The 72,089-nt window shown below is 37.0% G+C and overlaps 2 protein-coding genes across 2 annotated transcripts in view; one reads left to right on the forward strand and one right to left on the reverse strand.

Moving 5' to 3' along the window:
• LOC140144817 (uncharacterized) overlaps positions 1-1,059 on the forward strand; it is a 3,656-nt gene extending 2,597 nt beyond the window's left edge. Inside the window, exon 1 of the mRNA XM_072166623.1 lies at positions 1-1,059. This exon is cut by the window's left edge and continues 2,597 nt beyond it. Within this exon, the coding sequence (XP_072022724.1) occupies positions 1-833 (833 nt within the window). The 3' untranslated portion in view covers positions 834-1,059.
• A 9,993-nt stretch (positions 1,060-11,052) lies between these two features.
• Positions 11,053-36,226, reverse strand: LOC140144825 (histamine H2 receptor-like). Its single transcript, XM_072166632.1, has 2 exons — positions 35,847-36,226; positions 11,053-13,177 (listed from the first exon to the last, which is right to left on the reverse strand). The coding sequence occupies exon 2, from the start codon at positions 13,150-13,152 to the stop codon at positions 11,830-11,832; it is 1,323 nt and encodes a 440-aa protein (XP_072022733.1). The 5' UTR covers positions 13,153-13,177; positions 35,847-36,226; the 3' UTR covers positions 11,053-11,829.
• Between the last annotated feature and the right edge of the window lie 35,863 nt (positions 36,227-72,089).

Genomic DNA, 72,089 nt, shown 5'->3' on the forward strand with positions numbered 1-72,089 from the left:
CAATATTCACCTGTTTCGCCAGTCGAGCTGTCCATATTGAAGTCGCCGCATCTCTGGATACAGCTTCATGTATCAACGCGTTAAGACGCTTCATTAGTAGACGAGGACAAGTGAAAGTTATGTACTCAGACAATGGTACAAATTTTGTGGGTGCGAATAAGGAACTCAAGCAGGCCATGGAAGAGTGGAAGACTGAAGAAATTGAAGCATTTACTGCAAACCAGGGTATACACTGGAAGTTTAATCCCCCAGGAGCTTCACACTTTGGTGGCCTGTGGGAAAGACAGATACGAACCATTAGAAAGATTCTACAAAGCATTCTCACAGAGCAACATCTCAAAACTTGCCAGAGTGAAGAGCAACTTCACACTCTTATGTGTGAGGTTGAAGCGACTATCAACAGTCGACCGCTTATCAAGACTTCAGATGACCCCAAGGACTTAAGCGTTATCACTCCAAATGATTTGCTGCTGTTGCAACCAACTGCTTCTATGCCGCCAGGAGTATTTGATCAGAAGGATCTCTACGCTAGAAGACGTTGGAGACAAGTTCAATACTTGGCCAGTATCTTTTGGAAGCGCTGGATCTTGGAGTATCTACCCACCCTTCAGATGAGACAAAAGTGGTTAAAACCACAAAGAAACCTGCATGTTGGAGACATAGTCCTAATAGTAGACAGTTCTTCCCCAAGGAACCTTTGGTTAATGGGCAAGGTTGAGGAGGTCCACACAGGCGATCAGGGGCTTGTACGCAGTGCAAAGATCCGGACTAAAACATCTCTGCTGACAAGACCAGTGACCAAATTATGTCTACTCTTGGAGCAGGAATCATGAAGATCAATCAAGTTGAATGCATGTAACATGAAACTATATAAATATACATGTATTATGAGACTGGCAAAGACCAGTAACAATTGAAACTACACAATGAAAACCAGCAAACTGAAATAGCACTGGGGTATAATCAAGGATCGGTCAGGCGAATCTACGGATTTGGGCTGCTGGTTGTTGCGACGATAACTCGGACCTATTTCAGTCTGCCACAGTTCAACTCAAGACAAGTCAGAAAACTCAAGACAAGTCAGAAAACTCAAGACAAGTCAAGAGAAGTCAACTGGAAAACTCAAGACAAGTTAAATCAAGACTGAAGACAAGTAAACTGAAGTTACCCCTAGATAATTAGACAGCTGATGAGAAAGTCAAGTAGAAGACTGCAGACAGCTGGTGTAGTAACTCTGGTGTCAAGAAGATGACAATAATTCCAGTTGAGGTGACTCTTGGAGCAACCAATTCCAGTTGATGTGACTCTTGAAGCAATGAACTGATGTCGCACAGCCAAGACTTTCATTATACGTAATTACGTATTATCAAAAACATGGTGTAAATTCTCCATGTATCACCTTAATTTGGGTGATTTGTTTTATAATTTTGATAAAGGCCTAATGCTATGATTAGCATTATTTATGGAGTCAAATGATTCAAATGAAAGGATCTTAATTTAGATCCACAGGTGGCACAAAACTGTCATCTTATTTGTTTTCAAACAACATTTTCCATTTAAATTTCATGACCAACAAATCTGGTCAAGATTTGAAATTTGCCTTTTGAATTTAAATGGGCACATTTATGATTTGTTTGAATATCTAACTGTTTAATGTCAACAAGAAGACTTTATTTGTGAAACAAGTAAATTGTGGCAGGAAAGTAACTGCATTTTGCTGTGGGTTTTTACTCACTCATTTTAATTGATGAAAAACAAAACAAAAACATTCAGTTTTGTCAATTCTGCTTTATTAAACAACATGTTAATTACAAATGCAGGTAAAGCAAATATATAGAGTAGTCAAGCAACCAGAGCTGACTGCCTTTGTTTACAAAATTATGATGTCATAGTAATGACAATTTTTCATGGTTTCGTCTTGCACAATTAAGATGTATGCACCTCTTAGTTAACCATTGGTTGATTTTAAAGTGTGTACAACCCTTTCTCTTTCAGGAACAAAAACTTAAGTGTGAGCACCTCTTAGTCATCCATTGGTTGATTTTAAAGTGTTCACAACCCATGTGTAAATGCACATCAGAACTTTATAAGGACTAGTAATGCACCTCAGAACTTTAAAAGGACTAGTAAATCCAGCTGGATGGAAGTTGCAGAATAAGGACTGCTTTAAAAGACAAATTGTGTCTAAATGCTGCAATCAACTACATGCACATGAAAATGACTCCTGATAGTAGTGTGGGCTTAGTCCAAAATGGGATAATGTAAGTCAAGTTGTCCAAGTATTTATTCTTGGTTGTTTTGCTCAATTTGTTCATGTGGACAGTGTTTTGCAGCTAGGAATCAGAAGTCACAACCATTTGCATGATGTGATTTGCAGTAAGTTGATTTACTCCAATGTTAAAAGATGTGGAGTACTATTTATCATCTCAGTGAAACTACAACATTCATTTGATTCAGATAATATTTCTGGATATTGTGATTTTAGACATCAGTGAGCAATTATGTGTGTTTTACATCAAAACTAAAGTGGCCAAATTGTTTCATATTGCCCTACCAACTCACCTTGGGCATTGTTTAGACAATATTTTGTTTTTAATTGATCATTTTGTGGTGTGGCATTGTAAAGATGCAAGCTAAAAGGCCAACGTCTACTGAATTAAAGTAAATTCATGTAGAATCTTTTTTGATTTAACTGATGTTTTCAGAAATTATGTTCAAAGATTAGTGATTGATAACATGTAATGTAAATGTGTTAGGTTGTGACTTACTGGCATATTGGTGAAATTTGTTTCAGGTGCAAATTTTGTGTATGATTACACTTTAGCTGTTACACTGTATTAAGGTGGTGTAATTGTCATTTTTAGTTGTCAATTAAGGGGCCGGGATGTTAGTGTCAGATCCCCCACTTTGCTTGCTCGCCCTAGTGCAATGAGCCTTGCTTGGTGCATCGATGGCATTGCGCCTTGATTAGTGATCGATCGCTGATCGATGCATCGTTCCTTCGGTGATTGCCTAGATTTCAGCCAAGATGCCGGGAAGTCATACGAGCTTTTAACCTTCAAAAACACTTCAAATAGCTTCATATAGAGTAAGTTATGGTGACATTAAAGATGTTTATGGAACAAGAAGCGTGTATTCTCAAGATTTCCTGGTCGTTGCTGAGTGAGTGTATGATTTAGAAAGGTTTGAACTCTTGAAGTTCGTCATGAAAATAGAAAAGCTTAAAAACCTTCACCAATGTGGTATTAGAAACTACATCGGGTAAAAGGTGATCTTGGCCTTGAGTCAAGTACGACTCGTAACAAGCTATACCTCAACCAAATATGCATCCTGAAAAACATGACCATTGAGTTTTTTGTTCCTTGGGATCAGGCGAACAACTTGTGATATGTTAACTTGATCAAAACATTTTCAAATGTTATCCGCATGTGGCTTTTGACCACAATCTGCTCAAGCGTGCCCTCTTGGCAGCACCCGTCAGAATGATTCTGAATCCACATACCACCTCTACTTGAAGCAATAAAATGAGATTAGTACACAACTTCACGGTTATCTCGAAAAGGCTAATGGAAGACCCTGTATAATATACAGGGTCTTCCATTAGCCTTTTCGAGATATGGCGTACACAATAGGAGGGCAGTCTTCAATATGGGTAAAACCCGGCAAATTCCAAAGACTTTTGTTAAGCGCCATCCTATTGTGCCCGCCATATCTCTAAAAGGCTAATGATCTCTATCCTCGACTATAATGATATGTACAGGCAACAATAATGTCACAAGTAAGTTGAAGCTAAAGTTGATCAATTTTTGAGATATGGAACATCCACGTTTATTTCAAAGCATGTTTAAAATACACAACTCTATACTGACGTTTTAAAATGCGTACAAACATACATCAGTTAAGGACCTAAACAAATCTGACGTCCGTCGCTTTAAAGAGGAAGCCCCGCCAGAGCAGTTCTTCTGGGGTGAACCAAACCTGCCTGATATCAAATTAATCAGTGACAAGGTTATCTCTGAATTTGACAGGTGTTAATTGATGTAATAACATTAAAACGTCAAATAGCACCTGTTAAATTTAGAGATAACCTTGTCACTGATTAATTTGATAACCAGGCTGGTTTGGTTCATTCCAGAAGAACTGCTCTGGCGCCCGGCTCTGGCGGAACTTCCTCTTTAAAATGATGGATAAAACAGGGAAATGCCCTTAAATCGTTTACTTTTCAGAAATATAGACAAAAAAGAAGAAAAAAACACCTGAAAGTGTACGTCCACCTATAGATCGCATCTCTCTCACGGCGACATAATCTTGACGGTAATTTGCATGGTAGGGATTAGCACATATACTTTGATCAGCTCGTAATCGGCGGGAAATGTTAGGCTTTTTACCACTACGCCGAAAAATAGATCCATATTAAGCGTGATATAGTTGACATGTCTGGTATATATTGTGTGTGTTTAATAAAATAGGCAAAGTATAGGACTTTAATTAATAATTTGTGATACTTCTGACAAGTTGTCACAAGGCAATTCTCAAAAGAAAATATATTGATATTAGCCTGTCGATTAAGAGCTGATCAAACTGTAATAGTGCTCAACAATAACACGTGTGCGCTAATTTGGGTTTTTTTAATCTCTCAATGGCCCTTTAAAACCTGTTAAATGGCCGTTTAAAAACTCTTTCTTCGATAAAAAAAATTCAAAACATTAATTTCTGTAAAAACGTGGGAAAGCCGCCGAAACTTCGCCGAAACATTCCGTTAAAACCCCAGAAAAATGACTTATACCAGCAATATAAATTTACCGGTTTAACAAATATGTTTCTAATTGGAAATTTAAACTTATGATCTCAACACAAAATTAAGACGTACCTCAAATTTTCGGTCACAACTTTGACCTTCATCTGGAGATTGGCAACCCAAGTTTGGGATCAGTGACCTTTTGGACACTTGACCCCAAAACCCGGTACAAGTTACCCATAGGGGGCCGATACAAGTTACCCAGAGTGTACGACCGGGTTTTGGGGTCAAGTGTCCAAAAGGTCACTGATTTGAGGTACGTCTTAATTTTGTGTTGAGATCATAAGTTTAAATTTCCAATTATGAAGTCTACCAACACAGATGAACTTTCATGCTAAATATGTTTCTAATTCTAATATTGTGTGCATGTGTGTTCTTTAAAAAAATGGTTTTAAAACAGGGTCGTTCATACCATTCACGCATTAATATACAAATGCGCAAACTAAACTGAGCTCAAAAAGAAACTTATATTTTTTTACAACTTGTGAATCACAAGGTCATATCTTAAAACACTGTCAATCAAAATGAACCAAAATTACACACAGGATCTACTCAAAACACATGTCAGTAACCAAGCAGTTGTCCAACTGACACAACAGCAAAATGCACTGTCATGGGACAGCTTCCTGGACTTCCTCCACTTTCACAGCCCAACATTTGACACACAGCACAAAAAATCTGTGAGAATGCACACAAGATCCTTGCACAGATGATAAAACGGTGCTGCTTTCTGCTTTTCATACACTTTTTTCATGAAACAGGGCTGTGAATGTGGTCCAGGAAGCTGTTCAATGTCAGTGCATTTTGCTGTTGTGTCAGTTGGATAACTGCTTGATTACTGACATGTGTTAAGAGTAGAGTATTCACGTAAACCTGTGTGTAATTTTGGTTCAATTTGATGGACAGGATTTCAAGATATGACCTTGTGAAAAATTATAAGTTTCTTTTTGAGCTCAGTTTATTATAAAAGAATGAACTTATTAAAGAAAGATCTTGCTAAAACAATGTTTAACTTCATTACGCAACCCATAACAGAAATAAAAGTTGAGCAAATGCACTATGTATAGGTGACGTGATCAGGCAAAATCAGTCACAAGTCGGAAATAATGATTTTGAGATATAACCAAACAAAAGAAGTATTTCCTTTAGTTTTCTATTGTTTTGGAAACTCTAAAACTGCTCATATCTTTTGAACCGGTCGACCAAATTCAATGGGGTTGTCTGCTAAATGTAGCTTTGCAAATGTTGTTAACAAAGAAACTGAAATTGATCATGTTCGACTTCAGACTGATTTTGTTTGATCACAACACAATGACATGTTTGAGTTGATATAATAATTATAATTGATAAAACCTTATGTCATAACATAAACACATCAAAAGAAATAAGTCCCCCTCTGAAAATTTCGTCATAACATCGTAAAGTAAAACTTTGTACCAATAAAACTTACTTAAAAATAATTATATGATTGTTTACTAAGTGTTTTGTGAAAATGAAAGATGTCCATGACTTCATGGCTGAATGAACCCAAATTGAAGACAAAAACTGCCCTTTCCCAAAGTCACAAAGTAGGCCTATGCTTGTTAACTGCAAGGCATATTGGGACAAGGAATGGAACTGGCCATCTTACAACTCACTGTGCTGAACTCTGCACCAAGGGGATGTGCATGGCTGAATGATCAAGAATCGATACACATTACAGTAAATGTTCACTTGGTGAGGATTTTAAACTGCACTCAAATACATGGGGTTTTCCATTAGTAACAAGCAGGAAAGTTGAAAAAGAAGGAGGGAGAACGGAATTATATCCTTGAGTAACCCTGTCGCACTTAATCATAGTCCTTTATTCTCAAGTAGTTACACATCTACTTGAAAGTAGCCTTTGATGTGATGTGTGTTGCCGACTACGGTTGATTAATTTTCACTCCAGAATTGAAACCATATCCAATGTTTCTATATAGAATCCTTGAAAGTATGACACGTGTGTGTTAAGTACCTGATGTTGCTCTGAAGGGATGCCACACGTGGATACTATAAGAAAGAAATGTAGTTTTGTAAAGATTCCAAGAAAATCCGCCCATTTTGGAACGTATATTAATTATTTAGGAGAGTGTTTTAGGATTTTGTTAGAAAAGGGATGATTTTTGATAATCTATATTTTATTGTTTTATGTATTTTCCTGTCATTTCCTGCAAACCTAATAAAGATATTTTGATAATTGAAAATAGGCTGTATCATAAATCGTAGAGGTTGAAAGCGTAACCAAGCGTGCAAAATTATTATTTGCCATGGAACTTCGGTCATATTTTATTTGAAATAAACTGGATATTAGGATCTGTATGCATGGTATGCATAGTATTGATGGTATACAGACACTGACCTTTCCCTAAAACTAGTAAGCAGCAACTTGTGTATCACACCCGTCATGGGTTCGAACCCTTTTGTTGTATTTTATTGTTAAACCTAAATAGCGTGATTGCTTTTGAATGAGCGGCAACACACATATTTTGTTTGAGGATAGCTGGATCTATCTCCTTTCTTTACATCTTCTCTGGTAAAAAGCCATGAATCAACTTTTGTGACAAGCATCTATGCTTGTCACAAACTTTGTGACTTTTGAAAAGGGCAGTTTTTGCCTTCAATTTTCACACAGCACTTAGTAAACAGTCATATAATTATTTCATAGTTAGTTTTATTGGTACGAAACGAAACCTTACAATGTTATGACGACATGTTCAGAGGGGGACTTATTTCTTTTGATGTGTTTATTCGGGGTGTAGATTTCAAGTGGAATCATTTGAAATTCACACTCCCTGTGTGGGAGATTAAAGGGTCATGTCGTCCACAGTGTATGTATTTCAACTGGAAAATCCCATTTACACTGTAAAAACGCAGGGGAAACGTCGAACAAATCAACTGTGGGTAATTTTGTGTAACTTTCAATAGAATGTTTTACCGTAACATAGCTGACCCGCAGGGAAGATACCTTACCCTTCCCAGAATCCTTTGCAACATGACGCATCGACCTAATTTTATCAAATCACACTCTCGTGACTTTGTACAGATTACCTTTGTTTGGTGTTGAGAATAGATTGGCTAAACATGGTCTATAGTCAAGAAATAAACATAGTTTGCAAGATCTGGATGTGCTCTGTTCATTGAGCTACTTTTCGTCACTATAGGCCTATAGGCCCTATTGGTCCATGTTGCACTAGATAGCAAATCAGTACAGAAAATTGAAATGGAAGAAGTGCATTGTGAGAAGTGTAAAATATCTTCTCTGGCTGACCCGACGATGGGTAAAAGAATACCCAACGCTCTAACAGTGTATCATTTGATGTAACATTTAACAGTCTACATAATGCTGACTAAAATGAAAGACTTTCGGTCCTGAACGACCATCATATCACAAATGGTTGGTAAAATAAACAACCTCACAAAAACAAAGCGTAAGAACGAATGCCTCTTAGACCTGATTTAATATTACATAGAAGGTCATAGAGCCCTAGCTTGGGACACATTAATCACCGTTGAGGGTAGACGAGGTATTGTTGGTCGAAGCAACCTAAAAATCGGTTTTCATTATCTAGATCAATATATTATTGAAAATTAACACATTGATGCTTTGCAAAAGTTCATTCTACAAATCGTATATTTTGCAAACTTGCTTAATTTATTGTTGTTAATGAGTTATGTACGTTTTACAAAAGTGTTGTTGTTTCAGACCTCTTTACAACGTAACGCAAGAACCGCAGCACCTATAAAAGTATACCTGTGATATTTTAATTCTTCTACACGCTCGCTATGAATTGAGCAATGCAGTTTTTGCCAAAGCTCACTACCATTCGTAAGATGCTGTGAACTACCAAATCACAACAGTTTAAAATAATTAATAACCTTAATAACATTTGCTGTTATTTTGTGCATCTACATGTATATTACAATACATCCATACATGTATGCATACAATGTAGTACTACATAAACTTCACGTTAATTGAGTAGATAAAAAAAAAGTACAATTTCAACGTCAACAGCTAAAATATCGACGGTTGAGAACCAGCAAGTCTTACTTCACAACAATGCGAGTTAAGTGTTTCTGTTTCCCAACCCTCGATATAATTAATTACATTGACTGTTCTATTTATATTTTCATATGCTTAAAAACATTTAAAAAAACAAGTAGGTAATGTCAATTATATATAGCACCGTTAAACATTAACATATATATTACCATAAATTATTCAGCGTTGACACATGAAAAGTCCTATCGTCAAATCCATTTAAGCAAAAACTCGTCCATTATAGGCTGAGTTCACGTAGAAGTATACGGTATACGGTATTTGCTATACGAAATACGCTCATTCGATCAGGCTGAGTTCATATAGGAGTATACTATGTGAACTCAGCCTGATCGAATGAGCGTATTTCGTATAGCGGATAGCGAGTATGTCAGTTTACCCATTTTCTTCGTCTTATCAAATGCTTGTAACTTTACTTCTTGAGGTCACATTGCATTCAATGAGGTGTCATTATGTGCAGAATTAGATAGTGCATCTATTAAAAAAAGGAATTTACCCACATATGGTTTAGGTTTTTAAAATTAGGATGGTATACGCTGCACTAAAATCGAACACGCACGATTCCCACTATACTAAACTATACGCAGGTATACGGCCTTTTCGAATAGCTCTTATGTGACCCGGTACTATGAAATTACCTTGCTCGATTTAAGCTATACGCGTGCACCGGCAAAACGTGCATCGTATACCCGAATAGTATACTTCTATGTGATCGCAGCCTTACGGGGTGAAATCAAAACTCGAACCGCGTTCCATTCTTTTAAACAATGAAAACCGGCTCCAACCGCCCGGAACTGGCCGTCGAGTTTTGATTTCATCCCTTAGTGTAGAACTGATAGGCTCAAACCATTTAAAGACTATACATTTTCCCAAACCCCGGCCCCCAACCCGTGAAAGACCGTCGACCGGCAACCTTCTTCCGTAACTATTTTCCTGATATCTTGCGGAAACAAATTAAACCACATTATGGCGACCATTCTAAAGGCATTTGGACATTTTGTGGACTAAAGTTTCTTCGTCTCTGTTTCAAACGGATGTATGACTACATTATTCTGCATATAGAAAGCACTGGAATGCGCGCATGGTGTCAAAATATTATGGACCCTTCATCCCATTTTACGCAGCGAACATTGCCATGACCATTGTGATGACTTATCAGTCCGGTCCGACTGCCTAATCAGGAAGTACTGTCGAATCAGGCAGCATGTTGCCGAGTCAGGCAACACAGGCTTTGGTAACCCTTCCGAATTTGACAGACTAAGGACTAAATTGTTCATGGTGATTTTATAAAAGATCGGTGGACATTTTACTTTGACACACATGAGCTACATGTAAGTTGACAATTTTTCACCGGGCGAAAAAAAATTCCACCGGGAGGAAAATAATTTAAATAACAAAACAATTTCTAACGGTTTTTTTTTTAATTTGATGCAAATTAACTTTATTTTAACTAAAATTGATGAAAAATCACTACTAATTGTACATTCATTGATACATTTATATATTTTACGTACTTCTTTACTCTAAACCAAGAAATAACGGTATATTAAAAGATGCTCTATTTGAAATAGAGCATTGCATTGTGGGATACCATGCTGCCTGACTCGGCAACATGCTGCCTCATTCGGCAGTACTTCCTGATCAGGCAGTCGGACCGGACTGCTTATAGTATATGAACTCGACAGGATATTGGATGAATGCTCTACTCGGCCTAATTCTTGTTTAGGCTACATCAGTGATGTTACAACACTTTGGCCAGTGTATGTTCATTCTGTTCGTATCGTATCAACACATAATTATGTGATGTGATCAAGGAAAATCAGTCGAAAGCCGGAAACATTGATTTTGAGATATATCCAAACAAAGGAAATATTTCCTTTTGTTTCCTATTGTTTTGAGAATCTTTAAATGCTCAAATCTTTTGAACTATTTGTCCAATTCCATTGGGGTATTCTGCAAAATATAGCTTTGGAAAATTCTTTTACAATATCATAAGAAACTGAAAACTGAATATGTCAGACTTCAAGATGATTTTGCCTCGGCTGATCACATCAAATATTTTGAAGGGCCACTTTGTCCACCAATTACTTTGAGGCAATTACTTGTTCACACTAAGTATTACCAAAGCTTACCACATAATCTTTCTCGGTTTCATATAATTATATACGTTGTTATTATAATGTTATAGTGAAACTATTCTATAACAACAGTATTGTTTTAAATACCGTCACTAGTGCATATTTAAAATGAGAATTCGTTCAAAAGCGTTGACAATTGGACAAAACGATGAGAATTGAAAATGTTCTCGTTTCTATTATCATGATTATACTTTAAACCCGGTGGGACAGATTGGGGCATACTTTCTCATCCAACTGGATGAAAAATACTAATTCTCTTTAAATGTAAAAGAGTGAAAAACTCACTCCCCAAAAGAATGATTAACTTTAAAATCACTCTAAAAGATTGAAAACCACTCCAAAAGAGTGAATTTTAACTCTTTCATGGAGTTAAATGAAGGACAACTCTAAAAATGTGTTGTCCTTCATTTAACTCCTTGAACGAGTTGAAATTCTCTCTTCCAGAGTGGTTTTCACTCTTTTTTGAGTGGTTTTATAAATTTAGTTAATAAAACACATTTCACTCTTTTTGAGTGGTCTTATAAGTGAACCACTCTTTTGGGGAGTGAGGTTTTCACTCTTTTACATTTAAAGAGTATATAATCATGTTAACAACCTGTCACATTGGATTTCATAGAAATGAGGAAGTCTCATAGTTTCGTCCAATTCTCATCACTTTTGAAAGAATCCGCATTATAAATGTACACCAGTGCGTATGTCCCATGGTTCACTTCCGGTTCTCTTCTAGACTGAATCTTACGGTGTCTACAATAGAGCATGTTATATTGTGCTACGCTTGTGATCCCAAAAGGTTGACCAATGAGGACATCAGTCTAATCAGCTTCTTCTACTATCGATGACTTGCGATCTATTAAATCATTGAAAACATTTTTAAAGTTGAGCTCATCCGATATGCTCCCCGGTAGCTTGATTGAAACCTGTGACATTGAATTAGGCGTCACGCGACCACTTGGTCTTCTACTGGAAATGATAGACTCTGTGTCTGAATAATATATCTCTGGATGGGAGTCACTTGTTTCTACCTTCATGGATTGGAGTCCGACAGAAGGCGTCGACATTCTGTACTGTTGCGATATTGACGGAGCGGCACTTGCTCTCTCACACTCGCCTTGGGAGCTCCAGAGTAACCTTCGTCTAAGCTTTTTACAACACAGCGTTCTGCAAAAAGCTTCTCTGAATTCTTCGCGATTGATGGCATAAATGATTGGATTACAACACGGATTAACAAAAGCGAGCCATGAAGCTAGAGTATTCACGCCAGGTGGAACCGATTCATTATCAGAATATATAACTTTGATCAGTTTTGTTAGTGAGAACGGTGTGTTACATAATAGGTAAGCGATGATCATGATTAATATAGTCTTGATGGCTTTTGCGTTGTATTTACTGACTGATCTTACGCCACTGGAGACTGATTGTCGTCCGCGTTGACAGTCTCCATCCTGGCTACGATGTGACCTAGCTGATTGTAAGCGATGGGCGATCCTATTTGAATGACTTCTTGCTACCTTATATATGCGATAATAAGCAAAACACATCACCATAATTGGAATCATGAAGCAGATCACAAAAGCTGTCACGGTATACGTAACCACTGAATATGTCTCATTCTCCCAGTCAATAGCACAGATAATTTCACTGTTATCATACCATACCCAGTTAGCTACTGCAGGAGCTACCCCGAACGCGATTCCAAACACCCATCCTAAACAGCAGGCAGCGATTGCCCTGGGTTTGGTGACGAGCTTTTCATAACGAAGCGGATGAACCACAAAGATGTACCGATCTAATGATATTAAAGCAAGAGTTGCCATGGAAACTATGATGAAGCAATAGTTGAAGAAACACACACCATCGCACCAAAAATCACCAAAGATCCAAGTATTCTGCCATACAGATGTTAGAGCAAACGGCATAACAAGAAGGGCGCAGCCAACGTCGGTTATTGCTAAATTCAGCAGGAAAATAGATGAGAGTTGCCTGCGTAACTTGGACGAACGTAGAACTGTGATAAACACTAGTGTGTTGCCAAAAATTGCGAGGATGATTATTACCGCGAGGGTGATGGTTAAGGTAATCTGGACCTCCAATGGCCGACCGGGGGCGCTGTCAATAACGGACTCGTTGACTGGCATTGTTGTGAAGTAAGGTGTAGTGAATCTGAAAGAGAAAAAAAAGAAATAAAACGAATATTAAAAATTATGAAGAATAAAACTAGTGGCTCAGTGAGCCATTACCCTAAAACACCAATCTCGGAATTTGGCTTCCAGTCACTCTAATGCCACTGTCAAACTTTCATGTCGCTTGCCGCTGTGTGATCAGTTAATGATAAACCTTGATCATTACGTGTTGTTACCTGGGGAGATTTGATCATGTCTCACCTCCTTTTTCAACCAAATCGAAGGTAATATAACTCTTGTAGTCATGAGGGATCAACATTTAACCACAAATTGCCTTAGACAAAACTCACTTCCTGGGAACCAAATACCACACAAGGTCATTGTTATGTAACTCATTGACCCATTTGTGTTATAAACTGCCTCTAGCTATAATGACATCCTTATGATCTGGTCAACTCATTGACAGTTACGAACCTCAGGAGGGAATTCAATTTTTGATCAATTCTCTCTAGGTAGTGAAACCTAATGTTGTGTCCGTTTGTCTGTGATACGCGTGTAAGTCACGCCGGCACTCAACGGCAAGCGTCAGGACAATATAAAACCAGCATTACCTTATCTGAACACGTCCACATACCTCATCAATTCCGAATTTGAACCCCTAACATAAAGCCGTGAACGTATTGTACCAAATGACAAACAACGAAGCGACAGCAGACCCTTGGGTGTCGACTCTCATGTAGGCCTAAAATAGCCTGAATCCGATGTGGAAGTAAAAGTGAAACCGATTTCCAATTCCCAATAGGGCCAATAGGCCTACATGCTGTCGTTATCTAATGTTATCTACTCACTTCTTACGAGACGTAGTATGTTATCACAACTCCTTATGCCATGTTTTTATTTTTGTTTAATGCAAAGTTTGTAATTACAGGAACAGAAGTGAAACCACATTTAAAACCCCTAGACGGAATTATATTGCCATTCCAAGATTGATAGCATTTTTAGAGTACATGGTATATCGTCATAATAAAAAGAAAAAAACTTTTTTTTTTAAAGTGTACATGGTTGGGTATGTTTAGTGAAACGAAATCGTGATATTTTCAGTATATAGCACTATGTATAAAAGCCCTATCTTTAGTTCATACAAGCAGCTCTGTATACATTGATCACAGCCCAATCTTCAGTAGGCTAGATAGCACTCTGCTTAAACACCTCACAGCCTATAGTAGATGGCACTATGCATTCACTCATCATACTCCTATCTTCGGTAGATAGCACTCTGCATACACACATCACACCCCAATCTTCAGTAGATAGTAGGGGAGAGCGGGGAGTGTTCGCCCTATTTTTTTCTGACCAGCCTAGCGATGTCAATTTTAAGGTTAGGGATGACCTGATTAGCCTATGTGAAAGCCCTATGTCTTAGCTATATTCGGCCACAATCCCAGAACTATAGGCCTTACAATAGCAACAGGATAGGACAAACAAAAAAGTTTTGCAAAGTGGCGAACTTGCCCCATATTGGGGCAGGTTCGCCCATATGGTGGGGTAAGTTCACCCTAATCACAAAAAAGGTTAAAACATTGCATAACAATAACATATTCAATGCAAACATTTAGCAAGAGTATACAGGGCATTCATTCTCATCTGGGGAGTCACTAAATTTGTTGCAGGGGTTGGGTCAGGGTAAAATGTAGGGGTCCAAAGTAAGCTTAAACGTATCATGTTTACAACTTAGGGGAAAAATGGATTAGGACATAAACGGTGGTATGAGTAATACCGATATCACATAACTTTAAAAAAACATGTTTTTCAGTAGTTTTACCTTGTTTAATGGTTTAATTATCAATATTTTGCATAATATGCTGATGGGGCAGGTCCGCCCTCCAGTTTGGGGTAAGTCCACCCGGGGAAGATATAGGGCGAACATGCCCCATCCTCAAAAGGGCGAACGAGCCCCTTGTGCACATTTTTGTATTTTCTTCAGGGTATGCAAAACACAAATCGAATAAGGAGTTTATAACTGCATTAAATCTTTGACAAATCCCATATGTTCCCAATACAGATTTCCATTAAAACCATCTGTATTTATGTATCAATGATAATACAACATTATTAATGCAAGAAAAAATTACGTTTTGGTGTAAATTTTTGTTTTGGCTGTAGTTTGATGAACACGTCCCTATATGTCGCGTAGCTAATATGAGAAGTTTATAATGACCTATGTCACCTAATTTTGCCATCACCAAATTCCCTGATAGCCGTAGTGCTGAGAAACAAGGGGTGGGCGAACCTACCCCTAGGGCGAACACTCCCCGCTCTCCCCTACTACTATAACTACAGCACTATCTTCGGTGGATAGCACTCGGCATGTACACCCCCCCTATCTTCAGAAGATAGCACTATGCATGTCACATCACAGCCCTATATCTTCGCTAGATAGCACTCTGCATACATAGGCCTACATCATAGCACTATCTTCGGTAGATAGAACTATGCATACAATATACATCTCACATCACAGTGGAATAAAATTGAAATAAAAATAATTTTGACCCTGTGCGATCTTGTAGGGCTATTTGTGGGTTTTTTTTTCAGGGTAACGTGACAGTCTCAAAATGCTCGGCAGACACCGCGGGCAGACACCAGTTCAACATGTAGGCCTACACTACGTAAACTTGACGATTGGAACGCGAGTTTTTTGAAAAAAGAACCAGTCTAGTGTTTTATAGTAGATTCGATTTGATAGATGTATGAACACATACAGGATGTCCCATAAAAAATTACCGAGTAAATAGAATTGAACGTAAGTCGAGAAATAGACATCCGAATCAAACAAATTTAAAATGTGGCGCATAGAAAATAGTATTATTTTGATTCAATTGAGTGGTTGCAAAGAAATTAACGATTATATAATGCGTGCAGCAATGCAGTTCATTCCAAGTTTAAGGGGGTACTACACCCCTTGATAAATTTATGACTATTTTTGCAGTTTTCTCAAAAACTAATAAAACACTGGTAACAAAAATTATACATATTATAGGGGCAAGGAATCCAGTTATTACACTGGAATTTCAGTTACTCAAGACAAGTAGTTATTGATTTATTGATCAAATATTGGTTTTCCCTCATTTTTGACTGTAACTCCACAACTGTTGTCTGTGCTGAAATAAAATTTTCAGTGCAGTAGTTGTAGTCCTTGCCCCTATAATATACATATCTAACTTGTCACCAATGCCTATCATTTTTGAGAAAAATGCAAAAATAGGCTCAAAATTGGCCAGGGGTGTAGTACCCCCTTAATCAACAGGTGCTTTTTTCATACTCGGTCACCGCTTCCTAAAGTTTGTGTATCTCATTAAATTTAGTCAGCATTATCTATTTTACAACCCGACGGTGCTATGTTATTCATGCTTTCACTGAAGATGAACAACAGCTTGTCCAAGAAGACTTTGAATTCTGCAATTGTAAGCTTTCCAACTTTAATTCTTTAGGTTGTGCAAATATGTTATTATTTTAACTTTCCAAAGAACATTTGAGCCAAGAATTACAATGATCAAGTGCTTACAGCAATTACGTGTGATTTTTGATACCGTGCAACATTAATGTTTAGGTTTTAAAAGATTTAAACTCTGCATTACAATTTCTTAATGTTTGTGAGAATTTTAAAGCCAGCTGGAATTCTTTATGCAATAATTCTTTATGCAACATTTTTATCAACATTAACGAAAAAAGATATTTACAAGTACCGAGCACCATCTTACATGCAAGCTTTCATTTTCAATATTGTGCAGGTTATTATTGTTTTGCAAGAAACAGATTGTTAAAAAAACCCAATACGCATTGTATTGAATGATCTTCTTTCAAACTTGGAATGAAGTGAATTGACGCGTGTGTTATGTACCGCAATCAGTCAACCGATTCCAGTAAAATTAGCGTATAAGATGCAGAATCAGATGGCATACACGCTGATTTATTTTCATTTTTTGATTTTGATTTCGATGTCTATTCCTCGACTTAAGTCCAAATTTATTCGCCCGGTAATTTTTTCTGGGACACCCTGTATTCCATGTTCCTTGTCCTTTAGACATTGATCAAGCATTGATTAAACAAAGACCTTGTGATCTTGACCGATCAGACGCAATAAACATACAAGCTGCCGTCATATAATTATATCCCTGATATAGGCTTAAAAATAACACGTTTCCTAGTGTTCATATATAGGTTTCCAATATCAAAAACCAAGTTATGACCCCAAATCCCAAATATAGTCAAACCAGTCCTAAAACTATAGGTAAAACATGTAAAATGCGAAGACAAATACTTAAAAAGCTACGTTGATTTACAATGGGCTACTACAAAAAAAGGAGTACAAATATTAATGTCTGACAGTCTGTATTTCCAAGCTTGCTTCACAGAAACGTCTAGAATTTAGTTACCAATGTTGGAAATACTATAAAATGTAAAAAAGTAAAAAAATCACGGAATTGTCCGAAATGAGCACCTCAAATTTAAGATTTTCGATCCGGAAATCCACACTCCTCTATATGGGGTGTGTATCAATTGTCATCAAGTTTGTTGTTGTTGTTTTTCATTTAGCTGTAATTTGCAACTTTACAGAAATAATTCCCACACCCACACACATCCTGCTTACGACGGTATCAGTGAGTAAGATTTATGCAATTAAAGACGATTTAAAACAAAATGCTTCATTAGTATCTCATTATATCTGCCGTTTTTGCGACAGATGTTTGGTATGGAAACAAATTGAGCTCCAATGAATTATGAATGACGTCTTACATACTAATTTCGTTCTTACAGTGCTCATCACTTGATTGATGATTCTTTCAATTCATTTTATGTTTATACCAACCTTCAAGATTCCTTGACTCATAGCCCATACTGGTACTGCATGGCGCAACAAATAATATCACAACCACACCTTTAAAAGATACTATACTGTATACATAACAATATGCATTGTGAAGTATCACAGCCTTATCTTCAGTACCGGTAGACAACACTAATATGCATACACGTATCACAACAGTTCAGTAGATAGCACTCTGCATACATACAACACTGAGTGCTATTGTCAGTAGATAGCACTATGCATACATATACAACACTGACCTATCTTCAGTGCATATCTGCAGCTTATCTTCAGTAGATAGCACTATGCGTGCACAAATCACACCGCTCTATGTTCAGTATATAGATGGCACTGTGCATACACACATCACAGCACTGGTTTTCAGTAGATAGCACTGTACATTCACTCATCAGTCATATCTTCAGTAGATAGCACTACGAACACAACTCTACTCGTAGTCTAAACGAGGAGACAGAAAAGCATATTGTGTGAAGTGTGTTAAACTGTACACATGCACTCTACATACAAAACGAGGAGTTTTCACAGGAATATGAGGACGTATGTGAGGAGAACTTAGCACAAATACAATTATGGATCTCCTCGAATCGAAGGCAAAAATGCCAGAAAAGGACGTCCTACCCCCCCCCTATAGGGTTCTCCACTTTGAGAAGCTCCTCGAATTACTGCTTTTTGTGTCTAACCTCCTCGAATTCCTGTGTTTGTAAACACTCAACTCCTGGTTTCACACGCGGTGCACACACACCCCTACCCAGCAAAAACAAAAACGTTTAAAGAACGTTTTAAACAAGTTATATTTTGGGTTTTGGTTTTGGTAAAAACACTCAACTCCTGGTTTCGCACGCGGTGCACACACACCCCTACCCAGCAAAAACAAAAACGTTTTAAACAAGTTATATTTTGGGTTTGGGTTTTGGTAAAAACATTTTAATAACATTAAATGTCGGGTTATATAAAGGTCATGAAAACGTTTTATATGAAAACACACTGCAACAATATTTCTAAAATGTTTTTAAAATGTTTTCAAAATATTATTATAAACTATTTTTTTTACATTTTTTTTACCAAATATTTCGTCAACACTTAAAATCCATTAAGGGCAGAGTACTTTTTGTATTTTCTTCAGGGTATGCAAAATACAAATCGAATAAGGAGTTCAGTTATAACTGCATTAAATCTTTAACAAATTCCATACGTTCCAAATACAGATTTCCATTAAAACCATCTGTATGTATCAATGATAATACAATATTATTAATGCAAGAAAAATATTACGATTTGGTGTAATTTTTTTGTTTTGGCTGCAGTTCGATGAACACATCATATATGTTGCGTAGCTAATATGAGAAGTTTATAATGACCTATGTCACCTAATTTTGCCATCACCAAATTCCCCGATAGCCGTAGTGCTGAGAAACAAGAGGTGGGCGAACCTGCCCCTAGGGCTAACACTCCCCGCTCTCCCCTACATACATCACAGCCCTATCTTCGGTAGATAGCACTATGCATACTAACATAACAACACTATCTTCAGTAGGCCTATATAGCTCTCTGCATTGGGCCTACATACATCACAGCACTATCTATCTTCGGTAGATAGCACTATGCATACATAGCCTACATCACAACACTGATCTTCAGTAGATAACCATCTGCATACATACATCACAACGCTATCTTCGGTAGGTAGCACTCCGCATACATACATCACAACGCTATCTTCGGTAGGTAGCACTCTGCATACATACATCACAACGCTATATCTTCGGTAGATAGCACTCTGCATACATACATCACAACGCTATCTTCGGTAGGTAGCACTCTGCATACATACATCACAACGCTATCTTCGGTAGGTAGCACTCTGCATACATACATCACAACGCTATCTTCGGTAGATAGCACTCTGCATACATACATCACAACGCTATCTTCGGTAGATAGCACTTTGCATACATACATCACAACCTATCTTCGGTAGATAGCACTCTGCATACATACATCACAACGCTATCTTCGGTAGATAGCATTCTGCATACATACATCACAACGCTATCTTCGGTAGATAGCACTTTGCATACATACATCACAACCCTATCTTCGGTAGATAGCACTCTGCATACACACATCACAACCCAATCTTCGGTAGATAGCACTCTGCATACATACATCACAACGCTATCTTCGGTAGATAGCACTCTGCATACATAGGCCTACATCACAACCCTATCTTCGGTAGATAGCACTCTGCATACATACATCACAACCCTATCTTCGGTAAAGATAGCACTATCCATACATACATCACAACCCTATCTTCGGTAGATAGTACTATGCATACATACATCACAACCCTATCTTCGGTAGATATTAGGCCTATAACACCATGCATACATATATCACAACCCTATCTTCGGTATAGCACTATGCATACATGCATCACAACCCTATCTTCGGTAGATAGCACTCTGCATACATACATCACAACGCTAACTTCGATAGCACTATAATGCATACTTGACATCACAACCCTATCTTCGGGTGACAGCACTATGCATACATACATCACAACCCGATCTTCGGTAGATCACACTCTGCATATACATCACAACACTATATCTTCAGTAGTTTGCACCAGTGGCGGCGCCAGGAATTTTTTTCCGGGGGGGCATTTTGCAAAGTGAATTTCTTGGCGAGGGGTAAAATCAACAAATTTTGCGCAAAATTGCCGCAAAAAGGTGACATTTTCGTAATTTTGGGTTTTACTGGGGAAACGGGGGAGAGTTCTGACTGGGGCATCCCCCAAGCCTCCCCGTGGCGCCGCCACTGGATAGCACTATGCATACAAACATCACAACCCTATCTTTGGTAGATAACATTATGCATACAAATATCACAGCCCTATCTTTGGTATAGCACTATGCATACATACATCACAACACTATATCTATTGGAATACAAATAATTTTGCCCCTATACGATCCTGTAGGGCTGGGAGGGTCAGGGTAACGTGACGGTCTCAAAATACTGCTCGGCAGACACCAGTTCAGCATATAATACTACGTAAACTTGCCGATTGGTACGCGAGTTTTTGAAAATAGAACCAGTCTAATGTTTTAATAAAAGATTTGATTTGGCTATTTGGTAGACCTTGCGATCTTGACCGATGCGCAATAAACATACAAGCTGCCGTCATATGTATCCCTGACATGCTATATTTAACAGGCCGAGTAAAAGTAAAGACATGTTTCTCGTACGGGTTTTTGAACAAAAGGAGGAGTAGGTGCTTTTTATTTTGTATTTCTTATCAAAAGATAGGTGTAAATGCCCATATTTTGTCCTATAGAGACCTTTTTCATTTTATTGTTCTGTATAGGTAGGTCCATCTAACGATCACAGAATCTTCCTGAAGTGTTTCTTGTATACAACCAAGGGTATATAAAGCATACACCTTTATCTAAAACATTGTTTTCATAAAAAGTAAAAAATAAAGATAAAATTGAAACGGCTTCAAAAAAAGAAGCGGGAGTGGACACATCCGGTATCAGTGAGTAAGATTAATGCAAATTAAAGGCGATTTAAAACAAAATGCCTCATTATTATCTCATTATTTCTGCGACAGATGTTTGGCCTGAAAACAAATTGAGCTCCAATGAATTATGAATGACGTCTTACATGCATATATCATTAATACATCACAGTGCTCATCAACTTGATTGATGATTCTTTCAATTCATTTTTTAAAATTATTATTATTATACCAACCTTCAAGATTCCTAATTATCTTTATATACTGGTAATGCATGACGCAACAAATAATATCACAACCACACCTTTTACTAATAATATGCTGTATATAGCAGTATGCCTATGTATTGCGAAGTATCACATCCAAATCTTCCGTAGACAGCACTCATGCATACACGCATCACAACACTAAGTTCAGTAGATAGCACTATGCATATGTACATATACAACATAGCGCGATATCTTCAGTAGATATCACTGTGCATACATACAAAACGGACCTATAGATCTTCAGTACATGTAGATACAAAAAATGGACTAGATAGCAGTAGCATATATATCTTCCGTAGATAGCACGATGCGTAAACATAACATGTAATACAGCCCTATCTTCAGTAGATAGCAAGAAATTATGTTATGTCTATATCACACATACCACAGTCGATAGCACTATATAAAATCATATACATGTAAATGTAGATAATATCCTTATTGCACTATCGTGAGTATATCCTATGAGATAGCCCATCTCTTTACAATCTAGGCCTACTTGTACAATGTTGTATATGTGCTAAGACAGTTATGTATTTGACGTCGACGAATGAATGATACATCTAGGTTAATAACTGCGTAGCCTATATTGCCTGTTGGGAATTGAGGCTAAATTTAAAATTTATATTAAAAGTTTGTTTTTTGATGGATCACAGTTTTTTTTTTCATTACGCTACATTAATGTTTACTCCAAAACTTCTTTGATTTCTTTAAAGTTTTTTTTTATTATGATAATGTGAATCCCCTGGCCCTATAAACTGTGCGCACTAAAATGGAAACCTCAAGGATCGGTCTATACATGGTCTAACAGGTCATTGCCACTGAATTTTTCGAGAAATATTTAACAGGTTGCCAGATATCATAAAGGGTTAAAGAGTTTATACGGATACTGTAATGCATCAGCACGGTTCGATAGGTTCATAATTAAACTTGTCTCAGATGAATTACCCATCTGCTGTCGTTTACTCCGATCCCATAAAATGTACCGAAATAAAAAAAAATACTCAAATCAAAAATGATAATGACATGGACATTGGACAATGTAGACCCATTGTTGAAGCCAATATACTGTATATACTGCGCAAAAAAAAGTATGCGAACATTTGAAAAAATCCTAGTTTTAAACCTAAACTATATTTGAGTAAACTTCATGTTTCAATAGATGCATTTTCTTTGCATCTGCTGCGACCTTTACAAGCAAAGTTACAAGCATTTGAACATGTTGAATGGCTTAAGGTCGCATTTAAAAGTGACAGACAAGGTGGCCTGTACAACATGTACAAGGTGAAAAGATTGTAACAAACAAATCAAACTTATATAGCAAATTAGCCATCCACCACTCTCAAACCAGAATTCCAGTCCGTGGATTTTTGAATAGGCCAGTTTGTCACTTTTAAAACTGGACTTTCGTCTAATCAAATGCTTGATACTTTACTTCTTGAAGTCACATTGGATTCAATAGGGTGTCATAATGTGCAGGATTAAATAATGCACCCAATGGTATATTTTAAGTATATTTGACCAAAATAGAGCTCCGTAAGACCCTTGATTTTGACATTTATTCCAGATCTAAAAGACCCCAATATTGCTCATTCCTCATGTTTCTGTTTTTAGGCGATTTTCAATCAAAGAGCAACGAAAGACCCTTGATTTTGATTGTTAGCTGCAGCTCCAAAAGTCCCCATTTTACATGTTCGCAGCCCGGTTCGCAGCTCCAAAAGACCCCCTTTTAACGGCACGCCGTCAGCTCCCAAAGACATACCACCTCAAAATTCCAGGGGAACATACCCACCAAAATTTGATGTGCTCCCCCCCCCCTCCCTCCCCGGATACCGGTACCTTTTGTGCGCAATACACAATCATGTTATCATTGTTTAATTATGTGTAGGACCGTGTCCATATTGTGACCCATACCTTTAAATCCTATTGTTTTCTGCATGATGATAACAAAATACATCCTGCGCGAGTATTTATGTGTTTGATTTAATCACAGGTTTACTTGAACTCGAAATCCCCAGGGCTTCTTTTCTCAACGCCACACCAAAGATACGATTAAGATTTAAAAAAACAAAAACCCTTGAATTGTGAAATTAAGCAGCTTGTTTTGACGTCATCGTGTTCGTCCGTTTCAAACGAAAAACATTAACATTAGTACGAGGTTATTGTCTTTCCTGTTTAATCAGATTTTATTGAATAGCATGTGGAGGAGAAATACTATAACAGCAACCTTGGCAACGGAATGGATTCTGTTGTACGATTTCCTTAAAATTTTTACTTTGTTATTAGATAGGCCTACTCAAAAATGCTGAAATAATATAGTAATAATTGTTGGGAAGGGTGTTTCTGTCCATTTTGAACTGAAATAACAAGGTAAAGTGAAAGAACCCCTACTGGTGCACCGGCATGTCAAAAAACGGCGTGGTTTATTAATAGATCTCTGGTTTTCTGGAGTATAAAAATGTGAGAGCTTGAGTTTGCCGATTACAGAATGTCATGGGAGATTGTAGACTCCACATGTGTGTGATGGGGGGGGGCTGCAGCACCCAAAGCCCCCGGACACGCCACTGTCACTGTGTTATTTCGGCCGTTTAACACGTAGTTTTAAAGTCATAATTTCATGAATTATGACGAATTTTGCTCTGTTGATCAACAAACACAACAATGTTTGCTGAGTCAATTTAGGTGCAAGTTGGGACAAGTGTAAACATTACAAATATGCCAGAAAATCAGGTTTGGAAAAAAATTATGACGGTCTGTCGAATTTAATCATCAAGTAGATTGTGATAAGATATGTATTAATTTATTTCATGTTTTGTACAAAAGGTATTTGTTGATCATCTTGCATTTTTACGAAATCAAGAAAAGTGCATAGGGCCTACTATCAATCAATCATTGCTATTTTAGCGCCTATACAAATACGCATGCACTAATGCATTTCTATATAGGCCTACTCTACGAGCGTGTTTATAGTGAGCCAGATTATTCGTTATATTAGCGTATAAGTACTGCGAAATCAATTGTTATTGCAGTATATTCTTTCCGAATGGGCCCACAGTCACTACAAACACGCTCTACGTGTAACACTTACAGTGTTCGTAAGATTTCCAACATTTGATTTGATTTGAGTTTATTCATGCACATCATTCAATATACAGAGTTGACATTAAAAAACATAGAATATAAAAAGGATATTAAAATTACATTTAAAATTACAATATAGGCCTACAATACAATTGCAGATATGCATAGGATAACCCTTTAAGCCCTAAGAAGGGCTTATTTCTAAAGGGGTCCTAGTTCTTTGTCAATATGTTTTGTTTTGTCAATATATTTTCTTTTTCGTGTTGAATATTATTTTAGACATCTAACCTTAAATCTAATTTGAAGAAACGCGTCTTTTCATAATTGCATTCCGACTTACCTGAACAACAGTAAACTAATAATAGGCCTATCCAGTGGTTATTGCACACAGTAAATGTCCGAACTGCATCTTTTGCATAATTATGCAAGGTAAAACACCAATGCACGAAAATCCAACAAATCGGCTTCTATCGTAACACGGTGAGATTAAAACAACATGTCACAAGACAGCCAAACCACGGATGGACGGCAGGAACGGGGTCTTCGCCCTTTACATGTGTTTTCGTTACAATAAATAATGCTTCACTTGATACACGTGTCTTGTGCTATCTACTGAAGATAACATTTTGTCAGTCAACCGTGTGAAGTTCGTGTAATACTCGCGGCGCATGCGTGGATGGAGTGCGGCTACATTTTTAAGTTTGCATTTTCAACAAATAGAATTTGTTTCCAAAAGGCACTAAATTCAGTAGCTGCCGTGCGTCACATTTTTAGTAGGCCTGTATTTTAATATTTCTAAATGACATTTAACGATTAGAATGGATATGTTTATAACTCTAGCTTATTTCTAACTATTTTTAACTATTTTCAACATCATTTCGTCCCCTACAAATTCTCCAATGTAAAGTTTTAAAATGGCTGCTATAGCTCCTTTTGGAAAAAAAAACTTCTTTTATAATTCTGCGCATGTTGGAGGTTAAAGAGATTTGTAATCATTTTTTAAAGATATAACCAAAAACTTGTTATAACTATTCTTGTGGTCCAATGTATTATTAGTATTAGATTGGCAAGGTGGATTTATACTGCTATATAGGAACAGGGGTGCAAATTGTGAATTCTTCCTCAGGAGCAAGGTTTTTCCTCAATCGTACCATGCATAAAATAGCTTTATTCTGTACTTCAAAAGATGAGAATGTTAACATAGCCTGTATTTTAGAGCAACTCTATGTTAAGTCTTCGAGCTTCCAAAAAAGGCTAGTACGATGACAATGTGCGCGCGTAGCGCGCAAAAAAATTGGTGTTTTACACTGGTTTTGGGTCAATTTTGGTGGGACAGAGGCTCTTTCATTTTTTTGTCAGAGGGAGCACAACTTGTTCAGTGCTTTATGGTTCTTCTTTTTAAATTTCCTCAATATTTTCCAGTTTTGCCTCTTCTCAGTGGCATTAGTATTGATACACTGAATTCCATCATGACTTTTGTTCCCATAAAATCCTCATTGCTGCCTCTCTATAAATTTCCTCAGATATAATTGCCGCCTCTCTGTAAATTTCCTCAGATATGCCCTTTTTCCACCGCCTTCATCCAACTTCTTTTTTTCCTGTTAAATTACATTGAATACCTCCTATGGAATTGGTGATGAATTGTAATTTCCTGAATATCCCATTACCACTGAATTCTAACACCAACACATTGGCTCTTTTTTCTCTTATTTCTTGAACAATAATGTGAATTCCTCCAAATTTTGCACAACCAGTGTCTTTAATTAAAGATTTCCTCTCTTCCATTCAGTAGCTTCACTGCCTCACAGCCTTCCCCTATTACCTTTTACCTCACTCCTCTTCTTTTTCTTTCCTCTTTTCCCCTCCTCTCTTTCATTGTTCTTCCCATGGCATTATTTCCTCAATTTTGACTCTCATTTCCTAGGAGCGGTGCTCCCCGCTCCCGCACAATTTGCATCCCTGCTTAGGAACATCTTCAAATAAATATTACACAAAACAGTCGTTGGAGTTTAGCGCCGCTTGGAACCAAACTCTACAAAATGACCCCTAATATATCTACACAATGTTATTGATGTCTCCCATCTACATGATCAAAGCTTATTATTATTACCATATTATACGTGATACGTGTATCATACCATGGAAGAAAGAGGGCTCAGTCCCGGGGGTTCAGTTCACTTTGACAAAGCTTTCATTATTTATTAGAAAATGTGATCATTGATAAATGAACCACGAGATAACTTCATTTTGTACTTCACCGTCGCAAATGCCTGCAGGCATACACAATGCCATGCCCCCCCATGTTTTCAGATAGGAGAGACAAGTCCCCTCCCCCATTTTGACAACTTTAATTATGAAGTAACACGTGTTGTTGGATTAAGAATAAATCAAGAAATGATTATAATTGTTTAATTTATAGTCTATAACATCAGTGTAAAATATACTCCATGCAGATGCCTTCATTTTATTTTATTTATTTATATTTTGGAGATGGGATCAAACATTCTATAAACGCTCAACTTCATCTGTCGTCAAGTAAATGAATTTTTATAGCAAACCTGACATTGAAATTGAACATCAATAGGCCTATTATTGATTTTATAACGTGAAAATAACAATACATTGGTCTTGGGTTTTTGCTGAACATGGCGGTTGAGTTTGTTACTTGAGCATAAACCTTTGGCTCCCAGGGGCACCCAATTTAAATTTGAGTATAGGATGTGTCGAACTTTGGGAACTATAAAACTGATTTTGGAGCAAAATAGCGGCTTGATGAACTGAAATTGTACCTTTTTTGGGGGGGGGGGGCAGGTCTAGTGAACTAAAATTGGACCATATTATAGGCTGTGTAGCTAAAATAAATCCCAATTTGAGCTCAAGAACTACAACTTTCACAGTCTCAGGCTCAAAGAATTGGAGCATTATCCAAATGTGCGTCTTATTTATGCCTGAGAATCTGGAAAGGGACCCGTGACCATCACATACACGTACCACCACGCCCCGGGCTTAAGCTCTGTGCATGTGTTGGCCTATAAAATGGCTTAAAATGGGATAATTAATAACTTGAAAACGCGACATCTTCTGATTAAATTCACCCATTTTCAAAATTCGTACTATTACATAGGCATAATACTACTGTTTTGAGTGTTTTCTATGATAGTTTTATTTTCTTTTGTATACGCGGTGTGACTTTTTTTTTTAACGTGAAAAATCCCGGCTTGAAATGAGTAGGCCTACACATGATAATAAATACGGATGTCATTTGTAGCCTAAATGTTGGGGGTTACAATCATGTTAATCAAGAACATTTTCAAAGGTGCCCAAAAACTTTGCAACTTATCATGGTGTTTTATTTAAACGTTTGCAACATTTTCTTGAAAAAGTTTAATAAAAATATTTTTTACAGTATGATTTTCTTCATTTATCATGTAAATATAATGGTGAAGTTGAAAATTATTTTGAAAAAAGGGGGGTGTATCTATAATAGGCCTACGTGTACAATGTACCGTACTTCAATACATATGTCATACTCTTCATATTATTAAATCTTATATTATATAATTAACATGCAAGTATTATTATATTATTATTGTGCAAGACTTTAGTTTAGTTTAGGGGAACTGCAGATATGGCTACATGCGGCCGGATCGCGGAATATACATCGATCGATTACTGATAGATTTATTTTTAGCTACATCGCCACAAGATGCACTTGATCCCCATGACATATTTCTATAGAAAATATTTTAATCTTCATATTAATCCTATTATGATGATTGGCAATGGTATCATTATGCTTACAACATACATTGTATGCTATCGACAGTAAACATGGCAAATCTATATTCAAAATATTGTATCTACTATTTCCATGCTATTTCCATGGTCGAACCTATTTTTAACATGTTTAAGGGGGTACTACACCCATTGATTTTTTTTTTGCATTTTTTTGCATTTTGTGAAGAAATTACAAAACAAAATTGGACAAAGTGGTATGCAAAATGAAGGGGCAAATCTTCTCATTTTATTGGTGGCATCGGTATCAATGAAGCTTATATGCTTTTGAAGATCGAAGCCAAAAGGAGGTACATCACTGATGATTTAAATTCACTTCATTTTGGAAAGCTTACTATCAACGGATTTCGTTAAAATTTTGGATATGTGTTGCTAACACATTAGGGAAATAGTGTTGATATGTAAAATGGGAATCAGTGGTCCCTGATTTCTTTTATGACTTCATGAACTTGGTGCTCCACAACTATCAAAAAACGAACCGGTTAAAATGCTTCTATTTTCAATGTCGAGCTATATTTTGTATTTTGAACTTGCAACACTATGTCACTGAAACTTAATTAAGCCATAGGTAACAGGTTACCACAACCACACTACAGCAATGTTGAAAAAGATTGTATTTTTTGTCACCTATACCACCATATTAGGTAGTTTTCCGTAAGCTTCATTTTTGTGATTTTGGTAACTATTTTATATTTATTTGCCCAATCCAACTCAACTAGGCAATCTAAATTGTACTCACCATTTACATCCCAAGGTATTTTAGTATATCCACCTCACACATTTCCATTATATATCCAGTAACAGACAAAATATCAAAATTGATGCCTCATTATGACATGTATGATATCACAGACTATCACATGTATTCAAAATTGATGCCTGAATTTGACCTGAACCAATTGACCTATAACCTGACCTTTGATGACCTTATAGCCTTTTTTAATCTCTTTTCCTAACAACATATTATAGAAGATACATACATGGTGTAGTATTAAATTGTGTATGTGGAAGAGATTATTTAGGCCTATTTAATTTATTCAGTGTTATAATCAGTGAGTATATTTCTATAGATAGTATAACAAAGGATTTAATGTATTCTATTCATGTATTCTACTTGGACATGTTCAATAGAATAAATTATGGTTTGTTATGAAACACACATCTCAGTTACCAGGATACAGTAAACAAAAAAAATATATAGGGCTAAAATGATTTTCTAAAATGGTTTAAAACCACTTTTTATGTAGAGATATTTTATAAGTTCAGGACATGAGATGATGAACATATTTATATACTTTATAAATTTGCAACAAAAAAAAGAAGATGGGTACTGATGAAAATCAGGGTATTAAATCGCCTTAAATATATAGTAAATTGGCCCTACCCCAAAAAAAGCTGGCGGTGTGACATTAAGGGATGGGGTATGAACGTTTGGACAGTATTTATTGTGGGACATTAGAGCACATCAGACATATCGAATTGCATTCTGAATACGAAGAATGACCTGATGATATCAAATAATTTTGATTTCTTGAAATTCGCAGTGTAATACACATTTTATGGCAAATTATTAAAAAATGATATTTTTCACATTTTTGATATATAACAGTCCTCGAAGTAAATTTTATAAATCTAATGACATATTCTTAAAGTATATGTAGCTGGGAGGAAAAAGCCGACGATCAATTGAAAATTTTGACATTTCATATTGAAGATATGGATTTTATTCCCAAAAAGACCTAATTTTTGTTGGTGTTTTGGGGAAAAAATCCATATCTTCAATACGAAATGTCAAAATTTTCAATTGATCGTCGGCTTTTCCTCCCAGCTACATATACTTTAAGAATATGTCATTAGATTTATAAAGTTTATTTCGAGTACTGTTCAATAAACTGTGTATTACATTGCGAATTTCAAAAAATCAAAATTATTTGATATCAGAAGGACATTCTTCGTATTCAGAATGCAATTCGATATGTCTGATGTGCTCTAATGTCCCACAATAAATACTGTCCAAACGTTCATACCACCCACCCCTTAATCAAGAACATTTTCAAAGGTGCCCAAAAAGTTTGCAACTTTAGTGTTTTATTTAAACGTTTGCAACATTTTCTTGAAAAAGTTTAATAAAAATATTTTTTACAGTACGATTTTCTTCATTTATCATGTAAATATAATGGTGAAGTTGAAAATGATTTTGAAAAAAAAAGGGGGGTGTATCTATAATAGGCCTACGTGTACAATGTACCGTACTTCAATACATATGTCATATTCTTCATATTATTAAATCTTCTATTATATAATATAATTAACATGCAAGTATTATTATAATATTATTGTGCAAGGGGAACTGCAGATCTGGCTACATGCGGCCGGATCGCGGAAATACATCGATCGATTACTGATAGATTTATTGTTAGCTACATCGTCACAAGATGCACTTGATCCCCATGACATATTTCTATAGAAAATATTTTAATCTTCATATTAATCCTATTGTGATGATTGGCAATGGTATCATTATGCTTACAACATACATTGTTGTCATTGTATGCTATCGACAGTAAACATGGCAAATCTATATTCAAAATATTGAATATTATGCTAAATAGATTCTGATATCTGCCCACGGGGTGTGTCTAAAATTATAAATCTAACAAAAATATATTTTAAAAAAAATATCCAGACCTGAAACTGACCATTTGTGAAAAAGAGGAAAATAGCGCAAAATCATGCTAAAAAGCTCATATTGGGCTGAAAATAACAAAATAATGCGTAACTTTCAGGAATATTTTTTTAAAATCAAGATGAAGTCCCGGGAGAAGAAACGCTCAAGTGTCCTGTAAAAACTACATTTCACGCAGATACGTGACACCAGAATCGCGAACTCTCCAGTCGGTCAACCTATTTTTAACATGTTTAAATATATAGTAAATACCCAAAAAAAAAGCTGGCGGTGTGACATTAAGGGATGGGGTATAAACGTTTGGACAGTATTTATTGTGGGACATTAGAGCACATCAGGCATATCGAATTGCATTCTGAATACGAAGAATAACCTGATGATATCAAATAATTTTGATTTCTTGAAATTCGCAATGTAATACACATTTTATGGCAAATTATTAAAAATTGATATTTTTGATATTAACAGTAGCCTACTCGAAGTAAACTTTACAAATCTGCTGATTTGTACTTAAAGTGTATGTAGGTGGGATGAAAAGCCGACGATCAATTGAAAATTTCCTCCCAGCTACATACACTTTAAAGAGTATATCATTAGATTTATGAAATTTACTTCAAGGACTGTTATATATCAAAAATGTGAAAAATATCAAATTTTAATAATTTGTCATAAAATGTGTATTATATCGTGAATTTCAAAAAATGATAATTATTTTATATCAGAAAGACATGCTTCGTATTCATAATGCAATTCGATATGTCTGATGTGCTCTCATGTCCCACAAAAAAATACTGTCGAAACGCTCATTCCAGATCCCTTAACTTGAAAATATCCCGGCTTGAAATGAGTACACAATGAATGGTAATAATAGTTAATAGGCCTACTGATGTCATTTGTAATATGTAATGTTGGGGTTATACAATCATGTTAATCAAGAACATTATTTTTCAAATGTGACCAAAAAGTTTGCAACTTGTCATGGTGTTTTATTTAAAAGTTTGAAAAAGTTTAACAAACATATTTTTACAGTACGATTTTCTTCATTTATCATGTAAATATAATGGTGATTTTGAAGAAAAAAAAAGGGGGGTGTATCTACATGTATAGGCCTACGTGTACAATGTACTGTACTTCCATACATATGTCATATTCTTCATATTATTAAATCTTATATTATATAATTAACATGCAAGTATTATTATAATATTATTGTGCAAGGGGAACTCTATCTGGCTACATGCGGCCAGATCGCGGAAATACATCGATCGATTACTGATAGATTTATTTTTAGCTACATCGCCACAAGATGCACTTGATCCCCATGACATATTTCTATAGAAAATATTTTAATCTTCATATTAATCCTATTGTGATGATTGGCAATGGTTTCATTATGCTTACAACATACATTGTATGATATCGACAGTAAACATGGCAAATCTATATTCAAAATATTGTATATTATGCTAAATAGATTCTGATATCTGCCCACGGGGTGTGTCTAAAATTATAAATCTTAACAAAAATATATAAAAAAAAAAAAAAAAAATATCCAGACCTGAAACCTGACCATTTGTGAAGAAGAGGAAAATAACGCAAAACCATGCTAAAAAAAGCTCATATTGGGCTGAAAATAACAAAATAATGCGTAAATTTCAGGAACAAAAAAACCAATTAATCAAGATGAAATCCCGGGAGAAGAAACGCTCAAGTGTCCTGTAAAAACTACATTTCACGCAGACACCAGAATCTCGAACTCTCAGTCGGTCGAACCATAGATAGTGAAGGAGATGATCTCCTTCACTATCTATGGTCGAACCTATTTTTAACATGTTTAAATATATAGTAAATACCCAAAAAAAAGCTGGCGGTGTGACATTAAGGGATGGGGTATGAACGTTGGGACAGTATTTATTGTGGGACATTAGCGCACATCAGACATATCCAATTGCATTCTGAATACGAAGAATGACCTTCTGATATCAAATAATTTTGATTTCTTGAAATTCGCAATGTAATACACATTTTATGGCAAATTATTAAAATTGATATTTTTGATATTTAACAGTACTCGAAGTAAACTTTACAAATCTGCTGATTTATACTTAAAGTGTATGTAGGTGGGATGAAAAGCCGACGATCAGTTGAAAATTTCCTCCCAGCTACATACACTTTAAAGAGTATATCATTAGATTTATGAAATTTACTTCAAGGACTGTTATATATCAAAAATGTGAAAAATATCAAATTTTAATAATTTGTCATAAAATTTGTATTATATCGTGAATTTCAAAAATGATAATTATTTTATATCAGAAAGACATTCTTCGTATTCATAATGCAATTCGATATGTCTGATGTGCTCTCATGTCCCACAAAAAAATACTGTCGAAACGCTCATTCCAGATCCCTTAACTTGAAAATATCCCGGCTTGAAATGAGTACACAATGAATGGTAATAATAGTTAATACTGATGTCATTTGTAATATGTAATGTTGGGGTTATACAATCATGTTAATCAAGAACATTATTTTTCAAATGTGACCAAAAAGTTTGCAACTTGTCATGGTGTTTTATTTAAAAGTTTGAAAAAGTTTAACAAACATATTTTTACAGTACGATTTTCTTCATTTATCATGCAAATATAATGGTGATTTTGAAGAACAAAAAAGGGGGGTGTATCTACATGTATAGGCCTACGTGTACAATGTACTGTACTTCCATACATATGTCATATTCTTCATATTATTAAATCTTATATTATATAATTAACATGCAAGTATTATTATAATATTATTGTGCAAGGGGAACTCTGGCTACATGCGGCCAGATCGCGGAAATACATCGATCGATTACTGATAGATTTATTTTTAGCTACATCGCCACAAGATGCACTTGATCCCCATGACATATTTCTATAGAAAATATTTTAATCTTCATATTAATCCTATTGTGATGATTGGCAATGGTTTCATTATGCTTACAACATACATTGTATGATATCGACAGTAAACATGGCAAATCTATATTCAAAATATTGTATATTATGCTAAATAGATTCTGATATCTGCCCACGGGGTGTGTCTAAAATTATAAATCTTAACAAAAATATATAAAACAAACAAAAAAAAATATCCAGACCTGAAACCTGACCATTTGTGAAGAAGAGGAAAATAACGCAAAACCATGCTAAAAAAAGCTCATATTGGGCTGAAAATAACAAAATAATGCGTAAATTTCAGGAACAAAAAAACCCAATTAATCAAGATGAAATCCCGGGAGAAGAAACGCTGAAGTGTCCTGTAAAAACTACATTTCACGCAGACACCAGAATCGCGAACTCTCAGTCGGTCGAACCATAGATAGTGAAGGAGATGATCTCCTTCACTATCTATGGTCGAACCTATTTTTAACATGTTTAAATATACAGTATATACCCCAAAAAAGCTGGCGGTGTGACATTAAGGGATGGGGTATGAACGTTGGGACAGTATTTATTGTGGGACATTAGCGCACATCAGACATATCGAATTGCATTCTGAATACGAAGAATGACCTTCTGATATCAAATAATTTTGATTTCTTGAAATTCGCAATGTAATACACATTTTATGGCAAATTATTAAAAATTGATATTTTTGATATTTAACAGTACTCGAAGTAAACTTTACAAATCTGCTGATTTATACTTAAAGTGTATGTAGGTGGGATGAAAAGCCGACGATCAGTTGAAAATTTTGACCTTTCTTATTGAAGATACGTCAGCTCCCAAAGACCTACCATCGGGAAATTCCGGGGGAACATACCCACCAAATTTTTTTGATGTGCCCCCGGCATAAACCGGGCACATATACAAACTTCTATAATACCCCCTCCTACCTCACCACACACCCACCCTGAGGGCCCTGCATGTAAAACCTTAGCCGAGAACCTCAAAAACTGAATAAACACGTGGCAATTAGGGCACTCTAAAAACCTGAAAAGTGGCATCTGAATTACATCATTAATATAACATATAAATAAGAAACGGAAGCTATGGTACATGTAGTTCTAAACATAAGCCTTGTTTAAGGTGGTACTACACCCCTTGATAAATGTGTGACTATTTTTGCATTTTTCTCAAAAAATAATTACACATTGGTAACAAAAGTTATGTATATGGACAAGGAATCCAGTTACTATAACACTGAAATTTCAGTGACTCAATACAAGCGGTACGTTATTTATGATAAGAAAAGAGGTAGGCCTACCGCTAGAATGTAGGACTACCTCATAGTCATTTCTTAACATGAACCACTTGTCTTGAATCACTGAAATTTCAGTGAAGTAACTGGATTCCTTGCCCCTATAATATACGTAACTTTTGTTACCAGTGTTAAGTTATTTTTTGAGAAAAATGCGAAATTAGTCACAACATTTAGCAGGGGGTGTAGTACCACCTTAAACGTATCACAACTCACCATTTATGGTATAGTTCCTGCTGAAGTTCAGATATGCAACGACGTAAAAATACAATTTATACATTGAAGATGAGTTGACTGTTCATTGGCAATTTGCATGCAGTTCAGTTTCCCATCGTCTGGTCTAAGAAAATATTTTTCCGGTAGACCTCAGTTTTTCCTGTTGAACTATTTCAGGCTATTTTCAAGTCCATGGTGAGAGTATGTTAGCGGTATAAATAGGCCTAGTGTAATTTTGCGTTACATCTCCTCATAAATGTCCCATATTTGGCCTACAGTATTTGATGCAATGGGTTATCAGTGCTCAACTGCTGTGCTGTCTGTCTCTTAGACTGTTCATCTCTTGATACTCGTCATGTTGTCAGTCAATTAGGCAATTATGTCAAAGGTCAAGAACAGGGGGCGTTGATGAGTCACAGGCACGTCAATTGTTACGTAATGGTAAGGCTATAAATATAATGGCTCAAAATCAATTCTGTATCAATCGATTTCATACAATTAAACCAAACGCCCCCGGAAACGGGTCAATGTAGAATGTACTAGTACTGTTCTTTTTCCGAGAAAAGAGTTTTCTGTTTTATGTCCTATTATAGGCCTATGGTATATTTGCCGGGGGTACCACATTATTGTAGTGTTGAGTGGTAACCTTCATTTTTTTTTAATCGGATCCGTCAGTAATTACACTTGAGCAAATGTACGGTATATAACGAAATTTATACAGGTTTGACAATATAATAATATGTAGGCCTAATGATCAAAATAATATCAAAATAAAGTACCGGTAATTATAAAGTGCAGCTGCGGAGACACCACAAAAGGGGAGTTTAAAAGGACAGATATCTTCCGTATAAAGTATTTATTGTTTTGCATAATTAAATTAATTTAAATTGCTTTGATTATCAAGAAGTATAATATTGGGCATTGGGCTCTATAAATATAATAAAAACGTTTTAAAATAGCTTGTATTAAAAGCACTACCAAAATGTTTTTTTTATAAAATTAACATCACGATAAATGATAAAAATCGTACTGTAAAAAAAATATGTTTTGCAAAACTTAACGTTTTTTAAAGAAAATGTTTTGCTATATATTATCTATTTTGATTGAGTTTTAACCAAATAAAACTGAATTAGCCTAAATGACTTTCCACCACTAATTTGTAGTAGGCCTATCTATTATTTATTAAATGTATTGCGAACTTTATTTTGGAGCCAAATTTTATATCTTGTATATTTTGTTAAAGGTTTATATGCGACAGGTGACACTTTTTTTCATATTTCGTCTGCAGACTGCATCTAAAAGGATCCACCTCCAATACCGATGATAAACGTGAACAGTCCCGACGTTCATTGTTGTAACCCCCGTCCCCCGGGTAACTTGTATAACTTCTATAAAAGCGATCGATTGCTTCATTTATTTTTAGCAACCTCAAAATGACGAGCTTAGTCCAAGCTACACCACATTTCGCCATAATGCATTTTAGAAACGCTTGCTGTTAGAATAAGAAAAATTTTAATTGTAATTATTGCACAGGTCACGGCGACCCTGTGACCTTTCCGGAAAAAGCCGAGTGGCAGGTTTTTCAAATAAATATTTTCTGTGTAAAAACTGTACCATCAGATAGGTAATGGAATATGTGAATATTAACTGTACATCTATCACAACAATTTTTGATAACAACTTGCGTCACAATTGATCTAGTATAGAAGGTAGGGAATTTATTTCAATCTTATATACGCCATTTTTTTTTTGGAATTAAGTGAAAATTAATTCTGTAAAACTGTATTTTTTAATGTAATTTTCACATTAGACCCGACAAAAGATTACCGTTTTGTTGTTATGATAATCTAATCTTTTGATTTCGTAAATAAAATTAGGGGTCTAATGTGGATTTAGGATGCAAACTGGAACAATCCAATGCCTTGTCAAAAGCATTTGCTTCAAAATGGAGTTCGGATGCACTTCGTAATACAACTTCCGCCACACTACGGGAAACCACATGCATTGCACAGCAGAGCACGTGGCCGATATCAAAATGGATTTTATGTATTGTGTATGTAGGCCTATTCATAGGACCCTCGTATTAATTGTCTCTATGCGCTTAAGAATTCAACAATATAAATAATGGTAGCTTTATTATAATACACATTAATGTTTTAAGCCGATAAAATTCCAAAATATGATGTAGTAATGAAGTTGCGATTTATTAATAATATATGTTTAAATTTTCACAATGACACTATCAAGTCCCTCGTGGACGAGCGGTCTAAGGCGCTGGTCATATGGTATACCGTACGTGATAGCCAAAGCGGTTGGGCGTGAGTTCGAACCCCGCCTCTGCCAAACTTTAAAAGAAGTAAAATTAAAATTTTACTTTAAAAAATTTCATATTGGGGAAATGTGACTGGGAGAATTTATGTATGGCGTGGAGTGGTGTGAGTCCAAGCATAGATGTAGTAGAGACCTCCATGGTCCAAGCTAAGCAGTAGCGTAGCCAGGGGGGGGGGGTGCCCCGACAAAGAATGAAAGAAAGAATCAGTAGGGCAAAGGAAAAATAAGGGGCAAGGAGCCCATTTTTTACCAAAATTCAGCCCGATCATGGGCCAAAATAGTGTAAAATACAATTTTTTTTGCCCACATTGTAAAGATAAAGCCATTTCCATCCTGATAATGGGCGAAAATAGTGTAATACCAAATTTGTGCGCGCTACGAGCGCATATCGTCCCAATAAAGCCTTGAAGCTCGAAGACATATACAGTCTCTATGTAATGTATGATGCAACTGTATTTTTTTTGTCTGTGCCCCCGAAATTTTATTTCGCCCCCCCCCCCGACCAAAAAAGCTAGTTACGCCCCTGAAGCACGGTTGTTTGATGGGATCATTTATTAGTTTTCAAACAAAACATCATGTACAACCAAATTTTAGGCTTAAACAGCTAAAAGTTATATCATGCTAACGTATACAGATGCTTTTGAGTCATTCTCAACTTTAATTTCCCCTCATTTACAAAATTATTCACTTTTATAGCATTTTTAAAGCTTTTTCGGATATAAAATGCACCTATTAATGACAAAATTGGTGGCGCTATTTAGTTACTGGAAATTACTCTTTCAAGCTTTTAATACAAATAATTCCTTTTATTGTTTGATAAAATATGTTTATAAAATTTCCTTGTTGCTTGTTTCATCTATTCCAGGTGTTTTAATAGCAGTATTAATCACCTACCCCTTGCAAATAAAGGAATATGATTTAGGATAAGTAGCGCGATCTATAGTTTGCATTGAGTTAAAAATGAAGCCAATTCTATATACATCAAACAACCGTGGAAGATAAGCCGTATTCACACGCAGAAGGCTAGTCAGTCGATGGCTATTGTTAAACAAGACCCGCTCAGTCACTTAATTAGGCCCTTGAAACATCGAATTTGGTGTTGAAATTAGCAAATATTTAGTTGCACCTTTTCACTCCATAATTAATTTTCTCGGTCATATGTTTTAAAAGCAATACTTTTCATTTCTTCGGTAAATGTCAGAAGAAAACTATAATGCTTGGTACTGTATTTTTTTTAAAACCTCTGATGTTAAATTTAGGTGTGAAATTTAGGCTTCTAGTGTATACGATTTTCGCTTTTCACAGACTCCAACTTGATCCGTGAGCTTTTTTTTTTTTTGTCAACGTTTTTGCTTTTCAAAGTAACATAATTCGCTAACGAAAGATATTTCCCAACTTTCTAAAGCACATGCATATTATAGGGCTGTATGACATAGTTTTCAGTCGATCAGAATTTCGGTTTTGATTGCACCATTTTTAAATTTTTACCAATTTTTGTCAAAATCTAAATCGGATGTAGGCCCCTATACCCATGGATGGATGATTTTGCAAGCCACAATAGAAATATCGATTATTTCTGCTGGTTATATTAGAAATGAAGTACTGCTTGGACATTATGACAAAACTATAAGATATATCCCCACACGATGTGCCTTACATGTGGGAAATATCTTTCTTTAGCGAACTATATTAGTTTTTTTAGTTTGAAACACAAACAAATTAATTCCGAAAAAAGCTCATGGGCGAAGTTGAGGCCTGCCAAAATCAATTAGAATTACGCGGTTCGTAATTAAGGTGGCCCCCACACAAAGGTGTGTAAATAACACAGGTTTGTAAATACAAATAATATGCAATATGCAAATAAGCTCATTAATATTCATAAATATGCAAATAACATGACACAAAACTATACAGCACATCAGGCCAGCATATCCAATCACCAAACCAAGTTTGATATAATATTGGATGGCTGAGCATGATACCATAACATATCGGATGAGTCATAAAAATATCGGACGAGCCAACGGCGAGTTCGATATTTGTATGACGAATCCGATATGTTATGGTATCATGCGAAATAAGCCATCTAATATTATCATTATTAGGTTTTCTTAACTCCTAATAACCCTGAAAACATAATAATGAAGTTGATCGGTTATTACGTTTAAGCTGTAGAGTGGATTGATGAAAATGTAGGCAAAATATGCAAATAAGCTCATTAATATTCATAAACATGCAAATAACATGATACAAAACTATACAGCACATCAGGCCAGCATATCCAATCACCAAACCAAGTTTGAAGTTGATCGCTTATTGCGTTGAACCTGCAGAGTGGATTAATGACAATGTAGGCAAAATATGCAAATAAGCTCATTAATATTCATAAATATGCAAATAACATGACACAAAACTATACAGCACATCAGGCCAGCATATCCAATCACCAAACCAAGTTTGAAGTTGATCGCTTATTGCGTTGAACCTGCAGAGTGGATTAATGACAATGTAGGCAAAATATGCAAATAAGCTCATTAATATTCATAAATATGCAAATAACATGTCACAAAACTATACAGCACATCAGGCTACCATATCCTATGACCGTACCAAGTTTGAAGTTGATCCGTTATTGCGTTCGGGCTGCACAGTGGATTAAAGAATTTGCTTCCGCCCGGACAGCCAAACAAAGAAAGAAACAAACAAAGAAACAAACAAAGAACCAGGCAACCATCTGGATGATAACATAAGCCCCACACATGTGTGGGGGCCAAAAATCTTACACTCATTTTAACACCAAGATTTTTTTTTTTAATTTAGTGTATGGCCAAGCACTATGTTTTTAACTGACATTATTGAAGAAAAACAATATTGCTCTATATTTGACCGAGAAAATTAATTTTAGAGCAAAACGGTGTATCTCTGAATTGTGCTGATTTCAATATGTATCGATCGACTAATTTTAGCGGGACTACCGTATGCATTGCAGAAGCCGGTCGAGTGCAGAACTGCAGATCCGTCAGAAGACGCTTTTCAATACGGAATAAATGCTAACCTCATCGTGACATCCAAGCAGCAAAGTCCATTTCCCATTTAAAAGCGTTATCCGACGGATCTGCACTATTCTGCAGTCGACCATTCTGACAATAATAGAGGCTGGTCAGTGGCGTACTGAGTATTCAGACGGACTGAACATTTTTAATTTTCCGCCCGTCTGAAAGTCGCTGCCCAATTGGCGGCGCCAGGATTTTTTATTTTTTTTACATTTTAAGTTTTGTTATTAAAATATTGAAAGAGTATGCCATTTGAACTAGATAACATGGATTTTGACAATAAAAAGCCTGTGGAATTTGGAGTAAAACTTTTGTTTCGGGGTCACATGATCCACAAGGTCAAATTCAATGTTAAAATCTGAGACCATAATACCTATTATGGTCTCAGGTTAAAATAAAGGGCAAAAGGTTATACAATTTTAACATGCTCATATTTATTAAATAATGACAGATTTGGATTCTTTAAGGCATTAGCTTACCAATGACACAAATTTCAGCTCATTTGGACGAACGGTTACGACAGTTGAAAACTCTGCCACTGTGCCATTTTTCGCAGAAATCGCAAAAATTGGGCCGGTAGTAGCGGGATAACCTTAAAGCCATAATGTACGATCTTATAATATGAAATTGGATAATTTTTTTCAAACCTGATTTTTTTGCATAATTGTAATGTTTACACACGTCCCAACTTGCACCTAAATGGAATCGTCCAAATTTGTTGACTTTTGTAGGTCAACAGAGCAAAGTTCGACATCTATACTAATAAAATAATAAGCTCTGTGTGTCCGGCAAGCGTTATTTCTTTCTGCAACCATAATGGGCCGTAATGCGATAACACATAGTACATACATGTAATTAATAGGCCTATGAGGCTAGATATAACACGAGTTTATTACCATTATTATTTCCTCTTACTTAATAAAATAAAAAGAAATCGGTAGAATTAAAATTCTATAACGGTTTACCTGGGGTTCGAACCCACAACCTTTGTATCCATAGTCTAATGCCTACACGACTGTGCTATGATTCGTTGTGCCAGAAAGGTGTTTGTTTATGATACTTATTGATTACGGAATAAACTGCATACACACAATATACTATTACTAGTATAATAAATACGAATATAATCCTAACCCTAACCCTAATCCCTAACCCTAACCCTAAACCCTAACCCTAACCCCTAACCCTAACCATAAGACCCTAACCCTAAGACCCTAACCCTGACAATAATGAACCTTGCCTCGGACTATGCGGTTAGTGATATATTGCGGCCCATTATGGTTGCAGAAAGAAATTACGCGTCCGGCAATGCGTTTCGCCGCGCTTCGACGCATCGCTCCGATATTTCGGATATAGATATAATTAAAGACAGAGATAAAAGCAATTTATCGCGTCTGATGTCACTGTCAATTACGATCCTTGATTGGTTTACACAGGTTAATCAGCGCGTAAAAGGAAGACCGATCTATCTGGTGCTGATCGGAGAAAAGGAGTAGCAGCAAATGGCGAAAAATACGTACTTTTATAAGGCAAAAAGCAGCTTTTCTAGGCATTGTGGACATGGTGCTTTCACCAAAGAAAGTTTCCTACTATAAAGACCTAACTTTTGAGATGGTTTGCATGTCGAAAGGTGCGAAATTAATAATAAGGCGCCCGGTTATAAATCCGCGTTCAGCAAGTCATCATCACGACACTTGTAAACAAACCGTGCTCGAGTTTGATTGACAGGTGACGTCAGACGCGATAAATTGTCTTTATCTTTGTCTTTCATTATAGGTATCGGGTATTCCACGTTTATGGGGTAGTTTGAAAGGTCATCGGAGGTCAAGGTCAAAATTTCAACTTTGTCCGATCGGGCCCAAACTTGGTAGGTGGAATCCTTGATGCGAGGGGAATATATGCCCGAAATAAAATCGAGGTCAACCGAGGTCAAAGGTCATTACGGAGGGGTCAAATTTCAAACTTTGTCCGATCGGGCTCAAACTTGGTGGGTGGAATCCTTGATGCGAGGGGAATATATGCCCGAAATGAAATTGAGGTCAACCGAGGTCAAAGGTCATTATGGAGGGGTTAAATTTCAAACTTTGTCCGATCAGGCTCAAACTTGGTGGGCGGAATCCTTGCTACGAGGGGAATATATGCGCAAAATAACATTGAGGTCAACCGAGGTCAAAGGTCAGTACGGAGGGGGTCAAATTTCAAACTTTGTCTGATCGGGCACAGACTTGGTGGGTGGAATCCTTGATACAAGGGCTTAAACATGGTATAACAAATTCTCAATATGCCAGGAACAGGAAGATTTCACCACTCCCTGCAAGGACTGCAATGTCTTCCCAGCATTCATAGCTGAAAATGATTTCTAAATTTCAAACGGATGTATCAAGGGGGCGCAACACTAAATAAGCGCCCCATAGGATAACGTGTGATTTTGGCCTACTTCGAGCGCCATTCCTGGCGTCCCTACAATACTTGGCAAAATAAATTTGGTATCAAATTAAAGCTCTGTTTCTGTAGATTCCAAAACTTTTGTCGGCATATATCGATGACCGTTGACTTTTTTCGCTATTTCGCGGTGCACAAAATATGGCCTAAAAATATACTAAATTCACCACTCACATTTCAAAATCGGAAGTTGTCTTCATCCGCCACAGAAGAATTGCTTTTAAGATAAAATGTCCGGTTTTTTCTGCATGTTATCATTGAAGACACTTGTCGAATTCATATGAGCTGATATTGAGTGATTTAGAGTGAACATGTCGGTAGATATGGTCGCTACAATCTCATACTCACTATGGACTATATTTGCCGAATTTCGTTCTTACATAAAATGCGTAGTCATTTAGTGTTGCGCCCCTTTATAAGGATTTACTAGTTTTCAAAATCCACATTTGTGACTCCTCGCCACAACTGAGCCCGGATGTCGCCAGTGCCACTATTGAGATATGCTCCATCGAACTTAACAATAAACAATAGGAAAGAAAGGATTTATTGACTGTTTTATTGATTTTTCACTACTTAAATGTCAAGTACTATAGACATGATATACATCATTTTAAAGCTAATTTCAAGCAGAATATTTTGGTTGAATATCTCAAAAATGATGATTGGCGACATCCGGCTCAGTTGTGGCGAGGAGTCACATTTGTCACTCATTAATTAAATTAGAGAAAATTTGTAGCTCAACACCGAAAATTTCATGTCTCTGCGACATTTCGTTCAAGAGAAATGTTGTTTTAAAGATCAGTGCCGAAACGCGGAAAATCGCATATTTCGACTTTTCCTCCAATATGCGAGAGTTTGCACAAAACTCACTAAACTAGTGACAGACAACAATTTAAGCACGTCTTTGAACCAAGTTTAATTTCTTTTCTAGATTATCTGTCTTGCCATTTTGTTTTGGAAAGCACTTGTTAATGAGTGTGAAGTACAAACACCCCCCCTGTTTCAGTAGTAACAATTATGATCTTTTTGCATAGGCCTACTGAATATGCAGCAAAACGGCTTCATGCAGATTAACAATGCCTATTAACTTTAAAACCCATTTTTGAGCGTTTTTGAAGATTTTTGGATACAATTTCTAGACTTTGCAGGCGCCTGCTCGGCCAATAAAGCATTTTTCCCAATAATAATTCATCAGGGTGACTTTTCGTAATCCTTGTTTATCTTCATGATTGAAATAGAACACATTTCATGACGCGCATTTCTTATTTTACGCGAAGAATGTAAAAAGAACGCGTTCATAACGACGGCCGTTACAAGGGGGCGCAACACTAAATAAGCGCCCCATAGGATAACGTGTGATTTTGGCCTACTTCGAGCGCCATTCCTGGCGTCCCTGCAATACTTGGCAAAATAAATTTGGTATCAAATTAAAGCTCTGTTTCTGTAGATTCCAAAACTTTTGTCGGCATATATCGATGACCGTTGACTTTTTTCGCTATTTCGCGGTGCACAAAATATAGACTAAAAATATACTAAATTCACCACTCACATTTCAAAATCGGAAGTTGTCTTCATCCGCCACAGAGAATTGCTTTTAAGATAAAATGTCCGGTTTTTTCTGCATGTTATCATTGAAGACACTTGTCGAATTCATATGAGCTGATATTGAGTGATTTAGAGTGAACATGTCGGTAGATATGGTCGCTACAATCTCATACATTCATGTACAGGCACTCTATAAATGAGCTGCCCTGTTCATTTGATAATTATTTTACCAAACGTTCTGACATACATAACTACAAGACACGATATGTAAATGACCTAAATCTAACCAAAAATAAGAAAGTCTTTTCTGATCATGCTATACGTACAAGAGGTCCCATTCTTTGGAATTCTTTAGATAAAAATCTGAAAGCTTCAAAATCTGTTAAACATTTCCGTAATCAATTCAAAACAAAACTGATCTCTAAATATAATTAATCTTTTTCGTGAGCACCCCCCCCTCCCCTTCCCTTGTCTTTTGGTTATGTTATGTAATGTTGATTTATTTTGTTAATTTCATTTGATTTCAGGGAAAGGCTAACTTTCAGACCTTTTTGGTCTTCCAGCCTTTTCCTCCATATGTACCGTGTTTTTATATATTTTTTGTAATGTCTTTGATTTTTATGGAAATAAAATATGAATGAATGAATACTCACTATGGACTATATTAGCCGAATTTCGTTCTTACATAAAATGCGTAGTGATTTAGTGTTGCGCCCCCTCAAGTAAAACTGAGGTCATCAAAGGTCAAAGGGATCAAGCCAAGGTCATCTAGGGTCAGAGGTCATATGGGGTCATTGGGGGTCAAACAGTATCACTATCTGATGCTGGTGGTACTCTCACATACAGCTACAGTGCCCTCACAGCTACAGGTACTCCAGTATTATCATAATTTAACAAGGACCGTTGGTAACCGTAGCGGTCGCTGCGGGACAAGGAATTCAATTTTGCAGTTATGGTGTCGTTGAAGCAGGTTTAAGTTTGACCCCTATTTTGACCTGTAACCCCTCTGTGAGCTTAACCTTTGAGGGCGCTCATCTTAAAATAATGCCAGAAAAGGTATTTCCATCCACACCAAAAAAAATATCAAAATTTGGAAAGTTCAGAAACATGTTGAAAAACGTGTACCGTATTCGACGTAATAAATGCCCCGGGCGCTTAGGAAAATCATCAAAAGGGGGCGCTTAATAACTACCAAATTTTGTAAATCAAAAGTGTTCGGAAACCGATTTCAGACACTTTTGATGTCCAAACGATTTTCGGGAAAAAGCGTCTTGACATCAAAAGTGTTCGAAACCGATTTCGGACACTTTTGATTTCCAAACAATTTTCGGGAAAAAGCGTCTTGACATCGAAAGTGTTTGGAAACCGATTTCGGACACTTTTGATGTCCAAACAATATTCGGGGAAAAGCGTCTTGACATCAAAAGTGTTGGAAGCGATTTCGGACACATTTGATGTCCAAACGATTTTCAGGGAAAAAGGCGTCTTGACATCAAAAGTGTTCGGAACCGATTTCGGACACTTGATTTTCGGGGCATTTTTTAACGTTTGTTATTAACGGACGGACGGACTAACGGAGAGATATGGTGACTTATAGAGCTGCTACCCGCAGCTAAAAATTATGATATGTCCTCCCATAGAACTGTGTGTTAAATGGCCAAAATAACCAGTGGGGTTTCTTTCACTTTACCTTGTTATTTCAACCTAAAATGGACAGCAACCCTTCTCGTCAGTTATTACTAATATTATTTCAACATTTTGAATAAAGAATAACAAAATCAAAATTTGACAGAAATCGTACATTAAGGCTTTAAGTCCGATTGAGCTCAAACTTGAAATATCAGCTTTGGCAGCCAAAACCAACCTATATACCAAATTGGAATAAATTTGAAGGAGGTCAGGTTTAACTCACTGGGTGAATTGACGTGGATTGACCCTAGAGAGAAAACACAATCTTGCTTTTTAGTGCTTTCCTCGCTTTTAAGATTTATTTCTACAAAAAACCTATTCCTGTGCCCAATGTATGCAGAATTCGACATCCATTACAACTGAATTCGCTAAGTTTGACCCGATTTCCAGCCCAAGTTTACAAAAGTTAAACACTGATTTCCAATACCCGGAAGGAGGTTTGGGTTAGGGTTCATGAAATGACATAATTAATTCTAATACCTCCTTCCGCATATTGGATAACAATGACTACCTTTACAAAAATTCTTCCAATCATATTGACCTTAAAGAAAAAAATGGATTATATCTCATGTCCCATGTGAGTTTGAAAGCTAACAAGTATACAGTTTTTTATTTTATTTTTTATCAATTGAACAGTTCCAATTTTGGGTATTTTCAAAACAATGACCTTGTTGGAAGTATTTAGGATTGATTTAGCTGCAATACAGGCTAAATCTAGAACATGAGACAAATCTATTTTTTTTGGGGCCTGCAGCTTGTTTACGAGGAAAATATTTTGTTTATTTTTGGTCAGTCCGGCTCAATGCTTTGCTTTAATATTGAATCCATAGACTTAGAGGGCAGTTTTGTTTTTCTTTGCCAATTTTGGGGCACATATCTGGCTTTTTCTCACATTTTGCTCAATTGTGTTTTTTCTCTACGCCATACATAAGACCAACAAAACAATGGTCACTGACCTTTCGGTGTCGTTCCAAGACATACAATAAAACATCTGGATTACCGTAATTCACTTTTTCATTTTTTTTTATTGCAATATTACAACTGCCTTTTTATATATATAACATACAAGTGAGTTCTTTGATCTAATCATTAAGAAACTGGTATCATTCCATTCACTTGATCTCCTTGACTTGTAAACCTGTAAAATTGAAAACAAAGAAAAGAAAAGAAAAAAATATATTGAGTTACTCAACATGCAACATTACGTTTACTCATGAAAATCTGTAAAGGTCTTAAACAAATGTGACTCCTCGCCACAACTGAGCCCGGATGTCGCCAGTGCCACTATTGAGATATGCTCCATCGAACTTAACAATAAACAATAGGAAAGAAAGGATTTATTGACTGTTTTATTGATTTTTCACTACTTAAATGTCAAGTACTATAGACATGATATACATCATTTTAAAGCTAATTTCAAGCAGAATATTTTGGTTGAATATCTCAAAAATGATGATTGGCGACATCCGGGCTCAGTTGTGGCGAGGAGTCACAAATACAGGTTATTTTAACTTTGAGGGTGTTTACACTTCATGGACCCACTATTTATGCAGCCCATAAACATTCAATTTTCAATATCAACGACCCAAAATACAAAATCTACCATTGTGCACTATTAATGACAGTGTGTCTCTGTACAGTGCAGTGCACAATGGAAGATTTTGTACTGTATGTATCTAGAGTCTTTAATATGGGCTGCATTAGAATGAACTTGGACACGGTCACTGTTCCAGAGGTTTATGTCTCATGTATATTAAATTATGGATCAATGAGAATTACTCGTTTGGAATGACTTGTGATTTGTCAAAAATAAACAAACATTAAACTCAACACACATCAACACTCTTTAGAAGTGTTTTTTGGCTATCGGAAAGGAACAAAAACGGAGAGAAAATGAAAAAAGAAGTTACTTGGTACCCCCAGGGACTCACCCCAGGACCCCTCGCGTGCCAAGCAGTACATCGCTGGCAGGCAGCCAAGGTGTTTCCCTAGCCAGCCCATGCGTATATGACTTCCAGTGATTGCTTCATCCCATCATGTGGGATGCATGCATGCGCAGTGGTTTTGCTTCGTTAGATTTGGCATGGTTAGGAATAATAAGCCGTTCCAGTGGTTTTAAGCCTTCAATATGAAACTGTACAGCAGGACGGTCCATTTGGCTTTCTTGAGATATTAGAAAAAGAGGGAAGAAAAAAGAGGGAAGAGAAAGGGGAAAGAAGAGAAAAAAAGAGGGAAGAAAAAAGGGGAAGGGAGAAGAGAAAAAAGGGAAAGAAAGAGGGAAGAAGAGAAAGGGGAAAAGAAAAAAAAAAAGAAAAGGGAAGGAGAAGAAAAGGGAAAGAAAGAGGAAGAAGATCTATACTACTTTCATTGTGACCCCCCCCCCCCCCGGACTTTCCCCTGGACCCCACCAGGGGCCCCAAGGCGAGCCCCTGGACCCCACCGTTTAACGCTTGGCGGCAATTTCGCTTTCGCACATAAGTACTAAAATTTTGATCAGAAATTGGTAAATTTTTCAATCTTGTACCCCCTGAAGGTCAGGTCTGTTACGCCCCTGCCTTGTACGATACACCCGCCATCAAAAGTAGTGCACCTGTAGCGTGTGATGTGGCACAAATTGAGCGCACCCTATAAACACATCTCCTATTGATGGGGCATGTATTATTATTGCACATCTATCCCAATATGCTACTGTCTTGAGGAAGCCAAACAGACCATGTAGTGATTTTGTACTTAGTTCTGTTTCCTGCTTGCGTCATCTCGTAAAGGGACGTTAAGTAATTTACAAAAGGTGATGTAAACTGGCAAGTGTATACCCCAAAATTCACATTTTTTGTCTGATTAACCCATCCTCACTAAACTGACTAAAGCTCACTATGAAAATCAATCACTGCGCATGGATGCATTCCATGTGATGCCATGATGCAACCAACGCAAGTCATTATATATTCATGGAATCACTGGCCAGCGAAACCCCATGGCTAATCGAAGACTGAATTAAAAGACTAGGTTTGCATCTGACGTCAAGGTAAAGGCGCGGCGTGATTGGTTGCTGACCTGCGCAATACGGCATTTTTGGTCTGGTTGTCAGGATGCCATACGCAAACTAGTTTTTTTAATTTGGTCTTCAGTTATACAGGTCGGTGACCTTCCACATTTAAAAATGTGCGTAGCAGTTTTTGGCTAATTCCTCATAATCAAGATACTTCCATATACTAAAGCACTAGTAAAAAGTGCTATACAAATGCAAAATTAGGTTGCAGTTACTTCAAAATATGGAGCAAACTGCTATGCGATACAGCCGAATTCGAACCCTGATCTTCCATGTGGCATGTTTCTCGTTTCCTTCCGATAGCCAAAAACCCAAAAAAAACAAACAAACAATGGGTTGGGGTTATTGGTTTTGTAGTTATAACATAGTTACATGACATTCTCACCTGGAGGTAATGATTGCTTTAGCTTCTCTGCCTTCTCTGTGTCTTTGATGACAAGTGTGTACAGGTAGCGGCTACATCGCACTTTGAATTTCCAGTTCTCCCTGTTCTTCTTGATTTTCACAGCTGGATAGGAAAGTAAAACAAGAAACAAGTCATTGATTTTGGCATCCGTCAACGCTAAACAAGTTGTGTGTTGACTGTTGACGTGTGCATGTGCGCAAACATGTATGAAAAGGAGGACTCGTTTATTTGTGTGACTTTTGAGAAAATTGTTGCTATGCAGTGTTGACTTCACTACGCACCACAAAGTCAGGGCTATAGTTAAAGGTCCTTGATCCGATCGACAACCTCAACCTCAATAGATATACAACAGTATTGATTTACCAGTCTCTATTGTACCAAAAGACCTAACTTTTGAGACGGTTTGTATGATTGACGGCGATTAACTAACCATAGCCTCGTCCACGCTGTTTTCCAGTGCGTTCAGGAATTTCAGTCATCACAACAAACCATAAACGATTTTGATTGACAGGTGACCTCTGATGCCAACTAGTATCTTTAATTCGGACTTTGATTAATATCAAAAAGTAGACTGGGCTAATATACTGCACAATTTCCAAACTGAACAATATTGGGGTAAATTTGTTTTTTTAATAGATGCACTTTCTAATCCTGCATATTATGACACCACATTGAATCCAATGTGACTTCAAGAAGCAAAGTTACAAGCATTTGATTAGACGAAGGTCCAGTTTTAAAAGTGACAAACTGGCCTATTCAAAACTCCACAGACTAGACATCTGGTTTGAGAGTGGTGAATGGATAATTTATGCGGTTGGCTTTAATTTAAAACAAAAGGAACAAAAGAAAACTGAAACAAAAAGAACTGACAAATAAAATGAAAGTTATGAAAAGTACAGAGAAGTAAAAACTGAAATAAAAACTGCTTTAAAAAACGCTTCATTGAAGAAACTGTGTTGTCTTTTTGTTTTGCTTGTTGGAATCTTTTTGCGCTTTGTATAGGCCAATTTGTCACTTTTAAAACTGGACCTTCGTCTATTCAATTGCTTGTAACTTTACTTCTTGAGGTCACTTTGGATTCAATGTGGTGTCATAATGTGCAGGATTATATAGTGCATCTATTTAAAAAACAAATTTACCCCAATATTGTTCAGTTTTGAAATTGTGATTATTTTTCTAAGTGTAAGGATACTTTATTGGCGCAGTATATAATTAATTATAACCTGTGATGTGCGCTGTAGCCGCAATTCATTGAGAGCAGGCAATGACAACAAAAAAACCAGTTTACACCGCAAAAAAGTTGATAACTTTTAAAGTTCTCTCTCTCTCGTCTTTATATTATAAAGGGGCTAGTTTATAGTTCTAGTATCAAGGACTTGCAGTACAGGGGTGGGGTGGGGGTACTCAAGTGCGGGTTTTATAGGGATGTGCCGGTGAGAATTTGAAAGTGGACCCATCATGTACATATCAATTTTTCAAGAAATTTGGACCCATTGATATACCAAAAGTCAAAATTTTCGGCTGAATTTGAATTAAGTGTTTTCCCATTGATACCAAAAGTCAAAATTAGGCTATTTTCCACACACAAAAAAATGGGAAAATACAAAAATTTGCCTGGGAAAAAGGGGTCATTGAAGTACCAAAAGGCTGAAAATGCTACCCATCTCTGCAGCAGGTCAGGCCTTGTCTTTTGAGGCGAGTGAGAGCGATCACTCGCCTAGAATGAAGTTGAGGAGAGCTTTTTATCACTCGCCTACATTTGGTGTAATAATAATACAACTTACAAGTGATTAAAATCACTCGCCTACAGCTCACCTGACAAGTTTTGAGGAGAGTGATTTGTCACTCACCAGCAATTTTCAAAAGACAAGGCCTGGCACGTCCCTGTATGGTCATTTGTACTGAGTACCCCCTGGTCTTGCAGTATGTAGTGATCATGTCAATATTCATACTCACATTTGGCATCTTTTCTCCTGGCTGTGAGGAGGAAGTCCTTGATCTCCATGATTTCTTTAGGCTGTAAATAAAATCAACAGTAAAATAATTATTTTTATAAACAAAAACCATGTTCTCACAGTGGAAGATTGTGACCCAGACCTTGTCATGCTATGCAATTGATTTTAATATTATACTCTATATCACCATGGTCTCTTGTACTTTATGTAACCAATCATTGTCAACCAAATTTTTAAAAAGCCATATTGTAACATTTGCTGCGACTGGATGGTCACAACATATCCAAGGACCAACCTCAGCATACATCGACAGAGTGACACTCATTGGTGATGTTGGCGCTGGAATTGAATTACCGTTGGGTGGGCACTTATATTTTACCTGGTTTACTTTTAAACTTTTTCAAAAAGGAACTTTTATTAGAGACGAATTTACGTATGTTATAAATGGGTCCTGGGACTAGCAGCTTTTCTGATACAGAAAATGTATTGCAAGTTTACACAGGACTTGTAGTCCTCCAGCTATTTCATTGTATCGACGTCTATCTGTCACTTCAACAATAGCCGTGTTCACATTTCGAGTTACACCCGGCGTAAACTTACGCTTACATTGATCCAAATTCCAAATATTTTCCCTATTCCTACCGCGTATCCACACCTAGCCTACTCCTAGCAGTACGCCGACTAGTTCCACCAATCATTCACTTCTGGTCAGCGTAAACATTGGCTACTACTTCCGGTGTTTATGTGACCTTTATCAACCACGATATGTAATTTCTTAGTTCTGACCAACAAAAGGTCAAACTTACTCCGGGTGCCAGGCGTAATCTGCGTTTACATTGCAACTTACGCCTGGCGGAGGTTACACCCAGCTCGCTACTCCTGACAAAAGTCAGGAGTAAATCGTCGGACGTACGCCTGGCGGAACTTACGCTGACCATCGTTCACACTGCACCTACTCCTGGCAGCGTCTACCGCTACTCCTAGCAACTTGCGCCGACCAAGTTCCGCCGGGCGTACGTCCGACAATGTGAACACGACTATTAATGGTACCCTTTAGCAAACTGAAAATACCCTGGAGTGGGTGCTTATTGGAATGAATACGGTACCATTAGTTTGCTGTCATCGGTGAATGTTCGATTCAAATAAAAAGGGGAACATATTTGACATTAAAAACTAACATCTTGAGAAAAAGAGGTCAAATCTCAAAATCCATTTTTAATGTTACAATATGGCTTTACGTCCGCAGGGACCCCTGAACTTGCAGAAAATAATAAAGTAAGGGACCCATAGTAGAGTTTTGTGAGACAGAGTTGCACAAATGCAGCATATATATGTCTGCGGCAGCGCTAGATTGAAAAACTGCAGGAACCCTTGCTTACCCAAATGCAGCCTAGTGCTACCCCTAGTCTATACGACATTCTTTCCTTGGCCGTCGCCAATTTAAACTTCAGGACTTACCATTTTGGCAGTTTGTCCACTCTCTCAAGTGTTAACTAAACCAACGAGTTGCACGTCGACCTGAAAAAAGTAGATACAAATATGATAGAAATTCTATAAGAAAAGGTGGAAAATACTGATGTTGGAGGGAAATTTGTCTACATTCCTGAGAAATGAACAGGCCTGTGATGGAATTCACTTGCATAAATTATATGACGATACCCTTCCGGTGTCGTCTTATCTTGTACATGCGAGCCCAGCTCTCTGTTTTTTCAGCAGTAACAGCAATTTTTCCATCGCTGTTTCGAGTCATGTTTTGCAACTCGGGATCGCAACATGTAAGTAAATTAAACTGTCAATGTTTGAATGCTTTGTATAGCTTTAAAAGCAATCAGGTACATGTTTTTAGTGTAAAGTTGACAGTCATATTTCACTTTTGGTGCCAAATTCAGCCGACAGCAAGGCATCTATGTGATACAGCACAATCGATATGCATGTGACAAATTGTTGTTGTGAACTTGTGATACTATCATTCAATATTTATTTGTTATTTTTACGTATTGTGCGAGACATTTTGCATGTGGGCGAAGCTCATTAGCTATGCAAATTTAAAAGGGCGCATATTTAGACTGCTGATCGAAATTCGGTACACTAACAGTGTCAATGGAGCAGTTTTTTTGTTCCAAAAAGGTACAATTTAATGAAGGACAAAAGTATGTGGTATTACAAGCCTTTGTGTGGTCTCAGTTGGAAGCGTGATGCACTGCACTATCAGTGTATTCACCAACATGGTATGGTTGCATCCACCGATATCGTTGAATTCACCGCTTCTCCCGGTACGTGGATTCTCACGAGACATTCACACAGCGATGGGACAGGCAATCTTTGACTACATCCCCCATCCCGGTTGCGTTACACAGACCATACATGCCATTCACATGACATTTACTGCAATGTGCAGTGTGTGCAACATTCATTTGCATGTTTAGGATCCAGGCAATTATCATTCCTGTCAGATTTCCAAGACACCGTGGCAAAGTAGTCTCAAATTAGTAACAGTTAGGCTATCAACAATCTCAAATCAGTGCATTCGATTCATCCCAATGGCGATCCTGGCTTTTAAGTTTTACACCACCAATCTATACAAGGTTAAAATGGCTAATTTATCTTGAAAATTAAACTTTTTGAACAAGGTTAAACTTGTTTTCAACAGTACAAACTATACCTTTTCAGGGCTCGAATTAACAAAGGCCACCAAAGCCATGGCCTCCAATGCCATTGATGCCTCAGCACTGCTTCAAGTTCCAAAGCATTCTTCAGCACTAAATGGCATTGGTGCCTTTGCAAAGGATTTGCTGATGGCCTTGAAATGGGCACCCTAAAAATTCCAAATTCAAGCCCTGTGCCTTTTATTCTATCGGACAAGCTTCATCTTTAAAAAAACATAAAAGTTTGCGACAAATCTGAAAGAGCGCCCTCGTGCTCAAATTTGATCCGAAAAGTCATTTTTTTACGAAACCGCTTTGTCAAATTTTCTTTTACCTTTCAAAATTGGTTTGTTGAGCTTATTTTACATCTAGTTACACACCTCAATCATGAAAATTTGCATCTCCAGTGCCAGATAAGGGGTGTTTTGAAGAAATTCATATAAATATTGATAGAATTTTGACCACCCTGTATCTACATAATCGAAGTACTTGACCGGTAAAAGTTCTGTATGGCTAGATGGGCAATTAAGTTAGATATATCAAACATGTGTCAAAACATTAGGCTATTGAAACTTGATGTTGAGTTTAGCGTCCCATTTTTTTCAGCTCATAATGAGGCAACTATTTCATTATTCATTATTCATTATTTTCAAGGTTTCGTTTTCAGCGGCCCCTTACCAATGCTTATGCGCTTTAGTTCATTCTAATTGAGTATCGCCAGTCGCAATATAATGTCACAAACACACATAAACATTTATAAAAGTATAATTATCTTGCTTTTTGTTTTTCAAGTTTAAAACAAACTAAATGTATTCCAAAGTATACCATGTCAGTCTTCTTTTTGTCAGTCTCCAATTTGTACTAACCTCTCCGAATACATTTGAGGATAGGAGGAAATGGGGGGTGGGGGGATTGACTCATTAAATACAAAAATAACAATCATGCAGAATATTATGAAATACATTTTTGGCACCAATTTGTCAAAACTAGGTCTCTAGTTAAATTATTTACAACATAAACAATCTGGTAAAAACATTTTGGCTAGGTTGATTTCTCAATGTCTATCCTGGTATCCCAAAGGTATAATTGAAATAATTGGATAGAGCAAGGGTCAAAAACCTGTATATTTTTAATGCTAAAATATTTAGATAGATTCATCTAATATTTCTCAAGGCTTTCTATAGTTTTTGAAGGGTTCCAATACAAAAAAAAAGGTTTTAAAAATTTTGCAGAACAAATTTTCTTTCTGGTTTAGTAGTAATTTGCAAAATAATGAATTATTTTGAGATTTTACATCTCAAACGCGGCACAAAATTCATAACGCGGGCGGTGGACGCTAAACTCAGAATCAAGTTTCAAGTGCCTAAGTTACATTAGCCTAGGGCCACTAACAGTCAATTTTGAGTTTCCTGTCACATAATTTCATTATTCCTTATTTTTCTGCCTTTCATTATATGACCAACACGCATGTAAAATGTGTTATTTGCCGCTCACTCATTGAAGATGGATGTTTAGCCCAAATGATATTCAAAAGTATATTAAAAAGAGTCTGCATGCAAGGTTGACAGCAAAATGTATGTTTTGATTTTGATTTTTCCACAAAAAATAAGGGATATTCATAATTTTGTTTGTAAATATAACCAGTTTTTTATCGGTATTTTTTGGAAAATCACAATAATGAATTCAAGTGAGGGTCAGAAAATGAAGTGAGGGCGGGCGACGGGAAACTCAAAATCGACTTTCACGCACCTTATCAATGTATGTTCAGGTGTGACCTATTTTGTTTGTTACACCCTCATGCCCTGTATTATTATGAGTCACCCTGTATACTGACTCGACATTGTATCGTTTCTGAAATCATCGGAGTATATGCTCTCAGAATGTATATAGGCCTACTTTTATTGGGTTCTAGTGCAAACTTATGGAGTTATTATAGCACCAAACCTGTAACTAAAAGCATATGATTTGCTTGAAAAATTCTTATGTCACGCAATTGGTATCCAGTATAAAAAAACATGACCAAAAGTAAAAATTTAGTCATTATATAGTAACGGTGGTGCGTGGTCTAAAAGTCAGGATAGCCCCAATTGTTAAAGCTTACATAACTTCACAGCGATCAGCCTGATCCATGCATTGCAAATGCATGTATCACAAGCATCGCCAATAACTATTACATTTACAATCAATGAATTAAATTTCTTCTCGAACCATTATCGTATTAAACATAATACCACCGTGCAGAATATGTTTTTAACATACTGATCATGTGTTTGATTTTAACGGATTATTTGTAATATTATGGGATTTAAGTCGATTTAACAACACGTCATAGGACTCAACATACAGCTTTTGGTCTCCGTGAAAAAAGGACCATTCTTGGGCTTGGGTCAAAGTTCAAAAATGTGCAAGTTGAACATTGTGATGGCGCTATATAATAAATGCAAAATTAATATACCAGAGGGATAAATGCACGAAGCTTAGAAGTAATAATTGATGATGCTTTTTGATATTTTCTTTTAATGACAGTGCATATTAGGCCTTGCTGTATGTTAGGCTAGAAATGAAATGATTAGTTTCCCGTCACATTTTTTTCAGTGAAATATGAGGTCATGATTTCATTATTCATTCATGTCAAAACTTTCATTTATTTAGCTACTGAGGCGGCCTATAAAACCTACACACTTAAAAATAGGTAGTCAAAAATGACCCAGAGGATGTTTAAAGACATTCCCACAACCCAATGGGGTTTCTGACCTTGTATCATTGGCGTACGCAGGGGGGTGTTACGGGTGTGAAACACCCCCCTTGAGTCTGTCCAAAAAAATAAAAATGGGGGAGAACATAGGGCCTGCACTTTGGCTCGTTTTTGGCAGGTTTACATGGTCCAATAATCACAAGATGACTGACATGTGGTAACAAAGGAAGCAGTCACTGCAATTTGATTATGTCCCATATGATTGGCCATTCAAGACACCCATGTGAATATACTATAGCGGCCTTTTCAAAATATAATACCTGTTTGCTTGACTGCATTGACAATACCCGGGAACAATACACACAGTATATGCATTGGACAAACTTTTTACAATAAGCATGATAAGTGATAATGTGACCTCCAGATTTATACATCGTTCGTCTCGCACACTGACAACATTTGATTGAATGGACTGTAGGCTACTGCGCCGTGATTATGGTGAAGGACACCGGTTCAAATCCTTTGTTTGGAGCCAATCGATAAAAGCATGCAGGGCCTCTATACCCATGTACAGTTTATCCCTACATAACCTATGTCTTGAATACGCTGGCAAAGTTATGTAATAATCGGATTAATACTATATAGCAGTAGGTAAAAACAAGTTTTGAATAATCCGCGCTATAAAGTCCCATTCAGTGATCCCAGCGAAAGTGAAAAAAAAAAAAATTGTTACGTTTATAAATTTTTTTAATGAAAAACAAATGGCAAAAAAACAAAACAGGAAAACGACAGTATTGACGAAGCTGAAGCCCCAAACAAATACATGTAGCTAATTTATATACTGTCAGAACCGGTATATAAATTACAGACTCACGTAAATGCATTATATTTTGTCTTAGACACACGGTTTTCGGCTGAACCACTGCACTAGCAAGCTATGTTAGCACATCTATGACAATGACGAAAGGTACAAAATCAGCCATAGGCCTTTAGATAGCAGAAGACACCAAAGTGGTGTTTTATGGCCTTTGACATTCTTTTGTGGCGAGTGACATGGTCTTTCAATTCACGCCGAGTGTCCTTGACAGGTTTGACTATGCTTCAGTGGTCATGAAAGAATTCAAAAGATAACCTCTGCCCCAATAATCCGAAGCAATTGTCTGAAACTGCTCCTCGGATCATAAGAACTCAGTCCTCAAATGATAGTCATAATAATGTCCAAAATATAAAAAATTACTGACTATCATTGAAGACTGAGTTCCGCAGTCTAGTATCCAAAATCTGAATTTTGATGATTTTTACGATCGCCGGGATGAAAAAAAAATCAAAAAATCACTGAATGGGCCTTTAGTTCCCTCCTCTCCTTACCCTGGCAATATAAATCAAAGAAAAATAAAGAAAAAAAAAATAAAACAAGAAAAGAAAAAAAAAGACAAAGAAAATTAACCAAATTAAGGGATCTGGAATGAGCGTTTTGAGCGTTTCGATAGTATTTTTTGTGGGACATGAGAGCACATCAGACATATCGAATTGCATTCTGAATACGAAGAATGTCTTTCTGATATCAAATAAATTTCATTGTTTGAAATTCACGATATAGTACAAATTTTATGACAAATTATTAAAATTTGATATTTTTCACATTTTTGATATATAACAGTCCTCGAAGTAAATATCATAAATCTAATGTTATATTCTTAAACAGTCCTTGGCATACCATACATGTATAGGCCTATGTATAGTAGATTTATCTGTTTTGTGCTGTTTAAGCAAATAGTTAAACATAATTTCCATAAAATGTAAGCTTTTACTGTCAGATATGTCCCCTTTTAATTTTGAGCAGAACAGGTGAGGTAAAGCAAAGAAAATTGGAATTTACTACTACTAGCGCCAATGAATGTTATACGATTGTAAAACGGTACGATCCTCGGGGGGGGGGGGGGTGTGTGTGTCCTGCACGCGTATTTTTTTTCTGCAACTATAACGGGACGCAATACGATACCGGTATGTTATAAGAATCAAACTTACAAGAAAGATGGCTCTTGTCAAATCCTACAATTCTGTCAGAGAAATATGCATATTTGCATTAAATTTTTTAATTAATTGACATAATTGATTAATTAATTAATATTTTATTTAATGATTTACCATAATTCCAAATATGTCAAACAATATGTCAAATTAAAGCTAATGAAATGCTTTATAAATTGGTCAGAGCGCATTTTGCATAATGCATTTAGTACTTTAGTTACATGATTTTTGCTATACACGCATAGGAGCTGTACTTTTAAAATCCGCACCTAATCAATAATAATAGTCTTTCACTCCATTGTCAAAGTACTGTGCTCCCTGTAGCATTATGGAGTGACCAGGTCTTAGAGTGTGATGGTTTTGTAGCAGATGACAGTGCTCATTCAAGCCTGTCAAGGTCAGTTAGTAGCCACTTGCTGAATGGATGGCCATTATCAACTATCAAAGAGATGCCTTGTGCAGCTGCCAATCACAGTAGAGGTTTGATAACATTTTGTTAAAAACCCAAATGTGATATAACGACAATGCTGTGCATGTTGGTACTTAATTGTTTGGATTCTTACGTTGAAATTCCCTTGTATTAGTATTTTTATTTTTTTTTTATAGTGGTCATAAATTATATAGCTTTTAAATTTTGGGCATTTTTGCTCTGTTGCACTGTACCATTATGGAATTTGAGTAAATCAATTACCGACACAAGCAGGTATACAGTGTATTATTTTATTTTTATTTCGTATCTCAGGAGCACAGCTCACTTGGTAAGGCATCAGAATTTGGTACACTAGCGCTTCGAACTTTAAATCGGAAGGTGGTGAGTTCGAGCCTCATCACGGTCACATTAATTTTATAAACCAAATATTGTTCGAACTTTTCATATTTGTTTTTCTTTTATTGTTTCTTTTCTTTGTCTTTTTTTTTTTCTTGTTTTATTTATTTTTTTCTTTATGTTGCTTTGATTCATATTGCCAGTGTAAGGAGAGGAGGGAACTAACGGCCCATTCAGTGATTTTTTTTCAATTCAGATTTTGTACAATACTGCGGAACTCAGTCTTCAATGATATAGTCAGTAATAATCTTTTGGTCATTATATGACTATCATCATTTGACGACTGAGTTCTTATGATACATCATCCGAAGAGCAGTTTCAGACAATTGCTTGGGATTGTTGGGGCAGAGGTTATCTTTTGAATTCTTTCATGACCACTGAAGCAGAGTTAAACCTGTCAAGGACACTCGGCGTGAATTGAACTGACCATGTCACTCGCCACAAAAGAATGTCAAAGGTCATAAAACATAAATTTGGTGTCCTCTGCTAGTGGTTCAGCCGAAAACCGTATAGGCCTATTTAAGACAAAAATAATGCATTTACGTGAATCTGTAATGTATATACTGACAGTATATATAAATTAGCTACATGTATTTGAACGGGGCTTCAACTTCGTCAATACTGCCGTTTTCTTGAGTTTTTTGCCAATTGTTTTCATTAAATTTGTTTTATAAAAGTAACAATTTGATTTTTTTTTTCACTTTCGCTGGGATCACTGAATGGGGCTTTGCAACGCGATATATTCAAAACTTGTATTCACCTACTGTTATAGCATTAATCCGATTATTACACAACCTCGCCAGCGTATTCAAGACATCCAATGCAAATAATCACCTAGATTATGACGTATCATACCGTAAATATGGCGGAGTACTCAAATTCATTCAACAAAAGCATGATTACAAGCTATTGCAATCTACCGCGACAGCTCGTCTCACACACATAACAAATGCACTATACGATCAAATAGGTTGACAACAACGTTTGATTGAATGCACTGCATTGGGCCATGATTACGGTGAAGGACACCGGTTCAATTCCTTTGTATGGAGCCAATCAATAATTTCACGCACATCCTCTATTATTGCCCAATTATTTCCCGGGATGATTGCACACTGTAAAAGAGCTATTGTTATAATGTTTGATGAAATCGTGTTTAACTACCGTATTTGCTTAAGAACGGCACAATACAGATAAAGCAGGCAGATTTACTACATGTGGTACATGTATATACATATAGGGAATGTGTGTGAGTCGAGTATTACCTAATTATAATATAATAGGGGCGTATCCAAAAATGAATTCACGCCCCTTTCAAATGTCGAGCCAAAGTGCAGGCCCTATGAAAGGCAAAGAAAGAGAGAGAGAGAGAAAAAGGGAGGGGGGAAGAGGAGAGGGAGATGAGCAAGGCATAGGGGCCATATTATCACAATTATCATAGGCCTATAGATGCATTAACTACCCCCATACAAATTTTTCTCACCCCTATACCCGGTATTGGCTGGCAACGTACGTACATGTGTCGATAAATGTTAACCCCCCCCCCCCCACACACACACACACACATCATCACACCTCTACCCTGGCAACGTACGTAAAGGTTTTAATTGTTAATTGACATGGATATAGGGCCTACATGTTAACACCAACACCTATACTCCACATCGTCACACCCTACCCTCGGACCCTACCCCGGCAACGTAGGTAAAGGTTTTGTGCAATTGAGTTCGGGTCCTTTTTTTCTGTTTGAAGCAATGATTTAAATAGTGTAAAAATTATGCACTAAATGGCTTCAATCGGACGTTCATTCTGCAATTTTTTCCAACTTCTGCAGCAGGAAAAACTCTTGTTCACGAAAGGCCGTTATTTCACCAATTTTCGGCTTGGAAACTAAAATTTTACACACTAATAGTACCAAAATGGTCCACCAAATCGCTTCAATTAGGTCTTCATTTTGCAAAAATTCTTAATTCTCAGGGGGCACATCTCCCTCAGACACCCCCCTGCGTAGTGGATAAACAAGTAGCCATTTTTGCTTCTGCCTTCGACCTTCACCAATTTGTGTTTAACACAATATTTATAGGCCTACAACTGTACAAAACTTGTTCACGAAAAGCATCATGGACCGTCATTTCACAAATTTCTGGCTTTTTCAAACTAAAATTTTACACACTAATCATGCTAATAGTTCCAAAATGGTCCACCAAATCGCTTCAATTTGGTCTTCATTTTGCAAAAGTTTCTTAATTCTCAGGGGCACATCCCCCTCAGACACTCAGGCTTCATGGACCGTTATTTCACAAATTTTCGGCTTCAAACTAAAATTTTACACACTAGTAATAGTGCCAAAATGGTCCACCAAATCGCTTCAATTAGGTCTTCATTTTGCAAAAGTTTCTTAATTCTGAGGGGGCACATCAGACACCCCCCTGCGTAGTGGATAAACAAGCAGCCATTTTTGTTTCTGCTTTCGACATTTACCAATTTGTGTTTAACACAATTTATAGGTCTACAACTGTAGGGAAAACTTGTTCACGAAAGGTTTCATGGATCGTCATTTCACAAATTTTCGGCTTTTTCAAATTAAAATTGTACACACTAATCATGCTAATAGTGCCAAAATTGTCCACCAAATCGCTTCAATTAGATCTTCATTTTGCACAATTTCTTAATTCTGAGGGGGGCACATCCCCCCTCAGACACCCCCCTGCGTCGCGCAAGCGCGACGGGATGACCGCTACGCGGCCATTTCTTTATTTTAGTATTTTTGTTTTTCATCACACCCCCCTTGAAAAATTCCTGCGTACGCGCATGCCTTGTATGTCTGGCTTTTGTACACATGTTATACAGTTGATCATACCTTGCATTGGGATTGTGTGCAATCTGGTGTTTTCATCCTATTATTTACTTCAAAACATCGAGACTTATGAATAAAATTAATGCAGTGGGACAATATGAATGTTTCCTGTAAGAAAATCAAATATCATTCCTAAGTCTCAACTATTAGCTCGTTGGCTGCAGTTTTAAAATATATTACCATTTTGTGTGTGTGGCAATGGGGACTTTGCCTTTAAAATTAGGTTATATTGATCAAATTTCCCACACATACCGTAGTGCATTGTAGGAATGCCTTAACCCCCTTAAGCCTCCTCTGAAAATGACCCTAAAATAGTCATTTTTGACCCCATGGCAGGGTCGGCTATGCACCGAACCCATTGAAGTCATTTTTGACCCGGAGATGAAGTCAAATGATTTGACCCAAATTCAGTTAAAAATGACTAGGAGCCTACATTTAGGGTCAAAAATGATTTGACCCTCAACAGAGTCAGTTGAAAAATACTGAACCCTATTAGTGTCAAAAAATGACTATATCCGGGGGTCATAATTAGAAAATTACCCATAACGTAGTTGAAATGACTACATTCAGGGGTCCCGGTTTGAAAATGCCCCCGGAACGTGGGTCAAAAAATTACCATATTTGGGGTCATTTAAATATGACCCTTTTAGGGTCCGAATTTAATATGATGTCAAGGGGGCGCAACACTAAATCACTACGCATTTTATGTAAGAACGAAATTCGGCTAATATAGTCCATAGTGAGTATGAGATTGTAGCGACCATATCTACCGACATGTTCACTTTAAATCACTCAATATCAGCTCATACGAATTCGACAAGTGTCTTCAATGATAACATGCAAAAAAAACCGGACATTTTATCTCAAAAGCAATTCTCTGTGGCGGATGAAGTCTAATGAAGACAACTTCCGATTTTGAAATGTGAGTGGTGAATTTAGTATATTTTTAGGCCATATTTTTTGCACCGCGAAATAGCGAAAAAAGTCAACCGTCATCGATATATGCCGACAAAAGTTTTGGAATCTACAGAAACAGAGCTTTAATTTGATACCAAATTTATTTTGCCAAGTATTGCAGGGACGCCAGGAATGGCGCTCGAAGTAGGCCAAAATCACACGTTATCCTATGGGACACTTATTTAGTGTTGCGCCCCCCTCAACAACTGAAAATGACCCCTATGGTATAGTCAAATTTGACTTCATCGGGGTTATTTCAAATTGACCCCCTAAATTAGTCAACATTTTGACTAGGCCTACCTATTTTTAAGTGTGTATATTGTTGATGAAAGACCATCATCATAGAGACATTTTACAACAGATTGAGAAAAGATTTGAATAATATTTTGTTTTTATTAAAATGAAAAGAAATTTACAATTTTTGTAATCACTAGAAACATAATGAGGTACTAGTAATCATCACTTAAATTTCCATTATTTACCACAACTAAAACTGCTGATTGTGATCAGCAGGGGATGTCAGACATTTTGAGAGTTTAAATTTTGATTATTTCCATCTCAATTTTCAGATAATTGACTTTTTTTTATGAAAATAATGAAAGCCGGTCATGGAAAAGGTGATGCGGGCGGGTGACGGGAAACTAATAAGGGGTGGTGCAATATGTGTACCATGCGCGTATTTAGGGGGGCTTTGGGGCGCCAGCTACCCGGGGTAAAAGCAGGGGCGGCCAAAACGAAGGGGCGGCGGAAGAAGTGGCGGCAAACGAAGGGGCGACAAAGAAAATTAGTAAAGATAAAAGGGCGGAAAAAAAATTGAAAAGTATAACAAATTGTGAAAAGACTGTACTATAGGCCTACATCAAAATGTGTTGGTTTTAGGGCGCTAGCGTTTATAATCCCGGGGTGCCGGTGGGGAATTATAGGGGGGGGGGGCAAAGATTTTTTGGCAGGCCAAAAGCGGAGGCAAACATTTTTGGGCAAGGGGGGCAAACAATTTTGGGCACAGATATTTTGGGCACCGGAGTATGTACGCCCTGAAAGGTGTAGGAAAACGTAGGAACGATGATCGATCGAACATGTTCAAATATGCAAAATTTCCTGCTCGATACGCTCGCATTATATATATGATAAAACAATTTATGGTTTTAAATTCAGGTTCCCAAAAATCTTGCATAGGGGAGGGGCAAAGATTTTTTGGCACGTCAAAAAGGGGGGATGTTTTTGGCACGTCAAAAGGGGGGGGCAAAGATTGTTTTGGCACGGAAAAAGGGGGGGGCACGGCAAGCGATTTTTGGCAGACCATTTGAGAATTCACCACCCCCGGGGGTACACATAATTATTGCACCACCCGGTATAATTTCATTACAAAGGCCTATCAGCTACAGTCTATATGTCCAAGGTGTGTACTATGTTGTCGAAAAGTCAAGTGAACTCCCTGAGAATTCGACGTTTTTAAGGGGGTACTACACCCATTGCATTTTTTTTACATTTTTTTTTTTATTTTGTGAAGAAATTAGAAAATAAAATTGGACAAAGTAGTATGCAAAATGCAAAATGAAGGGGCAAATCTTCTCGTTCTATTGGTGGCATCGGTATCAATGTAGCTTACATGCATTTAAAGGTCAGAAGCCAAAAGGTGATACATCACCGATGTTTTAAATTCACTTCATTTTGGAAAGCTTACTATAAACGGATTTCGTTAAAATTTTGGATACATGTTGCTAACGCATTAGAGAAATAATGTTGATATGTAAAATGGAAATAAGTGGTTCTTGATGACTTCATGAACTTGGTGATTTTTAGTGCTCCACACCTATCAACAAACGAACTGGTTAAAATGCTTCTATTTTCAATGTTAAGCTATATTTTGTATTTTTAACTAGCGACATTATTTCACTGAAACCTAATTAAGCCATAGGTAAAAAGTTTCCACAACCAAACTACAGTTATGTTGAAAAAAATTGCATTTCTCTTCACCTATACCATCAGATTGGGTAGTTTTTTGTAGCTTCATTTTTGTGATTTTGGTACCAAAAATGGATTGGTTTGTCCAATCCATTTCAACTAGACAATCTAAATTGTACTCACCATTTACATCCATTCCCAAGAAATGTTATTCTGTCCATCATAGCATTATATATCTAGTAAAAAGACAAACTAGACCAAATATCAAAATTGATGCCTCATTACAGCTATGTTGATATATCACATGTATTTCAAAATGGATGCCTAAATTTGACCCCAACCAGGTGATTATAACCTGACCTATGATAACCTATAACCTTATAGAAATCTCTTTTCCAAACAACACATGATAGAGGCTATATAGTATTAAATTTGCTATACCATTCATTGAGGAAGAGATATAGCATGCCTTGATCACAGTCTGAAGATGGTATAACAAAGGATATAATTTATTCTATTCAAGTACTACTTGAATAGAATAAATTATGTTTTGTTATGAGTGATGCACACATACTGAGTTACTATAATCCCATAGTAACAGGTAAACAAAAAAGTATATAGGGCAAAAATGATATACTAAAATGGTTTAAAAACACTTTATAGGTAGAGATATTTTATAAGTTCAGGACATGAGATGATGAACATATAAATGTACTTCATAAATTTGCAAGAAAAAAAAAGAAGAGTGGTACTGATGAAAATCCGGGTATTATACCCCCTTAAAAGTAAAATATATTATGTCAGGCCGCGGCGTGATTGCATTAGGCTGCGTTCACATAGAAGTATACTATTCGGGTATACGGTGCACGTTTTGCAGGTGCACGCGTATAGCTCAAATCGAGCAAGGCAATTTCATAGTCACATCATGAGGCTACGATCGCATAGAAGTATACTATTCGGGTATACGATGCACGTTTTGCCGGTGCACGCGTATAGCTTAAATCGAGCAAGGTAATTTCATAGTACCGGGTCACATAAGAGCTATTCGAAAAGGCCGTATACCTGCGTATAGTTTAGTATAGTGGGAATCGTGCGTGTTCGATTTTAGTGCAGCGTATACCGTCCTAATTTTAAAAATCTAAACCATATGTGGGTAAATTCATTTTTTTAATAGATGCACTATCTAATTCTGCACATTATGACACCTCATTGAATGCAATGTGACCTCAAGAAGTAAAGTTACAAGCATTTGATAAGACGAAGAAAATGGGTAAACTGACATAGGCCTACTCGCTATCCGCTATTAGAAATACGCTCATTCGATCAGGCTGAGTTCACATAGTATACTCCTATATGAACTCAGCCTGATCGAATGAGCGTATTTCGTATAGCGAATACCGTATACTTCTATGTGAACTCAGCCTTAGAGAATGAATTTTGAGAAAACCTGAATTACAAACACTCGCTGAGCAGCAAGACATTCCCTCTAAGCTTTTAATCCGATAAGCTGATTATCTATTTGTTTTCATGAATTGGAAGACATTCTTTGATACTGAGCTCAATCATCTGAAATTACTGGAGCGTGAGCCACTGGTGGCTCAGCATAGTATTTTATTAACAGAAGGTTTTCACCAAATTCGTTTCCTAATGGGTTGCTGATCTGCGGAGTACGGTATTTTTGGTCTGGTTGACAGGACGTAATACGCAATAAACTATAGTATTTTTAATTCGGTCTTCAATTATATATGTATACACAAAGCTCATGATCTGGCATCCAGGGTAGTCCGAGGTGCTCCAGTGGCGTAGATTTCTTTTTGACATTGGGGGGGAATGGGGTTGGAAAAAATTCTTGAAGTAGGCCTATAGTGAATCCAGCACCTTTTGGGGACAGAATATGGTTATGGACTATGGTACAAATGCGCGCGAAGAGCGCGAAAAATTTTGCTATTTTGAAGCTAAACTGATGAAATATGGTGCAAAAGTGGAATAAATGCGCGCTGAAGCGCGCGAAAATTTGCACTTTTGGGGCTAAAATGGGCAAATATGAGGTTAATTTGGTCAGAAACCTATATTCAGGCGTCAACATTGGGGGGGGGGATGATTGTATATGGAGCATCCCCCCTGACAAAATATTGGGTGGGGGATAAATCCCCCCCATCCCCCCGGATCTACGCCTATGAGGTGCTCTGACGATAACACTCCGATCGCCATGCAATCTACGTTTATGCCTAAGTGTAGGCCAGTGGGACAACGGAACCGCTACGTGAACGAGCTAGGCGGCATCCAGGGATATGCGTTGTGTCAAGAGGTACCTAGTTGGTAATCCATGTATTCCAGCCGTTCAAGGTACCTATGAATAAGTAAGCAGGTGACGTAATTACCAACTCTAAGGACATAGTTACTCCTCTTTTCGCCAAATAGCCTACCAAGTGTTGCAAAAAGTAGAAATTCGAAAAAAATTGAGGGCGTTGCTGTGGAACAAATCACACATTATGCCTTTAAGGAGGCATAAATATCTTATATCAGGTATACCCAGCAAACACAAAACGTTTTGGACATCATTCGCAAAAGGTTATAAAAGGTTGTCAGAAAACGTTTAAATGACGGGTTATATAAAGGGTACAAAACGTTTTCATAACATTAAAAACATTGTTTGATAATCTACTGCCCAGCAACACAAAATGTTTAACAAAAAACGTTTAAGGGACCGCTCATTATTTACAGGGGAGGGGGGGGCCGGGAAAAATGTAGGGGGGGCTATGTGATTTTCACTTTAACAAACAGGGGGTTATGTGATTTTATTTTTCCTGATAGGGGGGTCAGGTGAAATTTAATATTAAATTATTCACTATGATTATGATTCACTACAATATTTACCTCATATTTGGCCATTTTAGCCACAAAAATGTCAATTTTTTCACGCTTCGCGCGAATTTATTCCTGCACTATATTTTGAGTTTAGCTTCAATATGGCAACATTTTTGTGCGCTTCGCACGCATTTGTGTCATGAACTTATTCTCTCACCAAAAGGTGCTGGATTCACATAATACTTCAAGAAATTTTTTCCAACCACCTCATGTCAAAAAGAAATCTACGCCACTGTTCATCAGCACATTAGCCATATGGCAGGGTGGCAAGTCGGTTCCCTCCCCTGCTCAGTCAACAGATGTATTGTGACAAAACTTATGATTTGCATCTTCCTTTTGGTCTATTTTAGACCCTAAATTAACCCCATTTTGTTATCAAAATGTCACATTGCTGCGCGCATTTATCTCAGAGAAACCATTCTGTGAGTAGATCTGCAAGACATGCCTTTGTAAATTCTGGTGTGTTTTTTTCATCTTGAACTTGAACACGAATCTCAAAAATGATAGTTATAATTCCATCCATTCTATAATGTAAATCATGAATGTTAGGGCAGCTCCTCTGATGCTTGGAAAAGCATAAAACTTGTATACTGGATCAAAATACTGGGACTATATTAACCAAAAGTTGTGAAAGCCCTATATGCATCATCCTTTGGAATGATTTTAGGGCACATATTGTCCTCAATTTTGTTCATTTTAGGTCTTTTTTTTCGCGCACTTGTCCAAGTAATGTTCTTTTAGTAGCAGATCAGTGGGACGATTTGGAAATTTTGCCCCCTGGACTCCCTGGTTCGGTGACTCCGATACATCTCTCATTGAATTTTAGCATTGAAATAGCATATTTTCTGGGGACAGCTTGGAAAAAAACTTGGATTACAACTGTGGGGAGAGGGGTGTCTTCTATACGAAGTTGGCATGCCCAGGGCCATCAAAAGGTGAATCCGGCCATGGTACACCAGCAAAGTCTATTTCTCGATGTGAGAGGGGGGTATGTATTTTTTTGGCGGCAATAGGGGGTTATGTAATTTTAGATGCTGCTAATAGGGGGGTTGTGTAACTTTATGAACTCAATTTTGAAATCCGGAGTAACTACAGAATACCCCTCTCGGGGGTATAGTTGTATAAAGTTGTAACATGTTTGTATGTATTGGAATAGGGTGTTTTGTGCTTGAGTGGGGTATTCTGTTTTAATGATTTGTGTATGGTAATGTTGTGAGTGTGTTATTCTGGAGACTAAGTATAGGTCTTGGTTTTTTGTGGGCGCAGTTGGCGCAGACGTAGTCGAAAAACCGACAGAGTTGGCGTTTGACGTGGACGCAGTTTAAATTGGCGGGTTGATCAATGCAGCGTAGATGCATTATTTAAGTGGCAGATGAAACAAAGGAAGTATGTTTGCTGGTACTACTCGGGAGTAGGCCTATAGGCCCTAGGTGTCGGTTTTTAACAAGGCGCAGTCGGCGCAGACGTAGTTGAAAATTGACAGGTTTTTAAAAATGGGGCGTGGACGTAGTATTGCGGGGGGATTTGTCCCCGTTATACCGTTGAAGGAGTTCAAGATGTGGTATTTTTTTGTGTGATTGTATTTGAATTAGTTGTTGGTACATGTATAGGCCTACTAGGACAAATTCTATGTCTAGTTTTTATGTCGGCGTAGTCGGCGCAGACGTAGCTGAAAATTAACAGGTTTGGGCTTTGGGCTTGGACGTGGATAAAATTGGTGATTTTATGAATGGGACATAGTGTTTGGGGATTTGTGCCCATGATGTTGAATTAGTATAATATGTTAAATTGTGTGTGAATGTGGTGGCAGACTGGCAGTAGCCTACATGAACAGTATGTTGGACATAGGTCTTGGTTTTTAAGTCGGCGCAGTCGGCGCAGCCGTAGTTGAAAATGGCAGATTTTGCGTTTGGGCGTGGACGTAGTTAAAAGTGGTGATTTTAAAAATGGAGCGTGGACGCAGTATTGCGGGGTACGGAAAGCGAGAGCGGACCCCCGACCCGCCAAAAAATTAACGTGTAATTTCAATGCAAATTGCGGCTTTCGGTTTCAATATCGGTAACTTAGCGACATGCAGAAAATAAGCCGATATGTCACTTATTGCGGCCGCCTCCGCTGATTTTATACCCGAGAAAAGTAAACAGTGTCTCAAAAAAGCGGGTTTTCTTTCCACCCGACAAACTCTTAACCGCTCCCGCATCTGAAATGCCGACCCCGCTAAAAAAACACCGCTTTGCGGCCGCTGCGCTGCACTGCATGCGCCAACCGCCTAAAATGCGCCCGCCTAAATCGCGCCACCGCCTAACTTTATCCACCCGCCTAAAATGCACCACCTGCTTAAACTGATAAATTGCGCCAATGGCAATGTCGCTATCCTATCCCGAAACTCAGCGATGCTGAAATCCCGCTATCCCGAAATCCCGCCAAAAGCGACCGACGTCCAGCAATCTCGCAAAAGCGGCCGACATCCAGCAATCTCGCAAAAGCGGCCGACATCCAGCAATCTCGCAAAAGCGGCCGACATCCAGCAATCTCAAAAAGCGGCCGACATCCAGGAATCTCGCAAAAGCGGCCGACATCCAGCAATCTCGCAAAAGCGGCCGACATCCAGCAATCTCGCAAAAGCGGCCGACATCCAGCAATCTCGCAAAAGCGGCCGACATCCAGCAATCGCGACATCCAGCAATGAAACATGAGACGATACTGTGCATGTGCTGGATGCAACCTGAACCTTGGAAAGTTAGGCAGAAATAATATGGTGCCGTGTTAATATAATAGTAATCGCGATCATATAGTTAGTCAGATTAAATGTTTTGCCATAAATGTAGTGATGACCTTGTGACAGATGCATAGTTGATTAAATGGAAGGCTTCACTCATCAGGTCATGGTCATCTGGTATCTGTAATAGTTTAAAAATGATAAATAGGCTGGATATAGCCTATGGGATAAACCCAATGTAATTTATCGAATTTTTTAAATGTAATTTAT

This window comes from Amphiura filiformis, unplaced genomic scaffold, assembly GCF_039555335.1.
Source record: "Amphiura filiformis unplaced genomic scaffold, Afil_fr2py scaffold_84, whole genome shotgun sequence".
Taxonomy (NCBI): domain Eukaryota; kingdom Metazoa; phylum Echinodermata; class Ophiuroidea; order Amphilepidida; family Amphiuridae; genus Amphiura; species Amphiura filiformis.

Coding starts and splice junctions, on each gene's coding strand:
- LOC140144825 (XM_072166632.1), bottom strand. CDS start 13,152: ATGCCAGTCAACGAGTCCGTTATTGACAGCGCCCCCGGTCGGCCATTG.